Below are 72089 nucleotides of genomic sequence, written 5' to 3'. Positions count from 1 at the left end.
GGTGGATCCTCGCCTGCCATACGTGGAATCCTCGATTGCCACAGTACCCTATTATGGCATAACATTGTTACAAACTCTGTATAAACAGATTAAATGTGATTATTTTGATCCGGGTTCGATTCCCGAACGATCTCGGAATTTCCTGGCACCAAATATATTTTAGATTCTCCGTCAGATGGTTTCGCATTAGATGTCAAGGTTTCAAGTGATTTTCAATCGATATAAGAAATGACGGTTAATGTTTCTTCTCTATTTGCACAGATGGACGATGGGAGATGTATTTAAATGGAGTCAGCACGGCGAGTGGAGTTCTCAAAAACGCCAGGCGAAAAATCATTCCAGCTCGCGGCAGTTTAGTTTTAGGACAATCATCGAAATCTGACGATACAAAATTGTTTAACACCGACTACGCGTTTGTCGGCGATTTATCTCACGTGAATATTTGGAATTACGTAAAAACGCCGACTGAAGTTAAACAGTTATCTGAAGATTGTAAATTCACGTATTGCGGTAATGTTGTACAGTGGGCCCATTTCCGCGAGGGAACCCGCGGAGCTTTAAAGATGCGCTGGCCATCCGGCATATTCAAAGGTTCGTATCTTAACGTAAACGTGATGTTTATTTCTAATCAAATGAAAAAAAAACAGTGACGGTACATTATAGTAACTGTCATGGTGCGGTCATGGTTCGCGTTGTACCTGTCATTGTCATGGTACCTGTCACGTACCTGCCACGAATGTGTCCTACCTAAGCTGTTTAACACCCCCGTCGTACCGCTCGTCGGATATAAACATAAATTTTTAAAAATTAGTCTTACGTACACACCACGGCGCAGACAGCGCGTTACCAGGGTTATTGATGCGGGTGTAAAGGTATGATTCTTACTCAGTGCTGCTGCTGCTGCTGCTGCTGCTGCTGCTGCTGCTGCTGCTGCTGCTGCTGCTGCTGCTGCTGCTGCTGCTGCTGCTGCTGCTGCTGCTGCTGCTGCTGCTGCTGCTGCTGCTGCTGCTGCTGCTGCTGCTGCTGCTGCTGCTGCTGCTGCTGCTGCTGCTGCTGCTGCTGCTGCTGCTGCTGCTGCTGCCGGTGTTAATGGTTTCTGTTAAATCACCTCAACTGCAGTAATCATCATTAGGCACAGAAATCTCTGCCACCGTTAATGAAATGAACAATTTAATTTTCACTGAGAATAAAAACACGTTCTGAATGTGTTGGAACTTCCAATATTTCTGGTTGTAAGGGTGAAGGGGTATAGCTGGAGGGGAGGAGAGGGGGGGGGGGGTATTGACGCTTCGCCTGATGATGGCTCTTAGGAAACGGCTAAAACTTTGTGGTTGCAATAAACCTTCGAACTTTGGAATTTTATGGTATTCTATTTGGGAACCGGCACACCAGCTATCGCGGCAGATGGCGCCACTGAGATATCGGACGCACTCGATCAAAATTAGTTCATTTTCTAGTAACTTTGATATCAATTTTCGGTCTTCCAATCCGAAAATTGGGCAAATCACGCATCGACACTAACTCTCTGATTAGTCTTTAGAGTTCATATGTGCCACGATTTTCATACATCCTCCATAGAATTTGAGAAGTTATTGTTAGATTTTGATTGAGTTTGAGAAGAAATCCAGCGTCGACGTCCTATTGTACACTAGCGACACCTGGCGGATTATGGTGGAATTCCGCTTGCCACAGTAGCGTTGCCAATACCCCATTCTCTTTCATTATATTCATCACGGAGTATAGTGTGTTTCAGATCTACCAAAAATATATTCTATTTCCAAACAAGATATGGATATTTTCTAATGATTACCATAATAACCTATAATTGTTTTTTAATGGTAACCTAAAATAACCTATAATTACTGAATCGACTGAGTTGAATGTACTGTTGGGTCGATGCAGTGTATAAGATTCTTGTCAAATGACGTCAAAAACAGCGCCGAGAAATGAACGAAAAGCTATAATCGCATTGAGAGAAGAGAGAGGAGAGAGCAGCGAGGAGAATGGGGGAAGATCAATATTTGATCTCATTCACTAATATTGAGGTTGTCAGCAAAAACCAATCTACAACTATGCGCATTTTCAGAATTGGTTTTCGATCTTGATTCGAACCAGAAATCTCGCGAGGACCAACAGAATAGTCCATTCCGCACAACTCGACGTATCCCTGACCTTCCAACCCCGGCCATGGGCTGCTAGATTTGATTTTTACCCTGAATTTGAATTCGACCAATCGAAATTACTAAAAACTGTATGAAAATGGGTTCAGAAGCTAGTTTCTTTGACTGGTGTCAATTCAGTTCATGACGCATGTTAATCTTGATACTCTCGATTAGGCCAATGCATTTAAAAAAGGTCGAATATCCACAATAGAACGCTATGATTATATAACAACCACTATTAACAAATTTAGAAATGCAAAGGGGAAACTTCTCAATTTCAAAGAATTTAGAAAAAAGATGAGACGTTTCGATTGGCTATAACGTCGTCGCCGTGTGTGACAGGACGATTGAAGTCTGATTTGATTGACAGATCTGTGACTCAACCCTATTTGTCTCTAAACTATCATCTGTTGTTATGGTTCATTATTCAGAACAATTTCATCGATTACGGATTATATTTATCGGCGCCTGTTTGGTTTTATCTCTCGTTCTGAAAATAACTGACCTTTCCGAAACACGTCAGTAGCCGTATAGACATTATATTCCCGGAGCGCGATCAGTTATGAGTAGAATCCTGTAATTGCTCGCTCCCTCGCTCCCTCCCTCCCTCGCTCCCTCCCTTCCTCGCTCCCTCCCTCCCTCGCTCCCCCTCCCTCCCTCCTTCCCTCTCCCCAATGACTGTGTAAAGCTCAGTTGCTATATGCTGCAGCTATCACAGTCAGAATAGTTTTTCTCGATAGATAAAAAAAAGATCTCTTCGAGTTTCTCATTCCTTTTGATCTTCACCAAATGAGGCTTACGCCAACATGGAGTCGAAAAATGACTTAGTCGACTTGTAGAGACAGAGAAGATGAGATGGGAGGGGGAGAGAGAGAGAGAGAGATGCGATATGAGGCGAGAGAGGGGCGATTAGCTGGGAGGAGAGGGAGAGAAATGGAGGAGATGAGGATCGATAAAATGAGAGGAGGGGCACGGAAGGACCAGGGAGAAAACGAGTATCATGCTATAGCGAAACCCCTTAGAAATCTACCCCAAACTTTCTTATATCAACGCTCTAGAGGTTCATTTGGATGATGATGATGATGACGATGACGACGACGACGACGACGACGACGACGACGACGACGACGACGACGACGACGACGACGACGACGACGACGACGACGACGACGACGACGACGACGACGACGACGACGACGACGACGACGACGACGACGACGACGACGACGACGACGACGACGACGACGACGACGACGACGACGACGACGACGACGACGACGACGACGACGACGACGACGACGACGACGACGACGACGACGACGACGACGACGACGACGACGACGACGACGACGACGACGACGACGACGACGACGACGACGACGACGACGACGACGACGACGACGACGACGACGACGACGACGACGATGATGGTCTAAAACCCTTAAAAGTGGGCGAATTGTTTTTATTCTGATAAAAAAATGCAGTTAATTTCCGGGCGACATTTTCCATCATAGTTTCATGTGTCTTTTTTCTCATATCCGCAAAAAGAAATGGTATATTTTTGTAATACGAGATTCATTATTTTATTTTCCTTATACGAATGAACACCTAGTTTGATTTCACGAAATTGATGAATATATGTTTTTCCGATTTATTTCCAGACCAATGTTTCGAACAAAATGAAGCTGCCCTAACGTGTGATAAACATTGTAGTTATGTTATTGGTAAGTTATCGATTTTAGAAAAGAATTCCTCTTAAAGTCGTGGGAAATTAGGCTAAAAAATGATATCACGTTTGTCCTAGTCGGTGGGTCATTTTTGAAAACCGCAATAAAATTTGTTATCAGTTCATTTCTATAGTTGTCGGGTCTGTTCTAGTTAGCTTGATCATGATTAAAATATGTATCCATGGTAGAAAGGCAGCTGGCCGGGTCAACTTTTAAGCTCAGCAAAAAGGGGAAACAAGGTATCATTTTTAGCCTTATATCAACCGGCGTGATCATTTTCCCTGCGTCATCCTCGGTTCGAGTCCCCGACGAAACTGCTTTTTCTCTCGGATTTATACGATCCAAAATCCGTTCTGTGGTCAATTAAACTCGATGAGTATTTTGTAACATAAAGTTTTTATCGTTTCATGATTTAGGTGCTCAATGTAATGAGGAAATTCGCGAGAACGTAGTTTGGGAGCGCACGAAAGCCGATGAGGTCGCAATGGTACCGTGTCCAGGACGCGTTTTTACTGATCTTGAAGATAATAGTGAGTATTTTAGCAATCGATATCAAAACCGTTAGAAATCATACCAACAGGCGTAATCATTCTGGCTTCAGCGAGGTATTTGGTTCGATTCGGTATTTGGTCCGTAATATTTCTTATCGATTATTTTCAGCCTATGCAAAACGGGCGTGCAGCAAAACGGAAGACAACGAAGGATTCTGGGAAAATCCGCAAATCGAAGATTGCATTTCTAGTAAATATTTCAACATTCAAAAAGACATCCAACGTTTATTACACAGCCGACGAATCAAGGAGACGATGATTCTCGAATTAGCGAAGGATTTAGTGAATCTAACAGCTCTAGATTCAATCTGGAATCCGATTGATATTTCATCTATTATTCATAGTATGCATTTTCTCGTACAAGCTCAGGTACGTGTCTTGACGTGTCTACAAGTCACCGTAGCACCCAGTACCAATGTTGTCCGTTATCAAGATTGATTGTGGGGTTAGAGTTAAATAACCATCAATGTTTGAACTAGAGGTTTTGATCTTGAAATAGGGATTGACCCAATTATTTATCTAATTGGTAGATTTTGTTTAATTTTGTTTTGATTTGGTGTCGTGCCGGGAACGAAACACGGGTTTGATTTCGAAATCGGAAATTGAAGTGCAGATATATATTTTGCGATCGGCAATCGAATTGCTTTTATTCAATGGGAAGTCGCAGTTACGGCAGTTGTTTCATCTAGTGAAGGACTGTGGAACTGGGTCCTGTGGTATCGCACTGGATGGCCTTAGAATATTGAATAAACATATCAAAACGAACCCATTTTACTCGATCAATTCTATGAAATCCCTATTTTTGACTTGTAATTTCAAACAAGCTTGAATAAAAACTTTCGAATATCTAAACCTGGTGCCTGCGCCAAAGCTCGGGGTTGAAACCCTGGGGCCGGTTTTATAGTTTGGTGTTAACTAACCCGGTTAGAGCTGATACTGGCCAATAAACCCAGACCCTGGAGTTAGGAAATTGGAAAGGAACTCTTCAATTAACTCAATTCGGAGTTCTGAGATACATGAACCAAACGAATCTGAACATGCTAAATGGTCCTCATATAATCGAGTTTTTGTCTTGCTGTAATCATGTCTGACAGTTGTTTCTATTTTCTCGTCTAGGAATCCACTCTTACTGATATATCATGGACTGAAGGTTTAATCAAAGTTGCTAGAGCCGAAGACTTTTACCCTTCATTCGAACAGACTCGACAATTCGCTCAGGTACTCATAGTTTGAAATGATTTAAAAACGCTCGTAGCTGATCTATGAAAATAACAATAACCCTATTAGCCGAAGCCTCGACTCTTTAGATACTCATGAACCAATCGTAGCAGGACTCGAACCTGTAACCTCCAGTATGCTGGTCGAGCATGCATGGGGAACATGATTTGGGAAGTTTGGTGGTGTGCCTGATCAGCGTGGTGACTTATTGTGCCATGGTGACCGGTCACGTGGTCTGACTTATTCCTAACTATCTACAATATGCGGTATCACTAGAAGCTTGTCATGGATGAATGAACTAGGTTAAGGTACTGAAGAATGAGGGATTTGTTTAAGAAGGACCAGTCGCTGGTTTGGAAGGGATCGTAGCTCAGTCTGAAAAAAAAAATTTTTAATGTGTTTGTTTTTTTTCGAGACGACCGAAAGACAAACGCCGGCTCAGTGTACAACAAACAGCGGTTCTGTGAAAAAGTCAACAGTATAGTAGATCATAAGCGAGGCTGGTAGTGGGTGTTAGGAAATCACTGAAACATTGAACAAAGTATCATATCGGAAATTTATACAAACACACTTAGTTCTTAACTTCTTGAGAGCCATTACCTGTTTAAATAAGGAAATTTAAACCGATCAATCAATTAAACAACGACTTGAGAAAAAATCAATGAAAATAACAATTTTTGTTGCTTTCCATCATTTTAAGGTCATGCGTAGCTTTACTTATTGCACTAGAATTGCACTAGAAAATCTATTACATTTGCTTTCAATTGAACTGACAAAGTATTCTAAATGATTAATTTTGATTTCATCGGTTGTAGCCCGTACTTTGAATATGATATGCGGGTGCTGGGTTCGTTTAAATTTGGTTGGAATTGAATGGGGGAAGGGGGCTGGACCTCGGGAGATATTGAAAATGTAATGCTCATATGGCCTATAAGCGATTCCCGTCGATATGATGACAAATTGAGCACCATATGCGTATTATGTTGAAATGTTTGATTTAGCTTGTAAATCAGGCCATTTTGGTGCTTCCAAACTTCATAGGTATCTGTTTTCGGCATTCCACTGTTTTCAGTGGTTTCACCGATTTCCCAATACCCTGTTACTCTTTCGATGCTAGTATTTTGTTGATTACAACATTAAGTCCTTGGACGGGTTCTATTCTAGTTACCTCAAATTCTCTAATTACTAGGCTTTCTGACCATACCTCACTACTTGTAGCTTTTGGAAAAGTATTCCAGAACGGAAATGTTCCTAAGATGTAGGTATCCCCCATCTCACCAGTTGGAATCGATGCAATATTGACTGTTTTGAATGGTTTATTTCCAGTTATTAGTGCGGTTATGCGATGAAGTTCTTAACGAGCGAAATGAAGCCGGTTGGAGATTCATACAACCACGTGGAGCCGAGGGCGACCAGTTACTCAACGTCATGAAACATCTATTAGATCTAATCGCCAAAAGTTTCATGTATCATATAAATCTAGGAGATATTAGTCACACAGAAGCGTTCATCAGTAAATTACACCACAACATAGGTAAAAATGTCACGAGTTATTGAAACATGCTATAAATCAATGATGAATGTAATGAAAGAGAAGTAGTCAAATACTGTAAAAATGCAAAGCAAAAATTCTAAGGTTTATTGAAACCGCATCGTTCTGGCCGTTTCTTATTAGCTATCATCATATCAGTCAGATGGAACGTCAATAAACCTCCTAAATCATATTTTTACTCTTGATTGTGAGCCTTCGCTTTCAAAGACAGCAATATCCACAAACATGAAACATTGAAACGACTGGTGCACCGGATTCTGTTATGACGATATGTTTTGTATTTTTGTTTCAGCTTTTAAAATAAAAACCTATAAAACTCGTAATATCGAGGGCGTCGCGTTTCCCGATATGATCGATATACAAACATTAGGAATGGAAGATCGATATGGAACTATAGCGCTCCCTAAAGACGCGATATTAGATTTAGGAGTCAGTTCTCTTCCAGGTCAGTATTTATATCATCAATTGTAGCTGCGATCACAATGAGACGATTTGGCCCGAATCAGACGCCATTCTCTCGCGATAATTTTACCCATATTCCTTGTCAAACAAGCATGGCCCTATTTGCTACCAGTGTGTGAACAGGTCAAAAACGCTCGTTTAAGATCGCGGCTTATTAAGTCGTTTAAACTCATCAGAGAAATTTGAATATTTTCCGCCGAAAACATTTTTTCGGTTACCAGATTCCTATCATGGACCCAGTTCCATAGTCGTCGTTAAGAATTTCACTCGGAGTTAACTCATTGAAAATGAGTTCGAGTAACTCCGAGTTAGAAATTGGTTATTTCAAAATGTTTAATCAAACTTTCAAATTCAACGACGAAAACTGCGGAAATACACTGGGTCCTGAGCTGTGGAACTGGAAAATGAGTACTGCGCAACTAAATCCGTAACTATGGAAGTTGGCATTAAACGGTGGAACTAAATCCTGAACTGAGGAACTGGGCCCTCGTTCGTATCTTCAAGAAATCTTTTGAAGTGTTCTTTAACTAAATGGTGTCAGGTGTTTTAAAAGTTTGTTAACTACGCTTGTGCCTTTGGAATGTTTCACCCGATCGAAAATTTCGACAATTGTAGATCAGCCCTTCAAACCTATCTTTTCATGTAAGATGGTTAGCCTCACTTTTATTGTGTATCAATTTTTTATGCAAGCGCCTTAGAGCAGTATTTTATTGAATAAGGCACCCAATATGATAAGTAATGTTAACGATGACAATGAAAATGATAATGATAATGATAATGATAATGACAATGACAATGACAATGACAATGACAATGACAATGACAATGACAATGACAATGACAATGACAATGATAATGATAATCATAATGATAATGATGAATAATTTTGTCTTTGATTGTAGAGTTTTTAGTGATCTCAACAGCTCGTTATATAACGATGCCAATGGTGCTACCTAACCACCTCCCGTAAGTAACATTCAATTAACCCTACTCTTTGCAGAATTGAATTGATTTCGATAATGGTTGATGTACCGGTAATTCGTTTTTCAGTAAAAGTAAAGAAGACAATTTAAATTCAGCATTATTCGCTTTATTTATACATCTCAAAGACGATAGAATACAGAACCTATCTCAACCAATCCAAATACGTTTACCTTATTTAAAAGTAAGTATTTAAAACACCTATTTCATGTGCGCCCATATTGGATCTCGCGAGATATGCGCTAAGCGGTAGTAGCAAAACGTGATCTCGCGTAATCCAAAATGGTCGTCGTTTAAAATGGAACGATAGTCACTGCTAGTACATTTTAACCATCATACGTTTAAAATCCACTTTATACAGAATTTAAAATATCAAATACGAATTCTATCTATCAAGAATTGAAATCAAAATACATGACGACGTCTCGAACTCTCACTAGATCATCGTCAGGTGATTAATCTTTTAGATTCTGTATATGATGTTTTTTTTAAGTTACTATATCTGTTCTCCACGCCAGAGTGTGCCTATTCTACTTTTATGAACAGACCAGTTATTCTAAAAGTGTACTTTAATTTCATCCATCACTACGGGTCGAGTGATATGAAACCAGTAAAAATCTATATCTATAAGTATACTTAATTATTGAATTGATTTGTTTTTTTCAGACGTTTAACATATCAAACCCAGAATGTGTTTATCTTGCTCATGGGAACGGGTAAGTTACTCGTTAGAGACACGTGCGTAATCATTCTTTCCTCGCGGCGGGGAGGGATAAAGTGCGAGTGGGTCCGAGTGGGCCAAGTAGATATATTTCTACTGATGTATGGTTGTAAATTCCGAATGCTGGTCTCTGTGGTTGATGATGAAACTTATATCGAATCTGTTTCTGTTCGACTAACAAAGCCACCGTTGCAGCTGATGCGACTGCTGCAGCTATCGCAGCTGCTGTGAGTGGTCATCGCTGGATATTTACTCGCTGATTGGTTTATACAGACTCGTGCAGAAAAAAAACGAAAATAATGATGTATTCTATTGGAAAGACTCGGTGAGAGCAGTGAGAGCTGGTGAGAGTGGGAGAGAAGAGTGCATTCGAGTGGTTGCTCGGTAATCAGTCTTACTACCCCCCGCACAGATTGAATTATGCGTAACTCTTCAAGCAAATATAATTCCCTTTTTCACGACACAAAAATATGAATTTATCCGAGATAATATTGTATCAATTGACCCGATACAGCCGTCGACTAGCGCGCTTAGCAGAATATCGAATTTCATCTACCTGACCTTCACCGAAAAACGATGATTGAGAGGGGAACACTATCTAGAATTAAATATTTATCTAAAAGGGGAGGCCATGGTTATGGTGATGTGGGGAGGGGCGAAGCACTCAAAGGGTTCATATTACAGAGTTATTCGTCCTCCCTCGGCAGGGATTCGAACCTGATAGCATCGCTACACTCAGCCACGGCACGAACCCATGCCACACCAGACCGGGTGCGCAGGCACATGCGCAGCTTTGCCGCACGAAAACTTGCGGCACCAATCAGATTGCTCTTTAAACAATCGCTGAGGTAAATTTCAGGGAAGAACTATAAATGGGAAAAACCCGGGCTAAGATGAAACGGGATATCTGATCGGCTAATAATGACATCATCTAAGCTGCGCATGTAGCTGCGCTCTCGGTCTAGGGTGGCAGAGTTTCGTACCGTGGCAATCTGGTTCGAATCCCTGCCGGGGAGGATGAGAGTTCTTATACGCGATATGAATGGAGGAATCCGTAAACATCATTACTATTAAAGTCGATTTGCGGCTTTTCTGCATAATCTAGAAAAAATTGATCTCATCAGTTAAATAGTGCATGTTTGTGTATTTGCAGGTCGCGTGACTGGAGTTGGGATCACGGTGATTGCAGTTTGTATACGAGCGACTGGAAATATTCGCAATGTACCTGTCGACATCCGGGACTTTTCGCCGTCACTACCGATATGTATGACGTCAATGTACGTTGCATTTTTGCTCGTAAAGCGAGAATCTTCAATCTAAATCTAATTTCATTGAATACTTGTATACATTTTTTACTGGAATATGTATTCAATATCAACTCGGTGAAAGTTGAATTAATTAGAAATTGATTGGAATAATTATGATTGAATATGCAGTGATTTTGCGTAATATAGAACATTTATTGTATATTCATGTTTTGCATTCAAATTTTCTGTATTCTTGTATTCTTATTTTGTAGTGGGACAAAGGCGAAAAACCTAATACATTAATGGAAATACCGTCTTATGTTGGATGCTCAGTTAGCGCAATTCTGTGCCTTACGTCATTACTAATGCTAGTTTATCTGAGGTAACATCAGCTTATACCCCGTCGACTCCATTAACCGCCCTTCCAACTCCACCCGTCCATCCGAAAAAAAACTCAAATTCGTTTAGGCGTCATCAGATAAGTCGGCATATAACATCAGTAGTTTCATTTTGTATTTGCAATTCAATACTGTGTAAGTCCTTTTTGATAATTCGCCATAACGACCACCCAAACGAGTTTGTAATGCAGTCAATATCAGATGCGGAACTGAGCGCCCGTCAGCTCTGCCAATAATGCCTACAAATTGTGTCATGAATGGGAACCTGCGGCCTCCTGTGGCAATCGAGGATTCCATGGCATGCGAGCATCCATCGGTGCGCTAGTATAGTGTTACTCGGTCATCCGCGTCGATTTCGTTTGCATTTAGATTCAACCTGAATGAACTTTTTCTTAAATTAACCAATCCGACTAAAAATGTGAATTTAGGCCTGTAGTATACGTATTTGGTAGGTGTCCTGTGATAAAATATGTATTTAAGAGTCTAAAAATTCAGGTAAAAGTTCTTTGAAATTGGAATAATTTTGACAACGTAAGAATACGAATGCGAATATCTATTACACTACAACAATTCCCATGGTATATGGAGGAAAAACAGTATTTACAATTATTTACAAAAACAGGCGATAAAAGTATTATGATTAAAGCATAACAACGTTATTTACAACATACTATTTACATACTACCGGAGGGATCTATATACATCTAGACCTATTTTGATACATTAGCCAGCTTAAAAGTTGGATTTTTTGAAACATCAAGGTTCCGAAAGGTATTTGAATTTAGGTACATAAGACTCAGCGCTCGTCGCGCCATCTGGTGGGATAGCTGGTGTTGCGGGTTACCTATCAAGACGTACTCAATAGCTATGAGAATAAGATTGCTTCTTTGAAACTTGTGTGTACTTTCCCTCCGAAGGAGCACCAGCACTAGCTCGATCTCCGGGCTCCGAGTCTAATTGAGATTTTTGTTTTTATCATACAATCTCGAGAAGAGACTGACACAGACAGATATTGTATGAAATATGATTGATCGTGTTTTTATTCCTATCCAGGACGTCATCAAACACGGCGGCCATTCATAAGAATTTTTCACTATCGATCGTCTGCAGTCAGTTATCGTTCATGTTCGGTATCGATCGCATACATCACGTGGTAAGTATCACGGCAGCCTCGATCTGGCAGCTTGTCATATTCAAAAATGCGAAAAGTTTATTTCATTTAATTCAATAGAAATTTGAAAAAATTTCGGAGTGGGACTTTTTGAATTTATGGCAAGTTATTAACAAGAATTAAGTTGTATTCAAATGACACAAAATGAATAAATCGTATTCGAACTCAATTGCTTTTTTATTTTCATAGGTAGTATGCCAGGTGTTCGCAATCAGCCTCCATTATTTCGTATTAGCCGCGTTTTCTTGGTTAATGAATGAAGCGTTTAATTTGTACATAGTTATAACGTACGCTGCTCATTCGCACGGAGAACACACCGAGTCTTCCATGTGGAGATATTATTTACTAGGCTGGGGTAAGTTCTCGATATCCACAGATAGAGGCATTATTATATGACGTATCCATGGGTTACGGGTTCGAATCCTGGTGGCAGCGGAGTTTCTTGCCTTTGTCACATCTCTTAGTCGGGAAAACAGAAATCCTTATCCGGCCCAAATTTCTATCTAGACCCCGAATAAAATCTATGACGGCCCTGACCACCTTCGCCCTTAGCACACGCGACTCCACCCTCTGGTTTCTCTTGAACACATGGTAATTATCTAGAATTTCGTGTGTAATAAATATTGACATTTCTGATGGCAATCTCTATCGAAAATAACTGACTATTATGATTATACAGTGAGGGGAGGAAGCGTGTTTGAGTCGAATCCAAATGGCGTCTTAATGATTTATAGTAATATGATAGTATTAACTTGCCGCTTGGCTCTCTACGAGATCTGTATCTATCGCGAGATGGACGACGCGCAGACCACCAGCTGCTGCCGCTCGTGGTCTGAATGCTTTCAGATTACAGATCACAATCTTTAAAAGCCAATCAATAATAGGTGGTTGGTTTAAGAAATCTGACACACACGCGCCGGGTCAATATTGTGGTCATTTTGGTCTGACCTGTAATTGTCTTACACCAGTTATAACCATTAGATAGCGTCCGACGTCTGAGCTCATATATGTGGCTGGCCGACTGGCTGTTTGGTCGGTTAAAATTGAGGCTGTCTGGTCGGCTGGATGCTGAGACCGTCTTTATCAATCCCATTTCATACCGATTAAAACTGGGTTTTTTTTTTCAAACACTATCCAAACAATCTTAGTACATATTATATGAATTTCATATGAATTATCAAAGATTTGAAATAACTGAAATATTCTTTTTCTAAGTAGCCGGTTCCACGGTTCAACTGTAGAATTAAGCTTTACAAAGAACTGTGGAACTGGAACCTCGAAACCGTTAGGGAATAAACTGTTTCTACAAATCTACTGTGGGTTTTTATTCGTAAACTAAAAAGAGATTTATATCAGTTCACTACAGTCATGTGGAACTGGGTCGACGTGTAGCACAGGTACACCCATCTTCCAAACCTGTTTCACTAATCAAAAAGTTTCCCAATGAAATGAAGAGTCTTCTGTTTCTATAATCATTCATATTCGCTAACAGATGTGTAAGGTTAGTTCTACTCAGATATCAGATCGTCTTCAGAAATTCCCCACACTGTCAAAAATAGTTAAATATTAGTCCTGAACCTCTTTGTTTGAGTATATAGCGCATCCTGGAGGGCACGGAACGCCCGAGGATCAACCCTGCGGTAACTCAAAAATGTCCCTAAAAACCTTACAGTTAATCGGAGCCCGAGGCTCAGCGTGACTTACTATGAATTATTTCTTTTTGTCAACTGCCACAAGAATCTTGATTATTAAAATGATATTATTCGGTAATTTATTCAGCCATCTGTCCGAACCGAGACACGCATTATCACAGTTTTATCACTTTTTGGATCGAACTATTTCCCCCGGAAGCGCGAACTGCCCCGAAGGGGTAACAGTACCTTTAGAAATGCCACCGGAATAGACCCTTTGTATGACACCGTGTAAACCATATCGCTAAGCAATAAATATTTGTATCTGGGAACATCAGCGAGCAGTTTGGACAAATGTTCCTTAAAATTAACTATTGGAGCGACAATGCAGCTTGAAAGTTACGCCAGTTTTCCACTGGTTCACACTAAGCCAGAATTTGATCGCCTGTGACAGACAAAGTTAGAAATGTCCATGAATCGATGTTCTTCCTTATGAAATATTCTGATAACTCTTTTTGAAAATACATTTTAACCCTGCCCTGGATCGATATGTTCTGAAGATGTCCAGATTAGCCTGAAAAAAATCTATTATCATAAGTGCGAATCTGATATGTCACAGCGTATTAAACACTCGGTCAAATTGATTTGAACAGTACCGTTGAGAAATTACAGAAATCACAAAGCCGGAACATTAAATAAAGCAATATTTCAACCAAGAAGGTTCCTACCCCTCCTTCCAACTAGCTGCTTGAACAATCTGTTTAACCGAGATATAATTGATATTGAGTGAATGAGATATGAAAAATTAACAATTTTGTCTTTTGCTGAAAAGATTACTGAACGGTTCGGTGAATCAATTGCCTCCGTGTCAAAAACAATTTACCGGTAGAAGGGTCGCCAATATCGGCCCGATGTCAGAGAATGTACCGTTAAAAAAGTCGAAACTTCTAAAAATCCCCAAAAGTTTGCATATGTTTATTGGTTAGTCTCTTGTTTAAGAAATATAATCCGAGTTTAAAGTGAATATATTATCAACTATATATAGTTAACTATATTTACTGTTGTACATATTTCAGTTATTCCTGGAGTATTGGCAGGCGCTTTTGTCGGAAGCCATTCTCACGATTACTATGCTCCTGATATGTAAGTTTCTGTCTGAAAATATCTCAAATACAAATTCAAAATTCTGTAATTTCCATAATGTGATGATGTAATGTGTGTAGGTGTTGGATCGCTTGGGAACACGTTTGGTTGTTTATTGGACCCGTAATAGGAACGATCGCGGTAAGTACATAAATCTAATTACTTATCGTCGCTTAACTGCAAACTCCTCGGTCCAGTTTCACACGAAGGTACAACATCTAAAAATAATAAACCGAACCATGAATCAGTCATGTAATCTTTTTTTGTGTAACTGGACCCTTCGTAATTTATGTATTTCATCAGTGAAATAATGAAAATTCCGAAGCTCGTTTTTTGTCGATTCGTTTCTTTATCTCTGGAAGGATCATCGTCCTCCAAAAAGTGCACACTTCGCGTCGACATTTTTCTTAAGAACGAATTTGATGCCAAATCTGCCTCAGTGAGAATGTGTCCATTCTTTAATGCCAAATATTCGTTGTAGTTCCATGATTTTCTTAGTCTAAACAATAGCGTCACGACAGACTTTGTTTTACGCTTGTTTTAACTGTTTTCATTCTGAGCAGGGCCAAGCGAATTTGTTATTCAAAGAATCGTTATTGTCAACGAAAACATTTATGACAAATACATAATTATATAACGATATTTAGTACAGAGATGACGGATAACCGTATACAAAGACAATATAGATATTAGATGTAGTAGTTCTTTCTAGTATCCGGGCTGGAAGAAAGGTATTGATAGTATCTGTAGAGTCATGAATGAACAGACTCACCCTTTACTTAAACTCTATATAAGTACTGGTGAAGGATGTTAATGTTACGTAAATTACTTTAAAAGTCTTACGCATTTGGAAATACTTGGATCACTGCGTACATTTCTCGGAATAAATCGCCCCCGTTCGTCTCTGTAGAAAGGGCAGGTTAAGAATACGTTAATAAACCTTGGAATTAAATCAAATCAGTCACCACTTCACAGTCGGAAAAATAAACAAATTCCAGACGATTATTGAAACATTTTTAATTGCCGCCGAGTCTCATTTCATCGCAACGTCACCGAATATTTCAATTCGGCTTCATTAAAGTTATCTGCATTTCGAAATGATAAAAATCAATAAATAACCGCATCGAAAAACGACCTGCTATTGTCACGTGACATGGATATTGACAGTTTTATCAATAACAGTAACATCCGGGTCATTTTTACGCTGAGATTGTTTAATGAATCTGTCTCACCCGGTCTCCCCCGCTCTCACAGTTCTGTCACAACCATCCTCAAATTACTCGCGTTCGACACAATTAAACAGTTTACAAATCAAAATCCTGAAGCCATATTAATCAACGGTGACGTTTCACTTTCAATTTTATCTCGGTTTCAATTTTAGTATCGACTCGCGCGAGTAAACATCACACCAAGCTGTCGTCGGAGAGTAAATACAACAATCGGTATTAATCCGTGAATTTATCGTCGCCTTCTCGACGAGAGTAAAACCGACGTAAATTCTGAATCGAGATTAATTTGATCCCGAGAGTAACTGGCCGCTAGTATTTCGTATCATTAGCTAAACGCAAACATAATCTCGCAGTATAACTGTTACTCGCGAGAGTGAATATTATCGATTCTCCCATTGAGAATTGTCGCATACGGGAAGAAGAAGATCGGAGCTGAAAATTTGACATTCGTTATTTTTTCATTTTGCGTTCTCGGATTGATTGTTTGTGATGGAATCATTTTCTGTCGCTGCCAATTGATGCTTTCCATTTCGGTATCAGCTGTAAAAATCTTATTGAAAGTTGTACTTTCGTATCGGGGTTTTAGAGTTATTGATGGTCGCGTGTGACTGTGTGTAAATTCTATATGATTATGGCAGCGGCAATCTATTTTTTTTCATCCAGTAAATTATATCCTAAAAGCTAGCAACAGGAGAGAGAGAGAGAAAGAATGAGCGGCTGAATTAGAGAAAATCGTCGAGAAAAATATGTGGAAACACATTTCGTCAATGCGAATATGATATATCCGAGATAAGAGATTGAGATATTACTCGATAGATTGATCGATACAGAAACTGAGATGTCACTCTGAAAATAACGAGTTGTCGTTCATTTCGCATTGAAACGCCATTCTAGTAAAAGTTCGGTTATCAAATTTTTAAAAAATCGACTTCACATTAATTTTCATTCATCTTATTTCCGGACATAAATAACACGCAAGATGAAAAGTTCTATCGCCACGAAATCTATCGATTTCAGAAAGTCGTGACAGATTTGAGGAGGTTCGATTTGGTCTGTGTAATAAAGTAAATTTGAATTGATTACAAATCGATGATAATAGTAAAAATTCTGACACAGAAATAAAAATGGCCGCCGTGGAAGCCATGATAAGTTTCTGTGATGCGGTAGATTTATCGATTGCGAGTAATCATGTGCAGTGAAGCGTGAAGTTTTTCAATGCGAATTCATTTATTAGTGAGAGCTCGCTGTGACTGCTGTGACTGCGCCATCAGCAGCTTAATCTAATCAGCTAGGACTAACAGACTGAGTGGACCTCGGGTCAATTTATACAAATATCAACAGAACGGCGGCAATTTGTGAATCGTACCCGTTTAAACGGGATGAATTTGACACTGTGGACCTCGACTAATAATTCATCTCCGACTCAATCAGTTCATATTCATTCGTCCAATATGAAATCGCCCCGGTTTTGTTTGTTCGGCTGATTGCTGCTGGTCGTCGTGTTGATAGAAGCGGTCGCTGCATGAACACCGCATCACGCTTACAAGTTAACGACCGCTAATTCATCAAACACCAGAACCGGTGTGAGCACCGATAGAGGGCACCCTTGTTGCGCTGCTGGCAAGAATGTCATTGCTGTTGTCTATTGGTCAATACCGCAATGTTAAGATCGCCCTTAGCAATGCTGCTGGCAACAATGTAATGAAACTCCTAGCAACCCTGACCTATGCCTTAATCATATTTCGATGAAAATGACCATACGACCCACGGATTACATTTCACCACTGACTAAAAAACACAAAATATTAACCTTATTTCTATTGTATATTTCAGATTACCATACTAGTATTGATATTCACTGCCAAAGAACATCACGAAAGCTCATATACAAAAAATGAACAAGCAAATAAAGTGATTCTGTAAGCGTCCCCTTCTGTTTTCTATTAGACTGAATGGGTTAATGTACCCTGAAGTCAGGTTGAATAATGATGTTGAATAATTTGTTCGTATTTTCTAGTATTCATTCTAAAGCTCTATGGACGCAGGTGATACTTCTAACTATAGCATGGGCTTTTGCGTTTGTATCAGTGAGGATGAGAGGATCTATACTCAAATATCTCTATGCTATGTTCAACTGTTTACAGGTACGAACAATTTCCCATCCTCGAAAAATTCATCTCCTTTAAAAAACGGATTTTGATTTTTTTTCCCTTTAAAATTACTAAACGATATGTAAATTGACCCAGTTCATCAGTACTGAATTAAGAGCTTACTCCGAGTTAAGTCAATTTTCAATGAGTTAACTCTGAGTTAAATATTAACTTACAACTGTGGAGCCGGGTCCTGAACTTTAAAATGTAAAAGATACTTATGCATAGCTTTACAAAATTAAATCTGCAAAATAGATTAAATGTTATTCATATCATTTTCTTTCCATTACAGGGTGCATTTTTCTTAGTGTTTTATTTTCTACTGAACGAAGAGGTAAGAACCCATTTTTTGTATCTAGTTTTCATAATTCAAAACCAAAGAAACAGACAGAAGATCAGTGAGATAATCTTTATAGAAATTTCACAATGCATCAACCACGCGTCAACTTAGATCTCTACGAGACAGAACGCATTAACATACGCGGCGTTAAATGTGAACAAGTTCACCAGAAGAAGAGGCGCTCCGATTCTAAATGATCCATTCATTCATCTAGCGTCGTTTCGCGCTCAAGTTATCAATAATGTGACATCTAAAACCAGGACTCGGTCATGGGCCGTCGGATTTATGAGAAATTCGCGGATATAATGACGCGTGACACGTGACTGTCTCGTACGATGAAGAACAATCATCTATTATATAAAACTATTTTAAAAATGAGTACCCATCGGGAACTTTTTATTTTACGAATCCGAAATATCCCGAATCGTCCATAAAAAATATCAAAATACACATATATCTATCAAAATACACGAAAATTAGCTTTTTTTAATAAAAGCGCGATTAATCAATTAATGTAGTGAAACAAAGATGCCTCATTTCCGTGACTCTGTATTGATATATCTAAGCTTGATGTTACATTTTTTGGGGTAACCAAACCTTTATTCGTAATAACCGTTGGTGGAACAGTATGCCCGTGTTGTGACGATATTATAGAAAAACCCACACTGATATAACGAAAGATGAACCCCGAAAATGTTCCTTGGAACTAATAGTTTATTGATTGGACGTCCAGACTATAATAACCTAATAGTCATCATTGTACTGAGTTACCTAATGAAATATTTTTATATGTCAAGAAAAAAGATACGAATTAAGTAATTAAAAGTGAAGGGTATTACAACATGAAACAAAAACTAGACTTGACTTGTAATATTAAGACTTTATTGTCAAAGTATTACAACTTTTATGACAAAATTAACATAACATAATATCATACTCATTTCACACATGGCTCGTGCTATAACAGTCAAAACCTTCGGATAGGAATATCATAAAGTGGAACAGACTGTAACGACAATATCTTAAGTTGAACAGACTGTCCGCGAGTAAATCTTAAGCCTCGACTAGTGGTGCATTAATCCTCGTTTATGTTGATGATTTGTTAATGACTTTAAGACGACGACTTCTGCTGCTACTGGAGACTTAGTCTTTGTGGCCGAGAACTAGCTCTATTGAATATGACAGTATGGTCGGTTTTATCGGACAGATGGGCTAGTTGAATGGCACATATTCCCTCTGGTATTCACCATCCACTCTCCTTCTCAAACTCGCGCGTTCTAATTTGTCATTGCTTTCTTATAGTTATCAAACGAACTATGCGGTCGTGGCTGCTCAATTAAAACGAGCATATATTTTCATGAATAACATTTTCCGCTCGGACGGCGCCCAATATCTAAACATCGCGTCAAATGAAAGACCCAGTCTCGCCCGCACTTATAAAATGTGTACCGCCTTCCACCACGCGAAGAGAAACAGTCACTCGGTCAGAGATATCAAACGAGTTGATTTTGGATGGTGAGTGGAAACTTGCAAGACAGGCACCAAATAGATATGATATTTTGTGCTGTCTTTAATGACGAATCGATAGAGGATGATGCTTAAGGCTTTCCGTATAGTCAACGTTCAATTCGAAGGGACAATTCTAGAGCCGGCAACTCTAGAACCGGCCCGTAATGACCGAAAATATTGAACCAGATTCTTTTACACTTAATGACCAAAAATATTGAACCAAAAACTTTTAAACTGACTTTGAAGGCCACTTTTAGGGGGTTCGTTCGCTACCCCCGAACCCCCACTCGGCACGGGCCTGCAACGGCAGAACAATAAAATATCCCGCCTTGCGCTAATTTGAGATGATCGAATTTAACAGCTTTTATAAAAAAATCATTGCAGAACTAAATTTCTAGAATTTGCACAACTATCGAAGACTAAATGGGTGCAGTTTGACTCAGCAGACATCACAGCGACATTCATTGTGTAAAAAGAGCATTCAATGAAACAATTCAAATCTGAATAGATTCCCAGTGGAACTGTGAGACTGAGGATATGTGGACATTGACACGTGTTTCCGTAAATCTCAGGTTATCCAAACATCTGTATATTTGATTAAGTTACATGAGAAAATCTGTTAAATCGCGCATCAACGCATCATAGTCACGTGCGTCATGGCGTCACTGACACGCGTCATAGTGTTATAGTCACGCGTCAGTAATTATAGCAGGGATTTATATAATCCGTCCGCGCCAGGCGGCGGTATTCAGTCAGGCGGCGGTGCCGAGCAGTTGATAAAGATAGCTTTGATTTATCAGCGATTGAAATACACAAATATGAAATTCTGTTCGTATTCAAAGGAATATCAGAGATATCCTAAGATGTATTTTTCAAGACTTTTTTTATCATTGAACCTTTGTTATTACTTGGAGCGCGGATCTACCGTGTTTTCATCACAATTTTCGACAACAACAAATTTCCTTCGTAATGAGCGTCTGGATTTTCAATGTAGTAACTTGTTAAATCTGGGGTAAAGTAATGTTAATATTAATTTCTAATCTCGTGATTTGCAGAAGAAAAGTTAAATTCGTCGCAGTTTTCACTCCTATTTTAATTTTTTTCTGCAGTCCTTCCGAGGTTCTATAGAAAATACTCAAATGATTTTCTTTCCTGTCCCCTTCCTTTTTTTAAATTCATTTTACAAAAATAATCCTTTTTTCTTTTTTCCCTTCTCCCTCGAATTTTTGTTTTTAGAAAATCCATGCTCCAAGTAATCAAAAAAGCCGTATTTCAAATGTATGATAGGATATATGGTAACGGCTGACGTAAGAAGCTGCGTAGGTCGAATTCCTGGTCAAATGAACATAAAATGAGGAATCATTTGTAGATATTTTATCGTCGGCTACTTTCGATATCTGAGATATAATTCTTATGAGATATCGCTGGAGCCATTTCCTCTAGATGAGTTTTATCATTTTACTATCTATCGTGTAAACAGCTGTCCACGCATAAACCGGGAGTAAAAGTGGACACAATACACCCGGAGTATCTCTGGTCGTAAACTTTTAAGTATCCGTGGACATACACTCTGGCAGTATCTGCGGACATCGTGGATATCGAAAATACAAACCCGGTACAACTTGGACGATGGTCCGGCGATAAATTTTACGATTCACACCGTTAATTGACGATATATTTCGTTGAGACGCCGTGTCAGTTCTATCCGGCGTGTACGTCATATACAAATGACGCCGCGAACAGTGTTGATGATGGTATCAAATTTTATTGGATTAATTAGAATTTTCTGGTGAATTTGTTTTTTGTCCAGAATAACGCGAATAACTAATCAAATATCTCGGCGAGTTATAAACCGATGTTGACATTGCGATTTAGTCTTCATTACACGCCGAGAATAGAGAGAGTGGAGAGGGAGAGGAGAGATAGCGCCTGTCACTGCCGATAACCAACGTAACGAACCGTAACAGAAAACTGTCAATTCTTACTAATTGAACTCAGCAATATTCAGTTTGTCAATGACGCCTTGTATAGAATTGAGGGTTAAAGGTGAACGTGGCTTCACATTTCTCATCTTTCTCACTGATTTCATTAGGAAATAAAACTCTTACTCGACTGCGTAAAGTGATATTAGCGAGGCGGGTAGCATCGCACGTTCGGTTTCAATAACTCCAGCATCAAATATAGAAGGAGCCACTGATATATGACTGTCAATACTTTTCCCCGTCATCTACTTTTTCTGGCTATAGGGGGAGCCCTCTACCACCAAACTCCTCTAACTATAGGTGGAGCCACTCGTCAATAAATTCATGAGAAGAGAGTTTCTTTCTATAGGGGGAGCCACCACGTGAAACGAAACGTCATTTAAACCGCCATCACATCTTCTATGATAAACACCCCCACATCCACTAAAATCGGCATGGCTTTGACTGCGAAGGACTAAATAACAATATTCGAGGCTGTGTTCGGTAGGCCTTAAAACTATTACGACGTTATTTTCTATTTGTATAACAGGTACGAGCCGTTTACAAAGCACATCGGAAGAAACGCAACTTAGCGCTACAAGGTTACGAATACGGAGAAGGTGAAGGGGAAGATGACGATTCCGATGAGGATGAACGATCAGAAAGTGATCGTTCGATGCTCGTGCAGCAAGATCAGGTAACTCGAAGGGAGGAAGGGGTCATAGGCAAAAGGCCGGCCCCAGGGAAGGTGGGTTCGAGAGAAATAGCTTTACCAATCATAGTAGAATCCACAATAGTACTTTGTGAAAACGCCTATTTGAAGCGGCCATCCTGGATCACGCGAGAGAATGCGAGATATGGACAAAATTCCAGTAGTTAAGCTTAACTTGTAGCCTAACTGCCTGTATCTGTGACGGTCGCTTCACGCATAATTGGCAATTCATTTCAAAACAAATTATTAACACATTCAAGATTCGCCATTTTGTTTTCATAGGATGGCGATATCGGAAACGAGGTCGTTCGAATCGTCACCGGAAGTACGTCGTCGACGCCAGTATCCAATCGACGCAAGAGTAGCAGCAGTAATGGCAAAAATGGCGGACGAAACGGCGGCACAAACGCGAAACGACGTAATAAATCGCAAATCGAAGCGAGCAGCGATGAGAACTCTGATTGCGAAATCATGATTACTAGTGTATGATACATAGCTGTCAATCAAATATATATAGTAGGCGTGGTCTTACAGTTTGTATACTGCTCAACAGGATGCGCCAGCATGGCGCACCGGAGTTAAAATGGTCCAGAAAGAACTGATTATACGCAACCCAGTTCTAAAAGTGGCTGTGGACTGGATCCAGAACCGTGGAACTTGCGTTTCAAATCAAACAACGCGTGGCTTAAATTGTAAAGGAAAAATAGAGCAAGAAAATATTTGTTGAAATAATCTGGAAATGGTGAATTGAAAACTGAGCTCAAAGCGCAATACCTGTAACGAACATATCATCAGTTATATGTAAATAAATTAGTTAACGATGTATTTCTTATATTAGTTTCAAATGCGGATAACAATGAAAATAATTATGATAAAAGATAATAGTGATAATTATATTAATTATAATAATAATGATAACAATAATGTACGCATGAAACACATGTTAAATGTTGATGACTCAATCAATGCTCACATTGTTTTGTATAAGAATATTCTTACGTTTTTTTGGGAGGGGACGGAGAGTTTGTTAGTCGCCCCTACCATACTATCAATACTTTTGAATTGCGATTATTGCATTCTTGCTTGATTCTTATTGCGTAAAATTTATATCGAATAATCTAATGTATTTGATATTTGCTTTCCACCAAATCGCATCTCCTAGACAAGGAGCTCAAATGAAAATAGCCCCGGCCACTGTTCTTTCTTTCCAAGTAACCTAAACCTAGGCTCGAACCGAATACCTGCCTTATGCAAGGCCATGGCCAAACCCCAGTGATTGAGTGAGTTTGCCTTGTCAGTGTAGTTATCATTTAGCTGCTGTGACCAGTCAGGTGTGGTGACTATACTTAATGGTTTAAATCAATCAATCAAAAAGTCATAATGGGCTATATCAGTTTCGTTAAAAAAACTTTCGAAGGCTTAGGGTGTGGCTTTTGAGTTGATTTTGCCAGCACTGTTCTACGTGTGATCGAAATATTTTACGAGTTATAAAAAGCTGTTCGGCTGCTGTGTATCGATCGTGCAGCCCCGTATCAGTATTCCCCGGATGCTGGCTGCAGCAGCATGTCTCCAGTAGATACTGCGGTCCGACCCAACAGATTTATTACAAGATTAAAGATAAATCCCACAGATTTCTCACACAATTTGTGAATCAGTTTTATATCTGACGAACATCCGGAGAATTTACTAGATACACCATTCATTAATTCCGCTCGTATATTTTACGTTACGCTGGCAGCGCACAGCGTTATCCAACGTTGCGATCTGCAGCGTTTTTACGTACGTGTCGGACCGACCCAAGAATGAAATGTTGGTAAATTTGTGGCGATTTTATCTGCTCATATTAAAACTCATCAATCATTCCAGATTCCACACGACTGACTTTTATAGCTCGGTTTTAACTTCGGAGACAAGTAGCAAGTTTTTTTATTTCTATTTCAAGAAAATGTTCGAGCAAAAGTCGTTCATTTAAACCAGTTGCAATTGGAAATAGTTTTTGGGCTACTAGGGAAGGGGATAGAGTACAAGGGTGGATCTACAATTCTTCGAAAGGGTTGACCAGTAAATTGGAATGGGCACTTAATTAGAAAATCAGATAAAGGCAGATTTGACTTTTCCACAAAATATTTAGGACAAAACAGGACTTTCCTGGCCCTCATCACGACCCATTTGGATTAATTCTTATCCTTTTAAAATGTTCTTTGCAAAAAAGTTTCCAGACTCTGTGGAGGTCACATTCGAATTTTAAAGTTAGGGACTTGTCCACCCAGTCCATCCCCTAAATCCACTCTCGGTTTAAGTACGCTTGGTTAGGGGGGTGTACAGTTATGATGCAACGAAAAAACTGTTAATGGTTCATTGAGAGCACTGAATTTACTTAGAAATTACTTATGTCCCTAAACAGCGAATACAAAAAAAATGTGTACCATCAATATTGCGTGACCGTGACCCCTGGGGACACGTGGCATCGAATACAATATCCTCACAGGTCAAGAATTATTGATAAAGAAATATGAGTCATCATCAGATAGATAAATATACAATAGATCGGGGTTAGTTGCAGTGTGTGAGCTGTGAGACAGGAAGATAGTATCACATTATGGAAAAACTAGTAGAAACAAACGTATTTCAGGTTTACAGGGTTTATAAGTTTTTATCGAAAAATGTGTCAGTTCTAGCATTTTACAATGAACCCAAAATCAATAATTAAGATTTGTAGAACGTTTTAGAAGAACTAGAAAGTTTGAAAGCATTATTTCAAATGAATATGGATAAAATGTATTGAATTGTACATGTATCTCTGTGAATCAATAGATTGAATTTTAATCAAATTAATGAAAATTGTAAAAAAAATTCACACTATATCCACTCTAAACCTGGATTATCTATTGGTCCACGGTGTAACTGTAGGCGGGGGTAGTAACTATAGTTACTGAACCTGTTCACACTTCCGGTTCATATGTAAATAAATCACGAGTTGATTAATGAGTTTGTTTTAGAAGAATTAGTTTGTAGTGTATTTAATTGATAGTATAGATCAATATATGAGATTGTAATAGGAATCGAGAGATCATGTTTTAATAGATTAAAGATTAGTGACCGTTCCTCAGGTCCAGTTTTATGAGGAATTTAACTGTGTACACACTTTTAGTGTTAAATCTTGTTGTGGAACGATAAACTCTCGACATCGAAGACAACTATGAATAGACACACACTATTTCATCATTTTAGGCTGTGAAGTTTTTACGAGAGAAACCTCCTCGTTTCTTGCCACTAGGGGGCGGTTGGTTTTCTATCGCATCTCCCCCTGGTGTCTGAATCTATCACCAACGTTTACTAATATCGATGTATGCTTATTTTGAATGTAGATTGTTCAGAGTATGGGAGTGATCGAGGTGGAGGAAAGGAAGACATTTGCCCTGGCTCCGCATGGGTGTAGTTTAAGAAGAACTAATACATATCCCCTCATCTCTTTCCTCGCTCTCTCTCTTATTATGTATTTCAATTAGTTCTGTAAGATCTCCCTAGTGTCCATCATTATGAATAACGATGTATAGTTATCAATATCACGTGGTTGTGAAACATTTTGATAATATCACAATCTCGTACAACATCTCAATAAAATAAAGTTTGTATTGTTTTTAACAAAATATCATCTGTCTCGAGTCGGTATTTTCAGCCTTCAAGTTCAAAATGTTTTCCAAAGAATCGCTTATACCGAGACGGAAGTTAAGGTTGTTGAAGAATCGGTAGAACTATCCAAGGTAAGGAGCGACCGATCAGAGTCATTGTGGGATCTTCATGAGCCAGGAATAATGAAAACAAAAGAAAATAATGTTGATGCGCGCACTAAATGGTGTAAAAGCGGCAAAGGATGTCTCCAAAAATCCTGCTATCAAGCAACCTGTTCCAAAAGAAGATTCGAATCGAATTAATTTCTTAACAAACTTCATCCATACTTGCAACCAGTCTCAACGAACTTTATAACGAATGCATAGCGTTGATGTTCCATCACCGGCTAAAAGGCTCGGACAACAGCCGTTCATTGATTTACTACTGGACTAGTATCCTCATTGGACAGTTTCCTAAAATAGCCCACGTGACCACGATCCTCATTCCTCAATCGACAGTTTTTTTTTTCTGATTAATCAATGGGGAGTGGGGGTAATTTGGATTCGGGGTGATGGGGAGGATGGGGCGATAGGGTTATGACGGACAAGCAATCCCCTCCTCTCGCAGTACGTAAATTGACCTTGAACTCGAGACAGACTGAAGTGTTGTTTGCAGTGCATCGATAAGAGGAGCTAATTAAATCTAAGTTAGTCTGTGATAATTGCGCTGATTGAGAGCCGTACCGCACGTCACTCGTATTAAACGCATCCCTGGCAAGTGAACAATATGTGAATGTCGAGTTCGACAGATGCTCCTCTATTTTGACACATGTGCGCAGAAGTTACACTACTCCTGGGGTAACTACTCCGCGAGTTCCATCAAGTCAAACGCTCCTTCAATAAATGTAATTATTTGATCATTACTCGCGGCTTGTCTCACAGTGTGGTGAAAAGGTTTATTCGAGCGAGCGCACCATTGATCACGTGACCAAGTAGACTGGTCGTCTGTCTAATTCTGCGCCACCTACCTTCGCAGTGAGAATGTAACTGAAGGTAGAGACCGGCAACCAGTCTACAAAAACAAGATGCGAGAAATGGGTTTAAAATCTCTGAAATGTATACCAGTATATACCCATATCTCATCTGTACGCGACAATTTACTAGTTAATGCATTTAGGGGAAGAAAACGAAAATAAAGATTCCCAAAAATACAATGCAATGCAACGCACAATTTTATTTTCGCCTATTTTGATAGGCGAAAATATGTCATGAAAATGTCATGAAAAAGATCAATACAATTTTATTGATGATGAAATATAGCTCGACGCGGTCGCAAGAGACGGAGCAACCTGTTCTTACCGTGGTCTCGAGCGGGGAACCTGTTCTCATTATGTCAGAGACGATCTCACCGCGGTCTCAGAGTCGGGGAGCTTGTTCTCACCGCGGTCTCAGAGTCGGGTTCTCACCGCGGTCTCAGAATCGAGGAACCTGTTCACTGCTCTTACGTGGGGAGCCCGCTCTGACCGTGGTTTCTCTTGAGAACATCTCAAACTCTCATCATGAAATATGAGATTTTGCATCCAGAATAGTCGAGGAATGTGAGATTGTATTTTGTTAGATTGATTTTGTGACGGGTTCAATAGCAGCAGCAGCAACGGCTGCAGCCGAGTCAGTCAGGAGGAGCGGAAATGAGAACCATTGAATTTATGACACGTATCGATTCAATATAAATTGAAAGATGGTTTAAACATTCTTCAAGCGGCGCAAAATAAACAGAAAACATTTAGAAAAATCGAACTCAAAAACAATCTATCATGTATTCTGTGTTTGTGGAATCTAGAATCAAACGTTTCGGACTAATTAATCATTCACTGGTATATCGTGTGTGATATTTCACTGTTTTATGGAACCGAGGAGAAAATCAAGATTTATATATGACAGATCATCTCACAAATAGCACAGCTACCGTTCAGCTACCAGCATCACGCAGCTACGAGACGTCAGCTACGTACCAAGCTCACCACCTACCACCCACTCGTTAGCTACCGGCCAGCCTGACAAAAGCGTCAGAGACTGACTATGGTAACTGAATGCTGTGTCTGGATGACTAGTAGTTGCGTGGTGCTGGTAACTGGCCGTGAGCTGCAAAGCTGCAAAGACTACAATTCCTACGGCTTGAAATAGCAATGAAATTATTACAATATCATGATTAAACTCCGATGAATACAGAGAAGTCTACAGGGGGTGTATAGAGGTTTAAAACGGGTCTATAGGGGGTTTGGAAAGGTCTATATGGTAACACAATAATCAGTTTGTGTTGAGAGAACACAATAGAACCATCGCGTCAATGGGTTAAAAATCATTCTATAAAAACACACAGAAATCAGATGGTTTTTAATATGAACCTTTATCGTCTATTTCTATTCACGATTCTCCCGAAAAGAAGTCGTTTCATTATTTCCTTTTTCATGAAAAACTCGGGAAAATCTGTTCAGATTTACCTCACCATAATAGAGCGAGACTAAGGTGTTTGTGGGGGTGAACAACCCGGCGGTGTTTGTGACGTGTACCACAGTTTCTGACTCAAAAAATTGTTTTAGCAATTAGAATTTTTTTTTGATAAATTACAAAAAACCTAGGAACTCATAGAACATATTCTATACTCGATGAACTGATGGTTCTTCCGAAGATCCTTCTACGGTTTTCCTCTATGGAGGTTCTCCAAAAAACCACTTACGAAAAGGTTCCATGAGGAACCTTCAGATAATCGTAGAGGCCCCTACATATGGTATATTTCTCAATTGCCTAATTTTCTCACAATGAAAAAAAAATTCGAAAAAAATGTTTCGTGACTTTTTCAGTGAATCCCGTAAAAATGCCTATGTAGACAGACTAGTGGTCGTGGCTGGGCTACAGGAGAGAGGTGACACGACCCTGCCTCGGGCATCTTGGATCATTAGTGATGTATATCAGGGATGCTGGGTGCATCAGCTGGATGCAGCCTCAGGGATACATTAACTCTCACAATATGCTCTCAATACACACATATATATCCGATAATCAAACAAAACGATCTCAAAATACAATCATCTGAAGGCGGTAATTACTGACACAGTCAACGGTAATTATAGTCCAGCATTAATTATGCTCGTATTACTATAAGCTTAGATTAGTATTCATACATCGTGTGATCCTAAAACTAAACCGGTGCCGAGAAAAGAAACTCGATTCGACGATTCGCCTTAAGACGCTCGTTTTTGATATGTTGTGGACAGATTTTCTCGATGGGGGGCACGATGCCCCCCACTGAGCTGAAAACTGCTCTACCTAAAAAGACTATTCAGCATCCCTGGTGTTTCGCCGGAACTGTGGGAATCTTTGTGAAATTAGGTTCAATAGAATAATCACTTTAAACTGTAAATGAGTTGTTTAGGGTCCAATATGGAGCAAGTTTTCGGGCAATGGATCGAATTCCATCCAAGACTTTGATTATTTTCTCTTTTCGCCCTCGACGTTTCTATGAGTCGTTTGAGGATGTAATTCAATCCTGCGAAAATCCGTGATTCGAATTAAGATAGAATTCGGATTAAAGCTGTTTTCACGGTTCAATACAATGAAACGACAATTGAAATGCTATTAGTAGCGGATCAGAGACGTTCATTTAATTTGTAAAGATAGAGAGACTTTCTACAAGACGATTTTATTCTACGAGTAGGTTTGAAACAGCTCGTGAATATTCATAATCTATAGAACGATAGCCACACTCAAACGTGGTGAAAGGATAATAAGATAAAAACCCACTATTAACAGATTAAAAATTTAAAAGCAAGAATTTATTTATTCAATCTGAAATAAATATAAGACACGACGTTTCACCCTAGAGATCATCGTCAGGTGTGACACCTGACGATGATCTCTAGGGTGAGATCTTTATCTTATTGTTCATAATCTATATATCTCACAGTTGTTGATTGCAAATACAAATATCTGAATACATATTACATGCATCTATATGTTTGAAAAATGTACATATTCCGCCCATATTAGAAGCAATATATATTCGTAAATACACCGTATAAAGAGAATGCATATTGTTAAACATTATTCAAAAATTGCGTGTCCGTAATAATTGTATAAACGTGTATTCAGTGTATAGTTCATCGCTCGATAGAATAAAAGGGGAGTCATCATTGAAATCCAATGAAATAAGTAAGATATTTCAAAACGCTGTTTCTTAAAATTATGGTAACAAGACTGGACGGTGGAGAATGCGTACCACACACCATCGGACAACCACCATTTCAAAAGGACAGACAATGTGATTTATCTTTAGTTCCATGACAACATATACCAGAAAAAAAGGGAATACATTTAGTACAGTTCTTACAATCATATTATAGCAAGATGTCTTTTTAAACGAATATATACACGCACATATCAAAGCATGTATGTACAAACAGTAGTTAGCATTATCGATCGGCTCTGATTCAATCAGTAATACTTTCGGAATAAGGTCACTAGTTTACTTGACCGCTTGACCATTCCTGATGTCTATTTATCCAATCTGCATATGACCAGCAGTTCGTTACTGGCGGCGTCTGCTCCTCACATTGTTAGTCACTATTCTTCCCGTTTACAGCGCATATCATATTTTCCCATTACATGACATCATCAATCAATCAATAAAAACCCGAGCCGTTCGCTTAGTGAAAGTCTACAAATCACAAAATGTTCATATACAAAAAAAAAACAAGTGAATCGGAAGGAATGTAAAAAGGCTATATTCTATACATCAATACAGTTATACAGCAGAATACAGTAAACTCCTTTTGATTGGAATCTTTTCATCCGAGTGATTGCATCTAAAAACTCGAACAGAAATCTTAGAACAATTTTTCTTTAAGAAAAAAAAAACATTCTCTATCAAAAAGATGCATTTTTTCAATAGAAAATCTATCAAATTCACATTGCCGAACCCCAATCACCTCTCGGACAAAACTGACCGACAGGTGCCAAATAATCGACTTAGATTGCACGGTCCGGTTTTATGAATTCTTAGTGAACGGTTTGGAAATATCTAGCTGTTTTTTGACAGCGTGACTGTTTCGTCGCCTATTGTGAGCCCTGGTGTGATTTTTCAATACGGAATTAGCACGGATTAAAGCTATGATTAGCTACGTTTCGAGCCGCAGTCTGGTCGCCACTCGCAGTCAGACTCTAACCGTTAAAGGCAAACTTGTTTTTAGAAAGCTCAGTTGGAGCCCAGTATGGTAGAAATGTGTGCCCAGTTGGTCTCAGCGGTATAACTAGCGCTAATAATACATTGACATCACAGGGTTACAGCCGTATACAATACAATTACCTTCTAATTCATACCTAATGCTGTGAATTACAATGACACAAAAAAAATTCAACCAGACACAATTATGTGAATAAGCCCTAAACAGAGAGCAGAGCGAGAGGGTTGAAATAATGCACCAACTAGAACTAGAGGAAATGGGGTTTTGGGGATACACACAAGGTTTGAAATGTAAAACTCTGATTCAGGTTTTAGTGAGTTGTGAATTTACAAAATTTCTCTGTTTAAGTTGATTCACACTTCGATGAAACACGTGGATGATTTTTCTCTATACTTAAATCAACTTTAACTGCTTTCACTGCGCCACCTCTAATCTGAATTAGTGAGAGGAGCAAAGTTCCCCCTTGCGAAACCCCCCAGCCTTCGGGGTGCTAGTGGATAAGGACAATGAGAAAAATATGCACCCATTTACCAAAACATGATTTACATAAAAAGATTCCTGCTTGGAACTCGGGATCAGCTGTTCTATTCACTACGGAGTAACAATAGTGGATATACCTGTTTTAATACCGGGCAGTTTTATCAACTCAATCAATCTCACAGATTGTGTCGAGATAAAATGATAATCACCACTATTTCAATCTGTTTTAAATATCGGTGAATGTTCTATGGGTCAAGGATACCGTCATTCTCTTTTGGAGTCAAGGGTGGGTTATGTTGTAATTCGAGAAATTTTTAGATGGATTTAGTAATTATAGACTTGAAGTTTTATGTGACGGATCAATTGTGTTCAGATAAGATTTATGAGTTGTTTGTAATTACCAGATTGAGCGATAGAGGACTCGAGTTTTATGGATTCAACGGTCGCTTTAATTATACAATTTATAATAGATTAAAATTCAAATGCTTTTTGAATTCTAGTCATCGCGAATTCGATGTACTGAATGGAGTATTCATGAGAAAACCACCAGTGACTAGGAAGGACTCACGCCGAAACCCCAAAGCCAGTTAGAACCAGTTTCACCTTTGTTCAACAATACTTGGTTAAATTTTCGAATGAAATTGGTGAATCAGACAAATTTCAGCAAACAGGGAAAATGCCACTGAAAATGGTTGTATTTTTTCTTTGAATTATGTATGTCGATGAGTTATCGGTCGTCAAGGGCAATGCGTTGCTATGTACATAAGGCGGTTGTATTAATTTCTTCTACATTTTTACGGGTAAAGTGTTTGTCGCGTATAAACTGAAACTAAACTAGGTGTTATGACCACCAGGCACACTCTGATTGTTACCACTCATATAGCGATTACTGTGTTTTATCTTAGTTTTACAGATATTGACTTATATTTAGGAACAGACATTAAAACAGTGTGTCGCCCAGGCGATAAAAACAAGCTGCTCAAAACTAAACCACAAAAATACACGCGGACAATAATCATCTTTATTATAGTCATATTGTATTAAATACAGGAGTAAGAGGTTTAATCGCCGGAGTAACAGAAGAGTTATTAATCAGGATTATCTATATTACTGGTTTAAGTAGTTATGCGTACAGACTGTTTGTTGTTTGATAAGGAATAAAAAACGTATTTCTCAACGACTTTTTTGTTATATCGCTTTCAGCTAGTCGCGGGTGGGTTCGAGTCCTGATTTTAAGAATTACAAATAAAGCTTAGATACATAATTGCTGGAAACTTCGCGTGGTTTAAAAAAACGGTATATGAAAACGATGAAGGTTAAAACTTCCTTATTTTACAGGGTTATGGAGGTAGAAAGGCGGTGTAACCTCGATATGTCAAAGTGCAAAAAATGTTGGAAAGTGTATTGGCCTTTTGCAAATATCATTGTTATCATCCAAGAGAGATCGGTATTCTCTTCGGGACCACCGTACCACTTGTATCCAATCTTTTCAATGATATTTCTCGTAAAGAGTTGCGATAATCATTCTTACTTTTTCAATAACTCGGGAAAGCGAAATTGTTGAGCGCAGTAAAATCGGTCTATATTTTCTGCTAGTAGTTCACAGCGCCCGGCGTAAAAAGGCAGAGCATCAAACAGATCTCAATTAGACATGTCAAATATCAGATGCTATTCCGAGATTAATCAGAATTAAATTTGAATAACAAAACAATTTACTCCACAGTTGTTCCGGGATTTGATTATAATAGCGCGGCGCGGCGCGGTGGCGGTGGTACAATGAAGCTCTGAGCTACACTTATGTTTTATTTGACGAACACGTGGCCATATGGCGGGTTGAAGTGGATGCGCATGCGTCATGATTTCCTCGCCCGATGACTGGAAATATCAGGGCAGAGTATGGGAGCACTGGACCCGGGCTCACCCTAAAAGTGTCAGAAAACAATTCTGGACCAACCTTTTAATCGCATACTTCTCAATTCAATGGTCTCAGATAAACTATTTTCAGTGAAGCATGGACTACCGCCGCATCATCACCCGTTTCATAGTCATCGAATGGACACCCTAAATTCTAAGATCAGTGTTCCATTGTGTGTCTGTTTTTCTCTATTGGTGCTAATGTAAATAATATGTTGTTTCGTAAGCAATCTTGTTCTATCCAACTATTTTAGATTTTTAGATTTGATCTCCCGTAGTTTTTATTCTTGACAGTGTATGGATGTATTAAGAATCATTAGGCTAGCTGTTTAGTTTTCTCTATGGTTGCAAATGCAAATACTTTGTTTCAATCGAAATGATAATATAAAATCAACTCTCTATAGTTCAATAATCTATGCATTTTTTTGTTTCTTGCCTGAAAGTGATTTCAAGATGTCTCGAAAATGCTTCTGGGGGGCTTCATTTTTGAAAATCTTCTTGGGGAAACCACTCAGACCCTCTCGTTGTCCTGAGATCATGGGTCCCGATTAACAAATGCTCCCCCTAAGTGAACTCCTAGAGCCATCCGTGAATATGTTACACTGAGTACAGAAATATGTTACACCGAGTCTGAGTACAGAAATATGTTTCACCGAGTTTGAGTACAGAAATATGTCACACCGAGTTTGAGTACAGAAATATGTTACACCGAGTCTGAGTACAGAAATATGTCACACCGAGTCTGAGTACAGAAATATGTTACACCGAGTCTAAAGTACAGAAATATGTTACACCGAGTCTGAGTACAGAAATATGTAACACCGATTCTGAGTACAGAAATATGTTACACCGAGAGTCTGAGTACAGAAATATGTTACACCGAGTCTGAGTACAGAAATATGTCACACCGAGTCTGAGTACAGAAATATGTTACACCGAGTCTGAGTACAGAAAATGTCACACCGAGCCTGAGCACAGAAATATGTTACACCGAGTCTGAATACAGAAATATGTTACACCGAGTTGAATACAGAAATATGTTACACCGAGATTGAGTACAGAGGAATATGATCAGTGGCTACTGATTATCAGGGGACAGTGTTCTTCTGCTCGCAGCAGTCAGCAGCTAATTACAAAGTTTCCATGCTTGGTTACCCGTATATATTGCGCCTATCGCTTTGTGCATATTGTAAATCTTGGCGGAGTTGACCCGCGGAACCAGTCTATTCGACCCGCAGAACCAGTCTATTAGCAATATTCTATACACAAATAGATTAGTTATATTCGATATCTATTCATGACGCGCCGACAACAAAAACGAATCTTCTGTAAAAAGATGCTGCCGACATGAGATGCGCATGCGCGCGGATGTATATTTGAAAAGGTTATCGGTATATTGCATCACGTGATCACGGTGTCGGAAAGCCGTCTGCGGTTTGTGTTTATCATCACGTGATTGAGTGCTACTGACGCAGGCAGGCGGTCAGATTGAGAATCGGTCATGTATAAAATTGAGATTCTCACATTCTGTCACCACAAATAATCTCATTCGATCACAACATGACGAGTATCCCCGATACTTAAGCTGTATCAAAGTGTATCCATACTGTTTATACCGATGAATTTACACCCAGTCAATGAAAGGATATTTTTTATAAGGCCACCTCAGCTTACGTACCTCAGAAGTTCCGAAAATGAAATATTCGTCACGCTAGGTACTTGAAATATTCCAAAAACAATTAGATTAAGATTAAGAAATATATTATGAAAAGTATAGAAATTTCCTTAAAAACCAGCGCGTTTTGACCGATTAAAATAGCATGTTCAATCAACAACGTAATAGTTATCCATATTATTATTAATAGATCTGGATCCAGTTCGACAGTTGTGAGTTAGTGTTAACTCTGAGTTAAAGCTAGTTCATTTTCAATGAGTTATTTCTGAGTTAAATCTGAACTCAGAACTGTGGAACTGGACCCAGGAGTGATTCGGTTAATCTTCAGTAGTGTTTGAGACCATTAGAGAATTTTTAGAGAATCATTGGTTTACATCATATATCAATAGTTTTGACCAGTATATCATTCACGGAACCAAACCCCTCTCCCCTCTTCTCTGCAAACCCTGATAGGAATCATCCGCGGAGGGAGTACGGAGACGGGGACAATTATAACCGTAGTTCATCAGAATGTATGTTTTATGGAGTAATTGATCTGGTATCATCTGTAATACGGTTCTTTAAGGGACGTTGTTCATCAATCTCTATTGAAAACAATATCTCCATCACAGATTCCTGCTGCTGCTTGTTATCTCTGAGTGGCGAGTGTGTGTCAGTACGGGATGATGATATTATCCATCGCCACTCTACTTATTCTTCCCTTTCAGCTGCTTTCTGGGAGTATAATGTAACATCCTAGTACATTGATCTTGCTATACAAAGCTAGGCCCCGTTCTAAATATAGACCAGTTTATACTGAAATGATTAAGTTAAGCCTCGGGTTCGCCTAAACCCCTTATTCTGTAAATTCGCCCTCCGATCACATCTGCATTTCGATTTCCTATTTACAATTAAACCCCCTGTATCGCTCCCTGCAGGTGTTGTGGGTTTGTTGAAAGGGGCACTAAATCATACGAAAAAAAAACAAAAGCCCTTGGGCCCATTCCACGGGTCAGGGTTTGGAAATGAACTATGTACATGTAGTTGCTCGCATGTTAACAATTATTTCAAGCAAGATGTCTTACTTATTCCTTGGAATTCAATGATTACCCAGGGAGAGATGACTGATACGTGGAATAGAGTTATAGGCTGGGGGTAATGATGCCAATTTGGAGCGCATTTGAACTAGACTCTATTCATGATACCTACGCTATATAAATGACATTATCATAGTTATTATCATTACAGGTAATTCTAACTCAATTGAAACCAAACTCAGATCTGCAACGTAATAGGGTACCCGCAGTGCTACAGTAGCATTTGAGGATTCCACGTATGGCAGGCGAGAATCCGCCAGGTTCGCTAGTAGATGGTTGATCGTTCGCGTTCGATTTCTTCTACATTTTAATTCAATCTAAATGGAGCTTTTTCTTAAATGAATCATTTATTTAAGAAAACTATACCGATATCCGATTAGAAGAATGAAAGTTTTGTAGATTTGAAGGGTGCTGTGATAATATATGGATTGAGGAGTCTAAAAATCCAGTTCAAAGTTCAATGAAAATGAACTAATTTTGACAACTGACGACCTACTGATCGTCACACCATCGGTGGGATAGGTGGTTTTGTGGGCACCCCATTGAAATTGGAGACTGGAAATTGCACGAACTGTTAATCCTTGGTCTGCTTACATGATTTGAATCAGGGCTGCTTTTTAAACAAAGATAACCGATTTTCTGCTGCGTGCTCATCGCGACACGAGATATTGTCTGATTTTGAAATATGGAGAAGATCATGTTATTCTACAGCGCACAGCCTCGATACAGGCGAGAGAACATCTTCTGAGTTTATGTAGCAGAACTAAAATGAATATAATGGTGAAACTGTCACAATATTGAATCCTTGTACAGATCAACTCTGACATATGCATTTCACCCGGAGATCTCATACAAATCTAATTCATTACGTGTATCTCTCTGCTGTCTATCCCGCGACACGAGAAAATTAAATTTGAAATGTGAAGTTTATAAAGATGTTTGCATCTGATTTCGATGCGTCGATGAATCTCGAATCAATTCATCATCAATAGAAACTCATTTAGCCTTTAAATACACACGGGGATTTATTTACACTGTAAACTTCAATTCATATTCATTGTATTACTACTGAATGCTGTTTTACAATGAAATAAATATACACTTCGTTTCTAAGATGGCATAAATAACAACACCGTGTATGCTATATTCACATCTCATATTTCTGATCATTAAGCGTTCATAACGTACATACGCAAAATTGTGTTGGTTTTCAATTAGTTAGTTATTAGTATATCATATCAAAAAGTACATTTCTATGATAGGCCTACAACACGATGAAATACAAATGAATGCGAAATGATCTTCACCCTCAATCAAAGAGGTCACAGCATCTCCAATTACGGTAATTATAAAGAATATCTAATTGGCCAGTGCCCCAGTTTCAACTAGCAGATCATGGCAACAGGACATTGGCACCTCATAACTCTTGCATACGTACCTTGTACGCTCATCCTCAGGTAAATCGAGATAATTCATTTACTGCAATATTGAGATTGTCTTGCGTTGAATTTCAACTCCGCTTCGAAATGTGCAAAATTTGAGAGAAGTTGATTCAATTAACCCCCCTCCACTCACCGAGTCGGTCAAATCTACCACCTATAATTGATAATCCTCTTCTAAAACCGTAATCATAACAAGTTTATTTGATTTGTTAGTTACTCTGGGTGTCGGTATAAACTAGATCAAAGATGTTCTGAATAGACTGGTACCCTTGTGAGGACAGGGCGTACCCTCGTGTCCGACCCGGTTTGTGGTTGAGATTATATCGGTTTTTAATTCATGTTTGTCGAACCGTAAAACATTCGATTCAATCGAGTCTAATTTCAAGAAGCTTTTGCAGATTTTTATCAGATCAAAGTCAACTTTTAGCGGGAGTCTTAGAAAAAAATCCACATTCCTCGAACAATAGAGAACGTCACCCGTTAAAATACAGCGCACAAAGACATTGATTTTTATCTAGAAAAATAATTGAAAACGAACGACCCTTGAAATATGTGCCTCAGATATGAAATTACTGCCCCGAGAGACGGTGCCAAATATAGACATATTCATACCTGCAGAAAGTTCTGCTGGATGCTTAATTTGATTCGAGATTTCTGATCCGATGCTATCAGGATTTGACTACAGTGTGTAGGAGGCCGAGAGCAACTTCTCAAACAGAAAATTCAAAACATGAATAGATATACAAGTCATTATCAAAGAAAACTTTCAATATTATAGATCTATGTAATTTATCGGGGTCGGGTGCTTCAGCCTACTGGCTACGTGCCATACTGTGGGTGTCCTTCGGTACCGTGATGGACGACTCTGCACCTCAGCTTGCTGGCTAGCACACTGGATCTCTCGTAAATATATACATATACGTATTTGTTCAAAATGAACGTGTATTTGTATTGTATTATGGCTTATGAAAGATAAATACATACATAATATGGCTAAGTATTTCAATGTCTGAACTCTCAGGCTCCCTCTCAATATTCGTAGATCCCCACACAGACCTTTACCCAGACTCCTTCAGAGCCTTATGTATCTTTGATGGATAGAATATTCGATCATCAACGATTCCCACGATTCTATATTAGATATTTCTATTCTTTCGATGCTCGAAGTCGGGTGATGAGAACGACACTTTCGCTCCTCTCTCAATGAACAATGACACAATTGAGCGAAATCTCCTGAGACCAGTTTGCGACACTTTAATTACAGGTACAGATTGAATTTCACTTGTAGGAAACTACTCTATTGAATAAAGTAGTATTTTGTGAACCATTAAGAAACCATTTAATCTGAATAAGTGAAACTCACCTACGGGCTCGAAAATTACGTACGTAAGTGTAGTGTTTGATATTGTAAATTATAAACTCAACTATAAGAACAATTGTGTCTCTCAAGTTGGAATGTAATCAACAGCGTAGTGAAGTACATTCTTGAGAATATTCTTTGAGTATGTATTTCGGCTTTGCCTTTTTTCAGCACAAACAACAAACACGCTAGACGGCCGAACTCAAAGATTAATACTCAAGAATGCACCTAACTATCACAATATCTAATAATTTTACTAGTATAGTAGACAGTACTCGGTACCGGGGTTAATCACGTTTATCTATTCATTTCAGGAATAAGCTGCAACAATGTGTACAGTATGCAAGATAATACATTTAATGTTGTAATATTCAGAAAAAGCAAGGCTTGTATAAACTGAAACCCTGAAAAAGGAACGCTAAATATACTAAATGTAGTAATTGGCCGATAGAGAATAGATAAATTCAGAGATATTCAAATACATCAGTATGCTAAAAAAATATAGCAGCTTAAAGTGAATAAAAGAGGATAATCAATTACTGAAATTTATTTCGAAAACCTTCGTTTTTCTTGATTTTTGCAACTTTCGGTGTCAACGCTACCGAGTTCCCATATTCTCAAATCGGTGGTGAAATATTTACAGCAGTCTCGACGCGACCGACCAAGTCGCAGTTTTTCCAAAGAACAATCTTGACAGATTTTAACTAAAGAATGAATAAAAACCATTATTGACTGAATGCAGCATGAGCACAATGCGAACTACGACAGATGTAAATTTAAACTCGGGTGTTATCTTAACTCCGTTCAATGTTTAATCCACCGTTTAGTGTTACCCGGATACGACAATATTGTCGCGAATTCCACAAATAATTAACTTTAATAATAAAACGAAGCCTCCAGACAAAAGTGTGCTTATGAAAACATTCTCTAAATTCCATCAATGATGGAACGGAATGACTCTGCCCAGGAAATGTACTATGGTAATAAGGGCCCAGCAGTGAGCTGTATCTGAATAGACCCATCCAGGACCCAATTTGAAAATGTGTACACGTTACAAAATAATTTCCGACCAATGAATAAAGAATTTTACAATTAACAAGTTTTTTATCGTGCCCACATCTCGAGAGAGAGCGCGAGAGACGGAGAGACCTAGCGTCGACATGAAATTTAGTTGCGAACGCGACTGTGAAGACTTTAGAGAGGGACACGAGTCGACAACATCTGTTTATAAAGCCACACACAGCAGCCATTATAAAACTGACCAATCAGCGACGAGCAGCGGCTGTCTGTGATGTGACGAGAGAGCCAGAGACAGTCAGTCATGCACAGTGGATGTAGCCGAATAGACACACGGATACTCCTCGCTCGCTCGCACAGACAGACTCTGTCTCCTCGAACAGTTTTTATTCAATGAGCTCAAAATCAACGGAACTTTAAACCGCGTTTATCTCAAATACTAATAAACGGTGAGTCGAATTAAGATGATTCTGCATTTTTGATATATATTCTAGCTTAAACCAAGCATCACTAAAAAGGGGTTGATTGTAACCCGACTGAGGTCGTTACCACGACGGGGGACGACTCGTGATACAGGAGGGGCAGATACACGACGATTCTCATTTGAAATTTGACTTCGAGATGAAACATGATGATTAACTTTTTTTTCAACTCGTATAGTCGAACCTTGACGATAACCGTTTTATGAATATCGTATAAGAACTATCAATTAATCAACCTATTTTATATGATTGACCACTCATAAATCTGTCATAAATCTGTCACAGTTCCATAGTTCTGGACCGAGTTTTTTTAGTTGGTTAATTATTGATAATTATCTGACTATTTTGGGCTTGTCAAAATCAGTTCGATGTAAAAATTGTTATTATTCAGAGTCTAGCCATCTACGTAATCTTAAGTCACAACAGTGAGACTGGGTTCTGAATTGCTCTGATTGAAAATCTGATTGAAATCTTATTTTCTTATATTTTCTTGTGGCAATCTTCGAATCCTTTATTTTCCAATCATCGCACTCTCACGACTTCAATTACAAACCGTCGTAGCTTAAGAATTAATTCCAATGATCTTTTCGAGCTTCCAAGTGTTTTAAGATTCCAGTCATGACTGTATGACTGTATGATATGGTATATCGAGGTTATGTATTACTAGTTCCAAGACAAAATTCAGATGTTCCGTTATGAGAAAAGTACCTGGCGTTTGGCGGTAGTTTATCTGGAGGGGAAGGCAGTTTGTATATCAAATAACAGAAGAAGAATTCGCGAAGATACAACAACCGTACGCTAAATTAATTCAAATATCGTGATTTATTTTAAGAGAGGGGTGATGCCCTGCTTCTTTTAGGCGCTATCTCAAACTAGCAGTAACATGTCGGACTTCGCACTATTATAAATTGTCACAATATTCTCAGAACATGATTTCATCCCTTCTAGGGAAACGCATCCCATAAACAAGGCTTTTAACAGACGGCATTTTGTCAGTTTAATAGATGAGTGTAATATGCTAAGAGTTACTGTGTGATAGCGCGTGATCAGAGGGTAGCTGCTGCTGCTTCTTCTACTGCTGCTGCGGCTTCTGCTGGTAAAACTCATCTCAGGCTCAGCTATTTATTGATACAATCTCACATAAGTTAATTTCCATAAGCGGATCACGCAATTTTAAACACGCTGCTATCACACTAACGCATATTGCACGGTTAGTAGATGGCTGATTGGAGCTGACTGCGCGCACACTTCGGTTCTCATCTCTCTGGTCTCTCCCCTCCCCCACCTCCCTCTCTCTTCTCCCCCTCGGTGCTTAGGGCTGTGGCCATGGGGGATTAATCAAAGAATGATTGGTTGTGAATCAACACGCCGCAGCAGACTGGTCAGATCAGCTAAAATGGTCGCACCACCACTTCAAAACGGCCAGCCACTTGAGCTCGGCGGTTATGATTATGCTCGACTAGCATCCTGCAGCTAAAATTATGGTTACAGTCAGCTGGGGTAAGGGTTGGATGAGCGAATGTTATGGTAAGGTACATTTTGGGGCTGGGCGAGCAATTTGGACCATAAGGATATCCTTTTTGTTCTAGTCATGCCTAGAAGCTGTATAGCTGTATAGGTGCAGGTTACTGGCTGTTTTGGCCGCTGGCTGTTGGCTGCTGGTTACTGGCTATAGTTACTGGTTACTTGTTACTCATAGGGATTAAACAGCAATGCGGAGTTCTGCAGGAATTAAGTTGGCAATGTGTCACATCACAGAGACCTACTGGTCACCTCCTCACAGATGCCAGACAGATAGTTCAGGGTCCCGTGTGGGAATAGAATAGGGGGAATAGTCTGTATTGTATATAATCAGTCTGCGGTTAGTATAGATCTATACACATTAATCCATTCAGGATTCGATTACAAATTACCTCATCTTACAATCAGTCTGTAAGAAATGTACGTATGGTCGAATGGATCTATTTAGATCCGGGTACAGATGGTTGTTAGATTGTATTAAATCATTTCTGTGTATGATACATACATCGCCAGACCCCGAGTCGGTGAATAGGTAGCGGGCGAGAGAGAAAGATGGGGAGAGGCAGGCCGCGTCGTTTTCTAATGTCAATTTCGTATAACGAGGTTTTCCAAGGCAGGATATCATTCAATTATAATGATATTGGTTTGAATGGATATCCTCGGTATGAATCAGTGCTCACTCAATATCCACATGGACTCAATCATAACTTTGACAGCTTCATTAAGAGAGTCGACTTACAAAATTAGATCATTTTGCTTAAAGGTTTCAGTACAATCTCAACCCATCTAGCCATGAGAGCAAAATATCAGTTCCACAGTTAGATTCAACCCTGGGTCCAGTTTCACAAATTTATCAATTCAGCTAGGAAGTAATGTAAAATCCTTTGGTTAAGGGAGTCACTAAGTGAAAATGAGCCATATATATATAAATATATATATATATATATATATATATATATATATATATATATATATATATATATATATATATATATATATATATATATATATATATATATATATATATATATCAAAATGTATCGTGTATCAAAATTGCAACCCACAGTCACAAGTCGTGGAGGGAAAAGGGGAATTTTATTGCATGTAGTTAAAATGCATTTATTAACACAATTTGATGAATTTTAGGAACATATTGTGCCGTGAGTAACGGGTCGAACCTGTTCTATCTCCGGATGAATTCACATATGGCGCGGTTTGTGGTTCACCTAGTAATCTCTTAATGGTTTCATTCACTAAAACGCGTAGTCGGGCCGAACATATAGCGTTTAAATCATAATCCTCACAGTCCTATTGTTCACCACCCTAGATACCCAGTTATTATTGTGACGTAATCCGATGCGCACTTGCTAGTCTCGTTTTAATTAGCAAATTGTGTGAAATTGAAACTTTTTACAAATAGAATTCGAATGATTGCGTCATTGAAGTGCCCGGTGATAACACTTTGAGTGGGAAGAGAAACCCCTTATGGATATGTGTAGTAATTAGCCTGTGTCCAGTCTAAATCACGCCCGCTCTGACGGTTGAGACCAGCAGCTCGCCGTGATTCTAATAACACCCCTGCATTCACTAATTCCGCCAGCGATGTTTCTTTCAACCGGATTCGTGAAAGGAACCGGTTTTCGCTTTGTTATATCGGTGACAATCACCGCATGTGAATCGCCTTGCTTTCTGCCTCCTCCTGGGAGTTCACTCTACGGGAAACTAACGTCTGACAAAAACGAATCCATTATAAAGTAGCCAGTGTCAGTCGCATACGGTAGAGTGTATAGAGTTGAATAGTAACTTTACTAGATTGTAATTACAGATGAAACGCACTCGCATATCGGGCTCGTATTAGACCCAACCGATTTTATTCCGGCCGCTGCGGTGTTTTGCTTACTGCACTGTTTGAAGTCCAACAAAACAGTTAGTCTTCTTGTTTTAATCTTGGATCGATATTATAAGAAGGTTCTCGCTGGTTTCAGGTATAAACTGCGTGTACAGCCTGAAAAGTTATTCCGAATTCAGAAAAATATGGAGAATATTTATCGTTTATTGTAGTGAAGTGACTTTTGTAAAAGATATGAGTTTGAAATATTGACACCGACCCCGAAAAACCGGTTTGATCAAAATTGACAAAATCGACTCGTTTATCCGTTGACGGATGAGCCCAAAAACAGCTCAGAATAATTCAAAGTATAAATCCAACCGTAAACAAAACACTCTGACTGTATTTTGTTTCCCTGGTATTTGCCTCGGATGATAAAGTACCACCAGATTTTATTGTCGCAGGCGATGAATTTTCGCGCAGATAAAGAAACCATGATTTTTAAAATCTGTTTTATTCATTCTTTCTCGGCGACGCTTCAGCGCCTTAATGGCCGCAAATCTGTTCGTTCAACATCACATAAAACCGGTTTTCTATTTTTCCACATTTTGCGAACAGCTTTTTCATTTACTAATAAATTCCGCCTTCTCAAATAAAACGAAACTTTATGTTTTTCTAAGGAACAGACGGTCGATGACAAACAGAAAGCACAAAGCAAAAAAACTCCACAGAAATAGGTTGTGACTTATGTTGATCGTTTGGAAGGCTTTAGGATATTTCCAACTCAGATATTCTCTTTAACTCTTTGAACAACACTCGCCGTAGTGATATCTAATTAGATATGTGTACAAGTTGTTACAAAATAGAGAAAAAGTGTTCAATATTTACGATAAGTGATGGAATGCGAGCCAATCGGTTTGTTGATGTAAAGGAGAGCATTTGATCCAATTCATATTTTCTATAAATATTGGGATTCGAGCCCATCGGGCTATCTATATTCGGCTCGCTGGAAGTTTGTTGATTTTAAGAACGCGTTTGATAGCGGGTTCTGTTCGCTAAAACGATACGAGACAAATCAAAATATTTCCTTTTAATTTCATATGATATAAACTTCCCCGATCTGATTTTATCCGAAAATCAATCTGTCACTGCTTTTATTTTTATCTCGCAGTGATTTAATTTCGCTGACGTCACACAATCCGGTGTGGCGTGTCACGTGACCGCTGTTCACGATTATTTGTGATAATAAAACGATAGAGAATTTCAATTTTATCGGGATTAATTTTGCGCGTAGTTTTACGTTACAGCCGGAGTGAGTTGTTTGGTGTAAAAATAGATGGCTACATGAGATTACTGCACGCGGGAGGGGAACTATATTCTGTATTGGATGAGTTGAGTGATTGAGATTTACTAAGTAAACTAAAATTGACGTTTATGCCCTGACGGCGCGTGAGGTTATTAGGCCAATATAGAATCCAATATGGCCGTGTCATCTATAATTATATCCGGGGTGTATTCCAAGGACCAGTCACGTTCTACAAACTTCATCAGATATTTGCCCGAAGCGAGGTTTGACAACTGGTCATAATTTGGCTCGGTTTCGCGCTCTGTTTAGAACGACATATGTCATTAACGGAGACAGAGTCGTGACCGGGTATCAATCACTGCGTTAATAAATTGAACTTGTTTATTACCGTAGTAAATATTTAGTCCCCGAGTAAACATTGCTAATCGTATTGCGTTGATTAGTTTAGATCGACCACAACGCCTAGTCCAGGATTAATCAATTGGTTGCTGTTGACCGGTTTGCGGATGAATTCGATTTTCATGAATTTGTCGCCTTTCAAATTGCGCCATATTTCATTAGATTTCAGCGGTTCCGGATATATTTATAGGCGACGTCAATGTCATAACATCCGGGACTCAGTTGTACAGTGTTGTGAGCCGTAGTTTTCGAGTTAACCCTGGACACAGTAACTCAACTAGAATTAGTTCCTTTCCCAAATTTTATAGATTCGAATCTTAAACTATATATACCTTAATAGTTGTCAGAAATTCCTGGTTCTCAATAAGACACTGATATAGTTCTTAACGATGATGTAATTTTTAATTTTTATGAGTGAGAAACTACTAAAACTAATGCAACACGATGAGTATCGCTGAGACTGAAGAGTTCAAGTTCCTCGAATTCTCCTGAGGTTTGTTCGGATATATGTCAACTCATCTTTCCCCCGAGTCAGTTCTAAAATATTCCTCTCACGAACTCATTCCGCACCAATATGTGTTTTCCTAAACTGTCTGTATGTAACATATTGCGATTAGCGATCGTCTGGCAGTCTCGCGAGATCTCGCGTTACCACTCGTAAACTGAACCCTGAGGGATGACGCAACCGGGGATCGACATAAATCCATCTGAACTCTAAACTATTCAGAAAATTCCAGCCCAAATCTCTCCTAACGAAGTTTACAATATTTCAGGGGATATTGACAAGTCTTGTATGTTGAGTATATGATTCAATTCTGTGTCGCTGTTATTAGTAGTTATTGATCCAGGATGTCAACCGGGGATTTACTTGTCACAACACATACGCGTTTCATACCATAAGACTTTACCAGCATTCTTTCAGACAGTCTCTGATGAGATAACCAACTCCCTGAACTTATCAAAATACTATTAGTCCACAGCTTATCTGAGATTTCTCTGCGGAAACGAGCAACGATGCAAGAGGAGGTTCGTCTTACTCACAACGTCTTCCATCCGCATTGACTATAACAAAGAACAAAAAAAAAGCTCTGTCCCGGAATAGTAAACTCAGGTAGTCTCACGTTTATCAAAGAATTCCCTCTCTATGCGTCTATTTATATCTCTGATATTTGAGATTCGCACCGTCGCTCCGCACTTGTGTAATTGAAAACCTAATAAATTGAAACCTCCCTCGCCCCAGTCTTCCGACACCAGACTGTTTTCTTTCACTAAATGATCAATGCAGAAAAAATGGAGAAAACGTGAAATCATAGCGGAAAATCCAATAAAAAGTAATACGTACTGAAGTAATTTAGAATAAACTAACTGAATGTTGTTTCAGTTAAAACATTTATGAATTATTATGTTTACATGTAAAACATTTACAAACTTTCTAAGGGGAAGTCTGGCATGTTTGTTGGCACTATGGGCATGTCTCTGGGCACTGGGCACGCGTAGCGGGAAGTGTAGTTAGTCTCGGCCTTGAGGCAGTAGTCTGGCACGTACAACGGCTCTGGGCAAGTCTGGATAATCTGAGTATGCGCTTGAATACGTGTGGCTAGGCAGTTTGGGCACGTTTGGGCGCATGGTATAGTCTGATCACGTGTATGAATAATGTACCCCGCTGGTTAAGCTCGTCATACACAATCAGTTTATACACGATTTAATTTAACTCTACACGCAAAAACGAAGCCTGTCGCGAATATGTCAACGCGCATGATCTATTCATCTCTATCACATCTTGTTATTTGATATCTCGAATCACGTTTTGATATTATCGAAAAACATATTCGCTGGTATTTATTTAATAATTCCTGGTTGAATTGATCACGAATCCCGCTCTGTGGAGAAAGGGAATTGGTTTTATCTGTTTCTGGTTTGTTGAATATTACAGATGAAACATGGAACACTGAATTTATATTTTGATTGAAATTCAGATATGAATACAAAGTGCCTTTAATGCAGCCATGTTGTCTTCAGTACATCATAATGCTATGGAATATATAAGCATTGGATATAATAATAATGTTTATTCACGAATTAAATTACAATAGGAAGTTTAGCCCACCCCAGCAGGAGTGAATTATACAAAATATTGTAAAATAAGACTTTGGACGACTGTCGAAGTTGAAGAAACTTATTACGTGAAAGGCCCATAATAAAACTCAGATTCAGCAGATTAAATCGTGTTCGACGTTGTAGAAAGTATTGTGGTTTTTGTATGATTCAGGCATTAGAAATATGTCTTTGCTTCAATATCGATGGTTTAGTGACTGCTTAGTGCATGGTCCATGTAGTCATTCCTTCATCTCATTAGTATGCCCTTCTTAAGGGTAAGCGCCCCAGTGGCACTCCCGGGCTGGGTTTTGTTTCGTTGATGGATATTCACCTGAACTCACGGTGATCGTAGATAGTAAATTGCTGCAGATATCTGCGAAAGAGAAACTAGATTTCAAATATAAAAGTCATTTGCGTTTGAAGTCGTAATGAATTCTATCAATCTGTGATTGAATCCGCATCGCGCGCGCGCGCGAGTCGTTTATCAAAAACAGAAGTTTATTAAATTTGCGCTGTTTTCTTGCATCTGTTCAAATAACCGTCTAATCACCGAGTCACGTGACTGGCTGCCACTGGCGTATAGATATGAGCACACGCGCACACACGTCAATCAGTTAAACATATTCTTCCGCCGTGTATAAACTAGTGCGCGCATTCAGGCCTAAATCCTCAATAAGCTGCATGAATAGAGACCGACTTACTCAAGCTCATCCAATATAAATTATCAATGGATTTAGAATGACATCAGTTCGTCCTATTTGGGATGAATATTGGCGTGAACCAGCAGCAGCAGCAGCAGCAGCCACGCCGGTGATGGATGAGCCAGTCGCTAGTAGAGTTTATTTGCCCGTACTGAGATAACGCAGAACTTTATAATGAAACGGTCAGAATTTGGTACGAAATGAAAATTGACGAGCGAAAGCGAAATAAATCAAAAAATAAATATTGCGTAAAAAAACCATCCGCGGATTGTTGAACACACTATAACTATTTGTCACTGAACCGGAAACACTGATTTCGCCATTAAACTCTGTTCAAAAATGTCCATATATTTTCAGATTTCAACCATGGGACTCATGGCAATAGACGAGATCCCGTTCGGAGAAACCTTCGGACCAATACCGCCCATGATGACATTGACTGACCCGGCGTATCTGATAGGTCACATGACCTTGGATAAATACCCAGATATTCCCATGACAAAGGTAAGCGATGTATTGAAATTGAATGAAACATTTTTTTTTTCAATTGATTTTGAATGATGATATGCGTAGATGATGTCTTTTGGCAGCATTTGAACTGTGTATATATCTGGTTTCGGCAGGTTGATCTGGTAACGCTTAAAGACACGAGTAAGATGATGGAATGGTTACCATTTATAAACCCGTCACGTGACGAACATGAAATGAATGTAGAGGTTTTCAGTAAAGACCGACATATTTATTACAGAGTAATTAAAACAATTTATCAAAATCAGCCAATCACAGCCTGGTATAGCAGACAGTTTGCGTTAATACTCGGTATCCCGGAAGTGCAGCCGTTTTATGTCAAAGGTATGGTGGAATTAGACTAGTGCTTAGTTTTGGTGGCATATAACGTGACTTGGGCTAAACGGGACTGCTAAATCTACCGTTTTGACCGATTCTCGTATGAACACCAAAATGGCCGCCGCTTTAATATGAAAATCATTATAAATATGCAGTATTTCAATGTTGAATATCTGAAGTGTGTCCTTAATTCATCGATGGATATGTTTTGTTTTAGAAGATGGTTTGATGACGTGTCCAATGTGCAACTGTAAATTCCACTACCCGAACACTCTCCGTGCTCACATGAGATTTAAATGTGACTTCCGGCGTCGCGTCACTTCCAGTGTGAATGGCCTTGACCTTACTAAAAACCCAACCATGTTTACGATAAGCAATCAACACCCACGCGGATTTTGTACAACAGACTTCTCTAAAATAGGACAACATAAAACATTGGCGTCACCAAATAAAGCGCCCGATAAAGTGACGTCGCATTCGATCAGTAATTTACTACAAGACACGGACAGGAAGAGAAAATGGCGCGTGGAAGTTGACAATGAGGATTTCCCGCCGAAGCGTCGAGCGGAAGTGATGTCAGATGATGATGACGATGATGACATCATCGATGTTGGCACTCATGTGACTGACGTCATCTGTTTGGATAAAAATCAAAATGTAAACAATATTTCTGAAACGTCGAATGAAAATGATAAATCTGAACAAAAAGACAAATGTAACTCCGGAAGTGCGTTCAGGAAAGTCGAAAAATCCCAATCGCCAAAAAACCCAATATCACCGCCTGGTGACAATTCAAGGAACTATCCTTCAATGCCAGGTTTAACACCTGTCCGAACTCCTATCGTGACGTCACCAGTGAGAATATCAGAAAATGACATTCCAACGCCGTTAAACATTACTACCGGATATAGACCACAATTCAACGCGTTTCCGGTTAATATTCGTTCTCAAATTTTACCACCCGTTTCCGTAGCAACCGCGGGATACACCGAAAACTTCCCAATAAATTTATCAGATGCGCACGCGCATCGTTTACAAATGAAAGCAACGAGTTTCACTCGACCACCATTACCGGAAACTCTCGACCGGCCACTAGCGACTCCTAGTGGTAGTAAAATGCAAATGTACTCAGATATGCAAATACCCGGACTACAGCCGCATAATATGAAACCTACGAATCCGATGGTGGAACGCTTACTAACTCTACCCCCTCTATTACCTTCGTCTATGAACATGGTTAATGTTCCCTCGTTACAGAATTGGTGCGCAAAATGCAACGCGACCTTCCGAATGACGAGCGATTTAGTTTATCACATGAGATCACATCACAAACGAGAATTCGATCCGGTCAAACGAAAACGAGAAGAGAAGTTAAAATGCACCGTTTGCAATGAAACATTTAAAGAAAGACATCATTTAACGCGACATATGTCTTCACACGCTTAGAACTAGACACCGAACGCGGGGATTTATAACGATTGTTTATGTTTGTAAATGTTTAATCGGCACCATTACTAGTGTCAACAGTAGAATGTCGAATGCAGTTAGTTTATGTATAGTGCTTCAATATTGTATCAGAAATACAGAGTAATCATAATATAATATATGTGTAAACAGAAATAAAATTCTATATATAAAACAGTCGTTCCTTTGGGTGTCAACACTTACTCGTCGCCATGGCACTGATGGCATTAACTCTTCCTCGTTGCTATTTTTTCACTCTACTCCATATACAAAAAGCCATTATACATACGTATACATTAGATGATTTTTTGAAAATAGATATTTTTATTCTTAGACAAAACTAACATTGTTTTGGTTTCATGCATGAATAATAAAACACAAAAAATCGACACGTAGAACGGAGCGTGACATCCCAAATCATATAGAAAGTGTGACAACTCAGATAATTCAGTTTACTCGATAGGGGGCGTGTCGAACTTGCTTTATCACAATAACTTAATCTACAAATTCACAACAATATCCAAAAATCTAGAAATTAACACAACATTGAGAATTGAGATGTCACCTAATATAGAGGACGGTGGCATCACTAACAGAGGACGGCAGTACCCTTAGAGAAATCTGTTGTAAAAGTTTTTAAAATCTCATTTTTTCTACTAGTAAAAAACCCTCTGATTGACATTAATCGGAGTTTATGGAGGGAAAGATCTCTGAGATCTGGTGGGTCCCAATAAAGGAAGATCTTAGTTCTAGTGGAACACTCGCGCGAACGACCAGAGTTCTAGTGGAAAACTTCCGTGAACGATCAGCGGTCTAGTGGAAAACTTCCGTGAACGATCAGCGGTCTAGAGGAACACTCGCGCAAACGACCGGAATTAGTTCTAGCGGAACATTTTCATTAACGACCTCTCTCATTTCCATTAACGACCACAATGGAACACTCCCGTGAACAATCGGCGGTCTAGGGGAACACTCACGTGAACGACCAGAGTTCTAATGGAACACTCCCGCGAACGATCAGAGTTCTAATGGAACACTCCCGCGAACGATCAGAGTTCTAATGGAACACTCCCGCGAACGATCAGAGTTCTAATGGAACACTCCGGTGAACGATCAGAGTTCTAATGGAACACTCCGGTGAACGATCAGAGTTCTAATGGAACACTCCGGTGAACGATCAGAGTTCTAATGGAACACTCCGGTGAATGGGATCTTCGAAGCTGGAAGTCGCCATCGATTGCGGATGTGACGTAATTCACAGGGCTTCGACTCGAAATCGTAAAATGCTAAGTCATCGAGAATATCGTAAAAACCAACTCGACCACCGATCTGAAAGTTCATAAATGCATTCAATAACAAACATCAAGTAGATGCGAAAACTTCGTGATTTGTGAGAATTATTGTATACCTCTTTTAGCCAGACACTGAATGGACGCTCCCACATAGACGCCCTCTCTGAGTGAAGATACGCATTAAACAATATCAAATAAAGATAACGTTCCAGATAATCTAAACTGCGACGTTTTGTAAACTGCCTTTCTTCGTCTGATTTCGCCTTTTTCAACTGCAACATAAACAACAAAATTAATAATCCAATCATTGTCGAATGAAAAAGCCCTAGAATATAGAACAGGTGCTCATCAGGTGCACGACGATGATGAAATCATCAGATTATCTACACGATGATGAAATCGTTAGATTATCCACGATAACAAGATAACTAACTTGAACGTTTATTGACGCCATTTAAGAAATAACATATGGGCCTATTTATTTCTTAATTGTGTTGACAATGAATGATATAATATAAATCATTTAATACTGAAGATCGATGAAAATATTTTGGATTTGAATAGATAGTCAAATTGAATTGAACGGCAACCAGTCCAGCCCCGATATATTGATGACATTTTTCAAAAACTTCAATCATGGAAAGATTATCCCAAATGCATTCATTGTGATTGCATTCAAACTTTTACCCTTCAAATTATATTGCAGTTCTTGTGTGTATTTTCTAATGGCCTGTAGAAAGCTTGTTAATGACCTACAATCCGATGTCTAAGAATATGTTTTACCCAATTATAAGTGACAAATATCTCTTCGCGTATGTGATAGTGCATTGGTGTCATTGTTTCTGAACATTGATCCAGTATAAAATCGACTTCTCGTTTGACTTGTTGTCCATTCGGGATTCGACGCACCAGGCGCTGTACTATCTATAAAATCAATACGAAACATAAAAAGATTTCAACCCGGCGCAAAGAATTTGGTGAACGAAATTTTCCAAGTCCAGCGGGTTCGCGCATGCGCATTGGGAAACCCAACCCTGGCCGGTAGAAAAAAATCGCTTACCAAAGGATTTACAGAACGAAATGTTGATGGTCTTTTCAAGAATTATCGTGCGTAATCGTATTGATTGCGAAATTGTAAATTGGTTCATAAATAATCGCTTTTTAATCAAGTTTGAAAAGTTTATTCATAACATAATAAACTCATTTTTACAATATGACAACCGGCATTCAGTCACGCTACCAAGTGGAATATTGTTGAACTAATACCTGGAAATCCCCTTTAGTAAAAGCAGCATTTGGAAGTGAGACTCGCTCCTCCTCGCCGGGTTTAGTTCCATACGGGAATCCCTAAAATAGAATAACATAAATATTTTGAAATATTTACTGAAATTATTTCATATTCACGTAATCAATCATTTGTAACCATAGTAACTATACCTTCCTGTGACAAACGATGAGACCAGCGATTGCCATAGCTGTCGTCGTGCGACCTTTACCAGTACGACAGAAAAACACCAGTGCAGGTCCAAATTCATCGCAATCTATACTTTCAATGTTACTTAATATAGATACCAACTGATCAATATCCTATATATATACATATATATATATATGTAAAACACGGATATTTGTGATTCGCGTGAAGATTTACAGTGCACTCAGAAAAGTGGGTGTATCTATTTTTAATCAAAGTTGCTTATCTACTTATTTGATTATAGGTATATCTATTTATTGTAGTGATCATATGAATATAAATAGAAGAAAATGAAATTGTACCATTCAAGGCCTACTTAGTAAGAAATGATTACACATTACAATAAATGCATATGGAAATAATGTTTCCGCAGAATGGATAGTTACAAAATCGGAATTAAAAGTGAATTTCTTTTTGATTTTGCAGCAATTAGGAAATTAGAAATGGAATTTGACGTTTTGATCCATTTATGAATAATAATTGAGACCAGTTCTACGGGATATTACTTTTTGGGGTACCCGGTACCTTATTTTGCTCTAAATGTGACCATCACGTAAATCACGGAAAACGACTGAATATCCGATATCAGGATTGCAAAAAGAGTTGAATTGAATAAGAGAGAAACCCTTCTTCTTGTGAAATTCCTTGAATGTCAACATATTGATACCACGCCTACCAAAAGTTATTTTCTTGGGGTGACAACAACAAAATCATACACTGAGATCCTTAGTGTCAGTGGTATAACGCTATCGCGACCCGGTTCACGCGAGCTCTTTAGTACACGCAGTTATTGAGCGCCGCGAACCGGTCACTCTCAACACCGAGTGAACAAAATCAAGGTAATGTTCAAATTCAAGACATTTCACAAAATGCAGGCATATTAAGGCTTTTTGTGTGATTTAACTTGATTGAAGGAAACTCTTAGGCAATCCTTCTTATTGGTACAGAACTGAAACAATATCAGATCTTCAGTCGTTGCAATTTTGTGGTCATGTTTAAAGCAATAAAATGAGATGTGTACCCCAAATAAAGTAAGCATAATATGCGTTTGAAGAAACCAGTTTTCAAAGTTTCCAAATGTCGAGCTATCTGTTAAACTTTGTTAAAACAGGTCGACTATTATATTCGTATGGGTGGGTATAATATAAATACCCCCGGATCCACTTCAGCGGTTCTCAGTTAGTATTTGACTCAAGGATAAAACATTGGATTCAAACTTATTCTACTTTAACTCAAACTCAACCAAACTCGGTGCTGAACTGCGGAACTGAATTCTGAGGGAAATTTCAATTGTAACCTTTTCTTCAATTGCTCGATCATCACATATAGGAATCCTATAATACAACAGTTCCGGCGATTCCTCTCTTTGCTGCTCAAACAGGTCCAAACACGTTGAAACTTTTTGAAACTCTACCAGTTCACGAGGTGCATTCAACTCTTTATAGACCTAGATATAGCAGGAAAAAACCTAGAAATATCAGCTCATCTCGATATAGGGAATTTCGCAAGGTGACAGTCGTATTCTGTGTAGAAGAAAATGAACGACTCCGCAGTTGATTACATCTTACATTCATCCGTCTAATGGTTTCGAGATAAATTCAAGGCTCATCTTCAGAGAAATAGTAATTAGTAGATGATGATAATGATGAATAGTATTTTAAGAAATCGAACTTTTAATTGTAGGCCTAAATTGATGTATGAAAAAAGCAAAAATAGTTTTTCCTTTTTTAATACTGTTTCATCAGTGTCATCATTTTTTCCATTGCTGTTTTTCTGAAGATAAGATTTACATTAATCTCGAAATCATTAGAACGATAAATGTTTGACATCATCCATTTTAGAATCACTCATTTTATTGCGTAAGGTGAGCCGAATAATTCCGTGTTTAATCGAGATTGGGTTTTTTTGTTGATTTATAAATGGAACTGGTTGGCAGACAGCCAGCAGTAAATCGATTTTTCATCAGCTCATTAGAGGAAGATTGGAAGAGAATTTACCTCAAAAGATTTCTTTTTTTTCACTTCTTTCTTGTAAATATCTTCAATGCTCTACAAGAATAGAATCATCGGGTAAATTAATATGCAGCATGAGAAACCCGATTCCACTCTCCACCTAACCTATTCATCTGCACTGCCCCTCACTCCCTACTCCATTCGCTGCCCCCACCCCCTGTCTCTCATGGATCATTGAATGGTTTTCAGAATAAGAATTGATTAGAAACAAGAAATCTCGTTTGATATTTGATATCAATTGATTATTGGTTGGTTTCAATCTGTATCCATCTATGTGTTTAGAGACAGTCCATTTCGTTCAATATATCACATGCATGCAATATAGACTACACTCTATAGATTCAAATTACTAAAATTTACACAATAATGAAATCTATGAAATCGACTTATTACTTTTCAATTAGTTTAAAAAGAAAATGCTATATGAATTTCAGGCTAAGGAGCTTATCGTTAGATATAAATGTGTCATTATCGTTGTCAATCCAGACGCCCCCTACCTCAATTTCAGTCGCTGATATGCCTGGTAATGTAATCGGTAAATCTAGTTTTGATGGATCTCTGTAACTATAGGTAATACCGTTACATTCTAGTGTGACGTCGTCTCTCAGGTTAAAGAACACCACGTACGGATGGCCCTGTTTTTTAGTAGTTAAGTGACTGTAAACGGTTGAAAGACCCTGAAATATGTATTCAACAAAATACCTGTCAATCTCAGTTATTCCAAATGAGAAAATCAGGGGATACCAGTGGCTCAGAGTCCGTGGATAGCTAATCTTTAGTGACGATTATGAACTCATTGTTGCCCCTGCAATTTGCTCGGTGATGACTTAGATTTTATGGCCATTTTTTTATTCTATAGCAAAATAACACAACTAAAGATCAATCTTTTAATAAACGATAACTTTGGGACAGAGCCAATAAGAGACTTTACCTGGTGATTTACTTCAAAACAAAATTTTAGCCACCTTTAGGGTGATAACTATATGATAGTTATCACCCCAGGCAGTAGCTCAAAGTTTGATTTGTTTATTTATACAGGAAAGACTAAGTGGATTTATTAATCATGTGCTTCAATTAACGTTTCATACGTACTTCAACTCAGGTATGTTTCGACATTAAGATTGAAGCTAAATAAAGTGACTTTCGATATCGAAGTTTTAATGTTGATATACTTATTTACTACCATACCTGGCGGCATGGTTGAGCCATACCATACACAGGAAGAGCCTGTATGCGACGGAAGTTTGATACTTTTACATCCATTTGTGAACTTAAAACATCCAAACAAATATAGTCATCCATAACCTACAGAAAATAACAACATGTACATTCGAATATTAAACCAGGCCGTGGCAAGTGAGGTGAAATTTCCTTGAAAATACCAGTTGGAGAATATACCCGCATAAACATGAGTAGAAACCCTCGTAATTAGAGTCAGGCCTGTAGCCAACCATGGTTTTAGGAGCATTCGATTGACACGAAGGTGGACTCTTTATGCGGAACCGTACGCGGGCAACAGGTAATTTTAGTTGGAGATCCTGACAGCGCTTTCCCCAGGAGTTTCACGGCTTCTGGCATATTGAAGTGAACACGGAAGAGTTATGTTGCATTTTCCTGCAATTCGGCCTCGAATCAAGTAAATTTAAAACTGAAAAAGTGTCACCTATGAGTGAATTGTTTTAAATCGCCGCCCAAATTTTCTTTAGGCCGGCATCAGGACCTTCGTGGATGAGGTTGGTGCCGCTCATTTGAACCTTCAGAATCCCGGCCCCATGGGCCTGTATAGGGTATTGATTGTGAATATATTTTGCACCTGCTTGATCACCGCAGTTAAATGGTTACAAACTATGACATTGTTTTCTGCCAATAAAAGATACTATTTCGGAAGAAAACTTAGTAATAACGAACTACCCTGGCATAGACCTGAATGTATGATTACTAAGAATCAATTCAAATTTTGAATAGTTCTGTTGTAAAATATAATTACCAGATATCGATGAGCTCTGCTCAATATTGTTGGATCCGCCTTCCTTTCAGAAATGTCTAATTGACTCAGTAAACGAGTAAGATTGATGTGGGATTTCATCCATTTCTCAAACGTCAAATTAAACAATTTCGAATACTGAAAAGTCAAAATATCAAATTAATCAATTTTCGTGATTTTAATCGGCACCGATGAGAAGGGAGGGGATTGTGTGGAACACTCACTTGTTCGTTAAGATAAGCGTTAAAACAAATCAAATAGAAGTAACATTCTAGTAAATCTGTGGCTTTCTTTCTGTAGAAATCCTTAGCACCAACTCCCTGTAACATAGGCATGAATTAACATGAGATGCACACACCAATATCTACTAGATTTATATAACTAAAACTCTTCACGAGTCAGAGCAAGATTGCCTATTAGGTTCCTAGATTGGCTGTAAATATTGAGCAAATCGTGACTGTGGTTCCTGGCTTCCACAGAATGAACCAGGTTGGACCGAGCAGTGTCAAATATCTGTGGAACCATGGATCGTGTAAGGATAGGTGAATACACTAAGCGAAACTGTAGATCATGTGGATACAAACCTCTACGACATAATCCTCTTGGATACTTTCTAGCAGTTGTTTACTTTTATAAAGTTCAGTTCTTAGATTATACAACTGCGAACACATATCAATAGCCGAGTCGACTTCCTGTTTCCTGATTTGTCCATCGACGATCATCTGAGTTAACTGTTGAATGATTCTAAATTCTCCTCTTTCATAGTTCGCAGTTTTATCACTTATAGGATGCCTGGATCGCTGAGTTTCTACAGGGAATCCGTGCAGGTTTGAATATACCAGACTACCGAGTACCATACCGATATTAGACCTGCCGACACCTGTCTGACAAATAAACATCAACACCGGGAAATCTTTATATTTTTGTTCGAAGAAGTAAGGTGTGTCCTGAAAAAAGATAGGAAATTTATAGAACAAATCAGGGGACCCCCTTTTTGAATTTTCAAACGTCGACAAACGTCGGCACATGTTCTGCATTTGCTAAGTTAGCAAAACAAAATCGATACGTGCAAATTAAACGATAACCAGTCTTCCTATCGGCCTCAGATTGCACCAGAACGCGCCTGCTTGCAAGAAATTTTCAGGGGTAGGACCTCAAGACCCCCTCTATTCCTGAAGACGATCTCCCCAAAAAATCCTGCGGACGCCCATGCATATTGTAGACTTTTATAGACTACTACCTTGGGATTATCTTGATTGACTAACAGTTAAGCTCCAGTTTAAAATTTGAAGTGGATTGATTGACCCAGTTCCACAGTTTGACTTGACACGGGGTGACTAGACGCACTTATTTGTGATTTTTTTACATCGCAGCTTGAGGTCTTGCCTATACATTCCACCCGAATGATTTGATCAACAATAGACCGTCCCTCTTCAGCTCGCGGCATGGTGAAAAATATCTCTAATGATTTTCTGATTTTTTCTCATGTTACCCCAAGGTGAAGGGTGACTTGAGACACACAAAATAACACGGACTATTAGTAAAATGAATGTTTGAGTAGTTCTTGACCCCCTTAGCTAAGATTCAGGCCGACAAAATAGACCGACTCATGGTTGGGTCCTGTACATTCAGGTATCATCTTGCATCATCAGCCCTAGCTTACCCCTAGTCGGTTGAATATCCAACCTTTATTTTATTCTTATGAAATGACAATGATTAAAAGATTATTACCTGAGGTCACGAGTGCCCCGAAGCTTTGTCACTGCATATAACGTGTATTTGGGGTACAGAGAAATGAGGTACGTAAGCACTCCGAATCTAAAAGTTTTTTACTTGAATTATGTAAAACCCTACTTTTAGGACGGACACACTCAAGCTAACTGTGATCTTGACTATTTTCAAAAGCAATAAGTTTAGTTCATGAGAACAAAATCCATAGAATTGAACGATGGAACTGGTTTCCACAACCGTAGAACTGCCCTGGTATCGGCTGCTGATTTCCACAACTGTAGAACTCGGTCCTAATTTCCACAACTGTGGAAATGGCATTGGCTCCTGATTTCCACAACCGTAGAACTTGGTCCTATTTCCCACAAATTGAACTGAGGTCCTGGTTTTCACAACTATGGTTGGTGGATAAAACTAGGTACTGTTTACTCTCAACATATTTCACGGGATGTACCGGTAGTGGAAATTCTGCAACCTAATAACTACTAATGTAACGAAGGGGGATAGCTGCTTAATAGTTAATATCGAAACTATGTACCTTGAATATATTGATAAACGCGTCAATATCGCGTTCTTTTGGAGCTCCATTTAGAGGAAGGCACATTCGCACATATCTGAAATATTAACACCTACACTTTCATAACCAGTTGCATTAGTCAAATAGTTAATGTTGATAATAGTCTGACGTCAATTCGTATAGTCTCTTTTATACGATTCAACGTAGGCGCGAAACTGACTTGGACTGAGGTTGAGTCCTATAGTACCATTAGCTTCGACGTAAACTTATTACTTTACCTGAGTCCGGGTTCAGTGAAGGTAGGTCTACAGAAAATCTCCTCTGATACACTGAGATCGTCTTCGTACTTCACTAATGACTGCCGTGGTGGTTTTATATCTGACATTTCAATATCTTCATAAAACCAGAATTTATTATCAGCGTCAAGTGTCGACAAATCGATTATCTATTAAAACACAGAAAAAAACGTACATCACATCTTAGATAGTAAGCCCAGAATCCAGAGTTGAATACTTGGACATGAACTATTCTAACTGTAATGTCAACTAGTTAATTTCCAATAACCCTAGTACCAAGTTCTCGGTCAATGTTTCACTTTGGAGTTAAAACACTGGAAATGAACTAACTTATGTAACTCTAAATCGACATCAAATCAGGTAAAGGCGGATCCTAGGATTCGTGTAATTTAGAGGTAAATTTGAACTTACAACTGAAGGTGTTAGTGAATTCTATGCCTTTTATCAATACGTACCTCTTTTCTGATTTTCACCTCGAACGCGTCGACCTCTTCAGCCGACATTGACGTATCTATCGGTAATTCGTTCAAACTGTTCTGACAGCGCGGAGTACAAGGCACTAAATCATAGCCATCTCTCAGAAATAATACCGGTTCAGCTCTCAAATTAATCACAAATATATCCTATATATACATATAAATATAAATATATATCAGGGGTGGCTTATAAGAGGCTCGTATAAAATTCAATGTATTGGTTAATTCAACTGTTAGTGGAGTTTCTAAAAGTTGTCGTTACTCGAAAGATTCTATTCTCATCTAGAAACAATTGTACGGAAGCCGATGGAAGCCCCTTGGTGACATACAAGATAATTTTTTCACAATTTCGACTTATAACGTCGAAATTCGACTTTTTATGTCGACTTATTATGTCGAATTTCGAGTTAATTATGTCGTATTTTGTGTTATTTTCAATTAGATTTATTATCTCGAAATTCGACATAAAAATAACTCGAAATTCGACATAATAAACTCGAAATTCTACATAATTAACTCAAATTCGACATGATTAACTCGAAATTCGACTTATTATGTCGAATTTCGATTTAATTATGTCGAAAATGGAACTATTATCTCGAATTCCGACATAATAAGTCGAACCTGCAGTGAAAAGATCATCTCGTATGTCACCAAGGGTCTTCCGTAAATATGATCTTGGACCGATCTGAAATCTATCCTTGATTGTGAAAACTTTAAGTTAATACTCAGTTCAACATTTACGTTAGAATGAGCGACTTATCCAACCACGTGACATGTACCTGATACCCGTCATCTTTAAGATTACCGATTAGTAGTTCGAGCCCTTCCAGTGTCGGCTGCCCTAAACCATAAACCGGCAGATCACCCTTAGCGTAGCGGACATTGGGCGCTTTATACTGTTTCAACGTTCCTAACTGATCGACTTTATGCCCAACATCCAGAGCCATGAAATATTTATTCTGAAATTTCACGAGAAGCTTTTTACACTAAAATATTAATATTTCGTATTGCGTGATTTTCGGGCCTGTTAAAAAAGAATAAACAAAGATTATCATCTCTATGCAGTACAAAAGCATTGCATTGAATTGAATCATCTCACGACTGCATTGAACATTCAGAGATGAATGTTTGTGGGCAAAACGCGCAGCCCATTTGTATCAATTAATAGTGAGTGATGTAAGTACAGATAATAATCGATTAGAATGAACTTTCACCTTTCACTTGCGAATAAGCGTAAGCCACCGCCCTTTTACACTAGCGACAGACTGTGACGTCACTGATCACAGTGAATTCTCCTGTGAATGATTTCAATAAATCAATAATATATAATCGATATTATATAACCCCCTTTTTGGTACAGCCTTTAGGCTCGGGGATGTCCTTTCAATTATGTAGCACAATGTTCATTCGATCCTTTTAAAGATCTTGTACATATATTGATAAATAAAATATTATTATTATTATTATTATTATTGTTATTGTTATTGTTATTGTTATTGTTATTGTTATTGTTATTGTTATTGTTGTCGTTGTCGTTGTCGTTGTCGTTGTCGTTGTCGCTGTCGCTGTCGCTGTCGCTGTCGCTGTCGCTGTCGCTGTCGCTGTCGCTGTCGCTATCGCTATCGCTATCGCTATCGCTATCGTTATCGTTATCGTTATCGTTATCATTATAAATATTATTATTATTATTGTTATAATAATAATTATTATTATCATTATCATTATATCTCATAGAATAAAGATAATATCGAATTTCTCGTCAGGACTTTCATTATTATATGTCTGAAAAGCGAGGGTTTTTTTTAACTAGTTTAAAAATGAAACGCGCATTCAGACTTGATAACCCCCCTCCCCCCCCCCCAGACTTTCACTTACCCTAACCATAGGATGTTCTGGCATATTGTCCGCCACTCTACCATAAACAATGGGATCTTTGAAATCTACGACATGCTGAAATTCTTCTTTACAGTTTTTGATGATTATTGGTGCCACATGATTCGTACGAACCATGCACTTTTTGGGCATATTTTCGCTAACAGGTCTCGCTGGAAATAGGACAACATTTGCATTAGGCCTATTAAAGTAACTTACCAAGCACTAGCACAGGCCGTATACTAAATAACTGAAAAAAAGTTTGTTTTGCCGAGATTTCGTTTTCAATTTGCATATCGAAATGAGGCCGCGATGTTTCACTTACTAACACTCGTTTGGTGAGATGTCGATCCAGTTTTTGAATTGATATATTTCGCCGGTGATGAATGAACGGCGACTATGGGATTAAGAGTCGTCGCGTTGTTGTTACTCGCCGCTGTTCCCATCTCTTTATTGCATCTACAATCAAACGCAGTCGTCAACACATCAGATAACCGACATTAGATCTACACTGCGAAATACGTGAAGGCTATTTATCGACTGTAATCGTGGCATTTCCGAACCTAGGTCGCAATAACAAAATATCAGTCCTACGTTACTGAGCTCGATATACAATTTCTCCTGTAAATTTCACTGTACAATTTGTAACAGTAATTGAGGCCTTTTTGATTACTAGCATTACGGACTTTTTTCAAGAAAAAGTGGGAGGGCAAAGGGGAAAAGGCGAAAATTTCTTCTTTAAAATGGGCGTTTCGAAATGAAAGGGAACAGGAAACAAAATAAGAATGTACATTCTTTTTAATTTTTTAGTAATTTCCACATAAAACCTCGGAAGGACTGCTGAAAAATGAAAAAGAATTGAGAAATTGTGATGAATTTTATTCAAATGATCGGAGATATGAAGAAAATGATTTTTTTGCAAACCATATAATTGAAATTGAGATTAACGTATTTTTGCAAGATACTAGATTGAAAATCAAGGCGCGCATATCAAAAAAGAATTTTTTTTTCAATTTGATGATTTTCGCAGAATTCTGGGGAGACGAATCTGTAATACTGCAAAGTAATCTAAGAGAGGCCTTAGTAATAGTAATTTAATTTCATATAGCGCGCCTTTCACTGTGATACAGTGTTCAACGGCGCTTTCCATTAGGGGTCATCAATTAGGCCAGGTACCCGTGAGAGGCAATGAAGATAAGTGTTTTGCCCGGGACACTACGTTGATATACGGGGTTCGAACCCACGATGTGGCTTGCCATGCCGCTCGCTCGCTCACTCTCTCGCTGTATACGTGCATGTCAGCTTGATACAGGGACAAAGAAATCTGATATAGATATAAAAGATTCGAAAAGTGTTGTCGATTTTGTGTCCACCATGAGCTATTTTCTACATATATATTTTCGTATTATGATCCGTATGTCGTTTTTCCTTTCGTATTCAATTCTTTTCTTCTCTTTATCTTACGTAGTGTATTTTCTTTCGGGGTTGTTTTCTTGTACAAGCTAACTGTTGCCTCAAAGCAGTCCTTCATTTAATATTATATCTAATTTCGGTTTTGTCATTCAACTACCTAAAATATGATTTTGATAATTCGATATCAATTGAATTAATTATTTCAAATCATTTTGACTATTTTTATATGTTTGATTGCGAAACAAAGTTGATTCAATTTTGAAATAACTACGTGGCAAGCATGAAACGGTTTAAATTGATAAGTATGTAGCAGATTTTTGGGAAATTTATTAATAAATTTTTCTCTTAATCTAGGACAATTTTCCTAAATCTGTAATAATATCTTTGTTCGTTGATTATCTGGATCGTTGCTATATGTAAAACCTTTAATTTCAAATATTTTTTCATCGTCTAATCCTGTTATCCCTAGTAATGTTTTAAGGAATATAATACATTTTAAATAGATGATTTGGAATGTCAGGAAATTATATTGTTCCATAAATTCAAATATGGGAAGTTTCGATGTTTTGAATTCTGCTTTGAACTGGTTAATGGAATTGTCTTCTTCTGAATAACAATTAGTTTTTTAATCATCTTGACATTCTTCAATTTTCTATTTAAATCGTATTTGTATGAGAAAGAATAAAGAATAAAGAATTCTTCATTCTTCGTCATACATCTCATACATAAAGAATGTTACGTTGGAATATTGTATCTGTATGCATTATTACATAGAAATATTTAATCTAAATTAAATATTTAGATATGGATAAATTATATTTAGAAATGTAATATGCATTATGAAATTATATTTGGATAATGTAATGTATATCAAAAGCAGGCTCTCAGGTAAGAAGTTGAGAGGTCGAGTGAATACAATAAGATCTAATTCGTGCATATTCAAATCAAGTTGCAAAATGTATGAGTAACCCCTCAAAAGTATCAATTTAGCAAAATTTCTGAACAAAGTGAAATGCATCAAATCACTTTAAAATCAATCTAGTTTATCTGATCTGATCATTATATAAGAGAAATGATTTCGCATCAGGTTAACACGGCTCTTGCTCAACTCTTCTTAATGCGTATGTACTATTTACTTATGGGTAAATGTTAACTGATCCGTCTTATATATGTCCTTATTTCTATATCATACCTATATGATTTGTACGAGATAACTCCCTGACAATAAATATATTATCATTATTATCAATTCGGTTGAAATTCCGCATGAAAAATAAATCATATTACATATCATATTATATACGTATAGTAGATACATAAACTCAATTAAACTAACTGTATTTTATAAGTAGTCCACGGCGTTTATAAAAGGAGTAGACTGTGGAATGAATCATTTGATGGGCGAGGGCAGGATTCAACACCACGTTTTGTGTTACAATTAATTGCAGTAAGAATTTGTTGCCATTAGCAACCGGGAGAGGGGGGGGGTTGTTACACAATAACTTGTCAATGTATGATAGAGCTTAAACTGTTAACGGTGAAACCGCGGCCATCCCCGTGGAGTTTGTGTCCACTTGCTTAGGCAAGTTTTACATTGATCAGTCCTAATTGATGAGCCTCCTGGTGGTGACATCCACAGGCTATGCATATGTGAATTCAATCTGTTTTGATGTGCTGTTGCGCGACGGCACCGTTCAATAACACGTATATATTTATAGAAAAATGTCACAAAAAATATCCATCGTGGTTCGAATATAGATGATTCATTGAAAATCGACTCGCGTTTTGATATGAGATATATTCATCATCTTTTTAAACTCTAAGTTGTTTTTAATGATTAATGTTTTTGAAATATTAACAAAATACTTGTTTTGTGTTATTGTGTTAAAAGATGCATCTTTCATAGAAAATTGCCGGGGATTATCAGCTACGGCCTCATTCATGTCAAATTCGTTACAAAGAGCCTGCTGATTAACAACTCTAGTAATTGGAGAATGAAAGCGGGTATCGTAGAGTCGGGTCGGCACCTGACTGGTCACCTACTGACAGAGAAGAACGTATACAGTCAAAGCTCGTAATACCGCCATCCGTAATACCGCTAAATTCACCTATCGCCAAGAAATTCCTTGTGCACAGTTTATTTGGCATATATATGTATGTAAATAGCTCTCGTTATACCACCTCTCACCCTCCGCCAGAACGCCAACGAAATCCTAGAACAGTCCTATTCAAACTCATAGAGAAAACATCTTTAAACCGCCAACGATCTTTCGTCAACAATTTTTCCCGTCTGTTACGTTAAGAATCGATACATGTGGTCGGCAGTATCGCGCAGTGTCACACATCTTCTCTATCATTGTTTCTATCATCTACGTCAATTCTTGATTTGGTCAATAGTCATGTCTTGTATATACTATCTCATGGTCGACATTTCGTCAATGCCGCCATATTCGTTACCACCAAAATTTTGACAGTCCCTGGGCTGGTGTTATAACGAGCTTTGATTGTATATCATTCGAATGGCTGATGTGCTCAGCTGGTGTATTGAATACGTATCTCGGGTTCGAGTCCTTAGGGTCGTGGTTGAGTAAGTGATAATTTCAATGCCTTAAGGTAAAAAAAAAAATCCCCGTTTTGGAATCGGGAACTGCACTAAAAATTCACTTGCTGCAGGCTGGATATCATCGAACAACCTTACAGCGTTAGTATTGTATTAAAACGCCGAATGTATTGAATCTACGTTATACACTTGTGAAAAGCAAAAAGGAATAATATTTCAACTGGATATACCGAGATTTTATCATGAACATTATCAAATTTTAAACACCAATTTTGCATCAACGTTAAACAAAGATTTATGGAAGTAAGTAAGTGCTTTTGCAAATTGTTTCATCCTATAGGACTTCCCTTTTTCGGTATCTATACCCCGCCCCCCTAAAAAAATAAATTCAAATCCTAGGAACGGCTCTGCTAGGTGTAAACCCGGTTTTAAAAATTATTCTTTCCCGAAAAGTTATCAATGAAATCCGATATGAATTCGACGACTATGAGTTTTAGACAAAACCTTACCTTCGACAGCGATATCATTCTCATCTCATCGCAGTCACATTAAAACAGCAGCACCAAAACTCTCTCCGGGCTCCGTACTTCAAATAATCATCACCAATTCAGGTAAATATAAATTGAAGCGCTCGGTTGCTCACATGCTGAGTGACTCGGTGTATTTATCCATCTACCTTACGCGATCTGACAGCCAGGTTAATATCTAAAATGGTTACTATGGTAACTAATAATGCAGAGCGCGCCTAACTAAAAGACTGGAAGAGGGAAGGAAGGGTAGTCATTGTATCTCAATTCTCTTTTCACTGCCCGCTTTGACCTTTTATTTTGTAGTCACCACCCAAACCCACTCACTGACTCGGGTTCAGGTTCCTAGCTTTTTAAAAAGGTGGCAGTCTGCTCTTTAGCGAGGGGAAACTAAGCCTAAAAACTCGCTATCATCCAATTCAATCCAATACATTCAAATAGTGCATACATTATTTCCACCAGAACTTCATAAATTTTATTCGAAAGAATGAAATGTTCAATAACCATAACTAAAATAATAAACAATTAATTTCATTTCAATGTCAGCCTCGGGGCCTGTCCTACTGTGGGTGTCCTCCAGGGCCCCACTTCAGCCGAGTTCAGGCTTATGCTGGTTCCACCTCAACCTTGTTTTTTCACTATGTACCGTATCGCTTTCTAAGCCGTTGATCTAAAACCGCTCCTAAGATATTCGCTGATTCATAGTGTAATTGCTGTAATCTGAAATAAGTAATGTTACCTTCAATGCAGTGGATTAGCCTATAGTCAATTTAGTCCGGTAGATAGTGTAGATTGGGAAAATTGTAATAGCTTGAAGTAAATTGTAGCGTATTATAGTAGGCCTACATCAATCGTCCATACCAATGAATTGTCAAACTTCACGGGGAACCCGCAACCCCAGCTCGATGGCGGGACAGGCACTTGGTCTTACGTCGCAAAATTAGTTCATTTTCATTTGACTGAATTAACTTTAGGCTCCCGGGTCCTTATACTATATTACACTACAGAACCCACCAAATACATAATAAATTCATTTTTCTTCTCGGATATCGGTATTTTTACTTGATTGTACTTGATTAATTCAAGTTTAAAAAGTTCAGTTTTCATTGAAATAGAAGAAATCGAACGCAGAAGACCGAGTTACTACTAGCGAACCTGGTGGATCCTCGCCTATGTCATGAGTCGAATCATCGACTGCCACAGCAGTGCTGCCGGTATCATCCCATTTTAAAAATGAAACACATTGATGTCGTATTATTACCAACCTCGGCTGGGATTCGAACCCGATCACTCGGTTATTGTCAGTCGGGACTGTGTTCAATGTTACCTGTACATTGTATTATCCATGTGATCTAAAGACGTTACAAACATTTCCATCCAGATTAAATTACCGCATAAATCATTCATCATTACATAATCATCGTGTCTCAATGAGCTTTGGAAATCTTGTACCATATCCTGAAAATTCGTGAAGTGTCCGACTTTCTAAAAAATGAAAATAGAAAACTTTAGCGAAAAAAACGAGATTCACTAAGAGACGGGTACAATTTCCATGCTGATTCTCATCAATAAGCGATGTCAAACAACTACACTTCGGATACCAGGACCATACTCTCATCTGCAAAATTTTCGTTTCGAAATGTGCTTCCTTTTATCTAGTCAACACGCAGGAAAACTTAGAGGACTTTTACACCAACATCTACCTGAGAAAAAACTACAATAAACTATCGGACTATTTACACGAAGGAAACGAACAAAAAATATACGAAAAGACTAAATGAACCTTGTAATATAGCTATTTCCAAAATTTCAATGCATTAGATAAGGCAGCCAAGACGCCGATGACCCAAAGAGTCGTTTCGACCGCCGATCACACAACTATATCTGTACTTCGATTTCCGATTTCAAAATCAAACCCCCTATATCGCCCCCGACAGGTGTGGTGGGTCTGTAAGGGACACTCAATCAAAATTAAAAAAAATCAAACGAAATTTACCAACCGAATAAATAAAAGTGTCAATCCCTATTTTAAGATTTAAAAAAAGATATATCTACAGTGACCAATATTTTCAGTACTGAAAAATGATAGATTTTGATATTTCTAAGTACCCAAGGCCTACACTTTAACATCATCAGTGGCAGATAAAACCGCCGATGGGAATAATTCATTTTTCGCTATTAATTGATTTATAGTTAATATAACGTAAATAATGAATCTACATTGTTTGTAAACTAATGAATATAAATGTACACCTGACGCTGCATCATCTGTTTGACGTCGTTGTGTTGTCTCTGCATCATAAATTCCTTCTTGTGACGCAACACGGTTTCCCGTTCCGCTCTTTGCTCGTTCTGAAAAAAAATGCATATCAATCGAAGCACATCGTTATTCCTGGAACACACATTTACCAAATTGAATTTTCACAGACTTTGATAACGAGCTCTAAAGAGGACGCATGGTGACAACCAAGACCGGTTTAAGTTAAAGCCGTTTTTATGCTAAGATGGATTACCGCTTTGATGGACTTGAAATGATTGAGGAGGCGGGAAAAAATAAAAATAAAACATTTTTTTCTCAAAACATTGAATTCATTACTAATTAGTGATCGGGGAGTTGGATTTGAAAAAAAAAGATAAAACTTGCCCTATTTTGGAGTTTATTTGGGGATAATGATACCCGATTATTGTGTATTTACTGCCACCATTTTGAAGTGACTCTATTTATTGAACGAACTTGAGGTAGACAAATTATCCAAAACATCATTGTCTACCGCGATTTTTTGTGTGGTCAAAAGATGATGTGGCAGTGGTAAAAAATTATGAATATTTGTCTTAATTTCCATATCTATGCTTAAAAAAAGGGGCGGTGGGAAAAGATAAAGATGAAATTTTCTTTTTAAATCTACAATTGGAAAGATTTGGCGGCGGATCGTATTCAAACTAACAATATAACTATGAAAAAAACGGCGTAACCAGTGAATAACTGGTATGGTATGTTGAGATCGTAGTTGGTAGCAGGTTAGGCTTAATCCCTGGAAATGTGCGCTTGAATAGGAACCGAACTCTCGAATTTCTTATCATCACGTTCATTCAGGATACATAAGATTTTGAAATAGTGGTTTGAGCTTCAGGCTCGGGCAAAACATTTCCTAGCAACTGAAAATTTGTCCAAGTCTCACGTGATCTCATCAAAATCACATGTGATTCGAGATGGCCGCTTCTTGATGCGAGATAAATGTATACATACCTTGTAGTTTTCTGTGGCGTCGCTGATATTCATGATAATAACAGCGATGAAAATATTGAAGAATATGAAATGACCCAACATGATGAAGGCGAATGAGAAAACGCGTCCTCCGTCCATCCCTAATTCATCGAGTTTATCTTGAATATCTGTCCAACCGTCCAACTGAAAAACATACATCATCCAGCTGAAATATATAGGCTTTAAACCCGCGTGTATTGTAATTAATTAAGAAGTCTTTAGAGTTTATTGAATTAATTTTGCTCACAATTACGTTCCTGTTTTCAATGGGAAATATATTCTGATTCATTATTATTGCAGCTATTAGAAAATGTAGTTTTTGGAAAAAGTTTTAACATTTGGGGTAAAAGCATGCCCCCCCCCAAATGAAGGTCAGCGAAATGCCAAATCATGAAAACCAGTGACTTATGTTCAATAATCGGTCAAAATGAAATAAGTTACTATCAACGACCCGTAGACAATCATTGCATGTCGCTAACCAAGCTAGACGCCGTAGAAAAACATAGCACCCATCTGCCATCTATCTGAATATATGAACTGTCATTCCCACAGTTGTAATGCCAGCATTTGACCTAGAAAAGCTGTTAGTCTAACAGTCATCACGCTGATAGAGTTAAAATATCTGTTATTTAGACTTTGCTGATTTGTGAAATGAGTTGGTTGGCTGATGCTAGTTTGTATCCATGGGGGCCATGGCCACCTAACCATAGAGGACCATGAATCGAATTAACTTCTTGATTTTTTCAGTTTATCTAGAACGATTTAGTAGTTAGTCCTTTTTGTGAATCCTGCTGTATTGTAGACCTAAATGTACCCCAGAAATGTACGTTTTGTCTGGATGCACCGCGTGGTTGTACAGAGGACGAGGACTTACCGTGACATAAGTAAATAAAGATTTCAGCGCTACAGTGATATTCCCCCAGTTCTCAAGATCACTTTCTTCGCGATAACCGAAAAAATAGTAGCCCATAATTGCGAATAGAAACATCATTATGAACAGCAGAATCACGATGTTAATCACTGACTTCCTGATTGTACTGATTAATGCTATAACCAAAACCTGTAAGAGAAAGAGAATTAAGATTTAAAAATTCGACCCCCTTTGCCACGGAGCTGCTTGCCTCGGATTATTGTGTCCCCCAGACCCCGCTTGCCATGGAGCCGATTGTCTCAGAGTATCGCATCCGCGCCCCGCGGGGGCAGGATGTTTAAATTATAAATATGTTCTTACTCCAAATCAAGTCATGAATGCTCGGAGAGAATATTTAAAATAGGGAAAAGTAGTTCATTTCATTTTTACGAGGGTTCAATTTGATCGGAAAATCAGAGCAATCGTTCACGAAATC

General features: G+C 38.5%; 4 protein-coding genes across 4 annotated transcripts in view; 2 read left to right on the top strand and 2 right to left on the bottom strand.

Annotated features, from left to right (window-relative positions):
* LOC141904383 (adhesion G protein-coupled receptor L3-like) overlaps positions 1 to 23354 on the top strand; it is a 28661-nt gene extending 5307 nt beyond the window's left edge. The window contains exons 2-22 of the mRNA XM_074792968.1: positions 262 to 591; positions 3824 to 3886; positions 4306 to 4419; positions 4550 to 4809; positions 5557 to 5658; positions 6985 to 7192; positions 7503 to 7655; positions 8575 to 8638; positions 8723 to 8837; positions 9320 to 9369; positions 10528 to 10651; positions 10894 to 11003; positions 12073 to 12172; positions 12380 to 12545; positions 14898 to 14964; positions 15045 to 15105; positions 18027 to 18112; positions 18211 to 18337; positions 18636 to 18677; positions 22704 to 22850; positions 23148 to 23354. Coding sequence (XP_074649069.1) covers positions 262 to 591; positions 3824 to 3886; positions 4306 to 4419; positions 4550 to 4809; positions 5557 to 5658; positions 6985 to 7192; positions 7503 to 7655; positions 8575 to 8638; positions 8723 to 8837; positions 9320 to 9369; positions 10528 to 10651; positions 10894 to 11003; positions 12073 to 12172; positions 12380 to 12545; positions 14898 to 14964; positions 15045 to 15105; positions 18027 to 18112; positions 18211 to 18337; positions 18636 to 18677; positions 22704 to 22850; positions 23148 to 23354 — 2696 coding nt within the window. The remainder of the gene's footprint in view (positions 1 to 261; positions 592 to 3823; positions 3887 to 4305; positions 4420 to 4549; positions 4810 to 5556; positions 5659 to 6984; positions 7193 to 7502; positions 7656 to 8574; positions 8639 to 8722; positions 8838 to 9319; positions 9370 to 10527; positions 10652 to 10893; positions 11004 to 12072; positions 12173 to 12379; positions 12546 to 14897; positions 14965 to 15044; positions 15106 to 18026; positions 18113 to 18210; positions 18338 to 18635; positions 18678 to 22703; positions 22851 to 23147) is intronic.
* A 26026-nt stretch (positions 23355 to 49380) lies between these two features.
* On the top strand, positions 49381 to 51414 carry LOC141904382 (zinc finger protein 488-like). The gene is made up of 3 exons (XM_074792967.1): positions 49381 to 49518; positions 49638 to 49866; positions 50078 to 51414. Exons 1-3 carry the CDS (start codon positions 49381 to 49383, stop codon positions 51304 to 51306), a joined length of 1596 nt encoding a protein of 531 aa, XP_074649068.1. The 3' UTR covers positions 51307 to 51414.
* Positions 51415 to 51785: 371 nt separating this feature from the next.
* LOC141904381 (paladin-like) lies at positions 51786 to 63116 on the bottom strand. The gene is made up of 17 exons (XM_074792966.1): positions 62982 to 63116; positions 61886 to 62065; positions 61083 to 61250; positions 60610 to 60776; positions 60353 to 60428; positions 58671 to 59033; positions 58311 to 58406; positions 58090 to 58224; positions 57291 to 57407; positions 56600 to 56779; positions 56088 to 56138; positions 55388 to 55537; positions 54054 to 54203; positions 53883 to 53963; positions 53400 to 53540; positions 52733 to 52888; positions 51786 to 52653 (listed from the first exon to the last, which is right to left on the bottom strand). The coding sequence occupies exons 1-17, from the start codon at positions 63114 to 63116 to the stop codon at positions 52510 to 52512; spliced, it is 2490 nt and encodes an 829-aa protein (XP_074649067.1). The 3' UTR covers positions 51786 to 52509.
* Positions 63117 to 68025: 4909 nt separating this feature from the next.
* The window catches only part of LOC141904380 (cation channel sperm-associated protein 3-like), a 4834-nt gene continuing 770 nt past the window's right edge, over positions 68026 to 72089 (bottom strand). Inside the window, exons 2-6 of the mRNA XM_074792965.1 lie at positions 71618 to 71803; positions 70726 to 70887; positions 69732 to 69830; positions 68806 to 68963; positions 68026 to 68198 (exon numbers count right to left, since the gene is read on the bottom strand). Of these exons, the coding sequence (XP_074649066.1) occupies positions 68117 to 68198; positions 68806 to 68963; positions 69732 to 69830; positions 70726 to 70887; positions 71618 to 71803 (687 nt within the window). The 3' untranslated portion in view covers positions 68026 to 68116. The remainder of the gene's footprint in view (positions 68199 to 68805; positions 68964 to 69731; positions 69831 to 70725; positions 70888 to 71617; positions 71804 to 72089) is intronic.

This window comes from Tubulanus polymorphus, chromosome 4 (genome assembly GCF_964204645.1).
Source record: "Tubulanus polymorphus chromosome 4, tnTubPoly1.2, whole genome shotgun sequence".
Classification (NCBI taxonomy): domain Eukaryota; kingdom Metazoa; phylum Nemertea; class Palaeonemertea; order Tubulaniformes; family Tubulanidae; genus Tubulanus; species Tubulanus polymorphus.
Note: the sequence above shows the minus strand (reverse complement) of the source record. Positions and strands in the feature narration are given on the sequence as shown.

What these genes read in the sequence shown, in the direction of transcription:
- LOC141904382 (XM_074792967.1), top strand. Translation starts at nt 49,381, where the DNA reads ATGGGACTCATGGCAATAGACGAGATCCCGTTCGGAGAAACCTTCGGA. An exon ending in CAGATATTCCCATGACAAAG is followed by an intron (nt 49,519 to 49,637) that starts GTAAGCGATGTA and finishes TGGTTTCGGCAG; the next exon opens with GTTGATCTGGTAACGCTTAA. An exon ending in GCAGCCGTTTTATGTCAAAG is followed by an intron (nt 49,867 to 50,077) that starts GTATGGTGGAAT and finishes GTTTTGTTTTAG; the next exon opens with AAGATGGTTTGATGACGTGT.
- LOC141904381 (XM_074792966.1), bottom strand. Translation starts at nt 63,116, where the DNA reads ATGGTTCGTACGAATCATGTGGCACCAATAATCATCAAAAACTGTAAA. An exon ending in TATCAGCGACTGAAATTGAG is followed by an intron (nt 56,139 to 56,599) that starts GTAGGGGGCGTC and finishes CTATTCTTGTAG; the next exon opens with AGCATTGAAGATATTTACAA. An exon ending in TATTTGTCACTTATAATTGG is followed by an intron (nt 52,889 to 53,399) that starts GTAAAACATATT and finishes TTTATGTTGCAG; the next exon opens with TTGAAAAAGGCGAAATCAGA.